Source organism: Centroberyx affinis, unplaced genomic scaffold (genome assembly GCF_046629955.1).
Source record: "Centroberyx affinis isolate AG114_WGS23_722 - 3 ecotype Tasmania unplaced genomic scaffold, CSIRO-AGI_Caff_v1 ptg003349l_1, whole genome shotgun sequence".
NCBI classification, from domain to species: Eukaryota; Metazoa; Chordata; class Actinopteri; order Beryciformes; family Berycidae; genus Centroberyx; species Centroberyx affinis.
This window is the reverse complement of record NW_027281345.1, coordinates 1-58,670: the sequence shown is the minus strand read 5'-3', so window position 1 is coordinate 58,670 and position 58,670 is coordinate 1. Positions and strand designations below refer to the sequence as shown.

The window sequence follows — 58,670 nt, the reverse complement described above, 5'->3', positions numbered from 1 at the left end:
TCAGGTTTTCCTTGAAAGTCTAACTGTACAGTGACCAGACAGCGTTCAGAGACTCTACATGAGCTGAACCTTCATACTCAAACTCAATAATACTTTCTGAACTCTCTGGTTGAAGAGACGCCTTGCAGGTTTGTGATTCCTCTGACCTTTAAGACCCAAATGACAAATACCTGCTCTGATTCGGTTTTCGTGTGATGTTCTGTCCTGCCAAAGCAGATTAGAGATGAACTAACTTGACTTCTGTGACCTGTTGGTCAGTGACTGGACTTGAGGAGCAGAGCGACACTTCCTAAGCATCCTGAACTCTTTTAGCAGCAGTTTCCATTACAAAAACACCATTGAGGCGACCAACAAGTACAGTAGTGTTAATTATGGTCAAGGTGATCCTTTGGCTCCCTCTGCTGGTTACATACAAGCGGTTGTGAAAAATTAAAAAAGTGAAAAGTGATTATATGGGTTTCTTTGTTGTACTTGCTTATTATTATGATTATGATTATGATGTCTTTGTGAAGTGCTTTGAAAACTGTGTCTTTTAAAAAGTCACTATATGAATAAAGTTTTACTTACTCACATATGCATTTGAACGTTGATGTGACGGTACCACATGATTATTTTCCATTTAGTTGGTGTGGTGGAATAAACTGGGTGGTTCTTCATACAAACAAAAGCCATCATTAATGATGTCATCGTGTTTCTTAGGTAAAATTTTTACAACACACTGCTTGATGTTTACATTTCAAGAAACAAGAGACAAATAAATAAAATCTATCACACTGTACATCTTTCATCTTAGGGCCACATGAAGAGTCTATCAGCTGCATCAGGTATTATAACTTAAATATAAGAGACTGACAACTCCATACTGACAACTACTTTCTCATTTTCTTGATATCAAAGAAATTGAGATGTCTGATTTGCAACAATCTACATTGTAGTGATATTTGATTTAAAAACATTTCTGTAACCGTATGAAGCATAAACAACCCTTAAACTTTTGCATCACATCATTTGTTTTTGTGCCAGACTGGGAGTCTCCAGTGACATAATGTTTCTATTCAGGCATCAACTGAGCAGCCGCTGTCAAAGTGCAGTGTGTTCAGCGAAATCAGCTGGATTTAGTCCTGCAGTTTTGGATCTGGTTCTGAGTCAAGTGGATCAGGTCACACCTCCAGGTCTGATGTAGAGGAATGTCTCACTCCTGTGTCTTCCCTGCAGCCTGTAGATAAAATAAATACATTAAAACAAGTGAACTGTATTTTATAACATACAAAGTGTGGATATGGCTCCCTCTCTTTCTTTTGAGGAAATAACTTTCCAAGAAATCAACGGTATATTACTGTATCTGTCAAGAATGTATCTATGTGATAGTCTAAGCCAGAAGCCGGTCAGCGTCACTTCAGTACTTCAGTAAAAAAAGTAATATGTGGTGATCAGAAGAGTGATGCTACACAGGCTTCAAACATGGTCACTGGAAATGGGGAGTCCATATGTAGAGGAAGAGAAAAAAGAAGGGTGCTTGTTTCATTGTTCTTTGCGCCCTCAGGAGAGCCGGGTGGGGCCGCAATGCCTTGGTGCCGTTTCTAACATTTTAACATGAAATAGCCAAGAATAATAAAGGCTTTTGAACTTTATATGCCTTCGATTCTTTCTTCTTTTTTCCTCTACATACACTACCAGTCAAAAGTTTGGACACACCTGATTGAATGTTCTATGTTTTTCATTCTCTTAAAGCCATTTTGATCTAAAGGCTTATGCTTAAATGCTTGAAATTTGTTTCTTAGACAAATATAAATAGTGAAGTTGGTGCCTGTGTATGAATTTCTTTCCAAAGCCTTTTGTCTTTCCATCAAGGCAAAGGGCGGCTACTTTAAAGAATCTAAAATATAAGATAGTTTTGATTTGTTTAACACTTTTTTGGTCACTGCATAAATCCACTTGTGTTATTTCATAGTTTTTATGTCTTTACTATTATTCTAAAATATGAAAAATAGTGTGTGTCCAAACTTTTGACTGGTAGTTTATACCATGATGTAGAGCCAGATAAAAACCCAAATGACCCATAGGAACTCTGACAGATGAGAGTCAGAATCTGTGCGTGTGTGTTAGTGAATGAAACCCTCACTGTCTCAGCGCCGGCCTCCATCAGAGCGTCCAGCTCCTGCGTCCAGCCGAGGGCCCGGACCAGGGCTTGCACCCCGCTCACCACGTCCCCCAGCTGCACCACGTCGCTCGGCCGCGGGTTCCCCCAGGCGAACGGCCCCACCGCGTCCCTGTTGATGAGCAGCCGAGGAACAGAGCCGCGCACCGCTCCCGCCAGACTGGCAAACGGCTCCACCTACAGGCAGAGGAAGGAACAGCAGCAAGTCGAGGTCACACTGCCAACAGTTTGATGACATACTATACTATACTGTATGTTTTCACTTGTCACATATGAATCTACAGGTTATAACACACTGTCTTTTTAGCTTAGACTCATCACTTTAAAAAGGGGCCTAAAAACTTTCCTTTTTAACAGAGCCTTTCCTGAACTTTGTGCTGTTTTTTTTTTTTATCTTTGTCTTTATGCATTGTCTATAAACTTTTCCTTTTTAATCAGGCCTTTTTCCTTTGTGTGGCTTTTAATGATCTTTGCTGTTGGTTCATTTTTATCGGTTTTTATGCTGTTTATTTTCTTTTACTCTGTAGCACTTTGAGATTTGCTTCTAATGAAAAGTGTATTACAAATTAAATGTATTATTATTATTATTATCAGTTGGAAATTCTTCACCAAAGCATTTATATTAATTTGTGTTTACTTTCTTTTCCATGTTTTGTAGTTGTTCTATTTTTACTTCATTGTTCTTGTTGCTGTAGTTTTTATCAATACTACTTTCTTTATATTTTAAGCTGTGCTTTTATGTATCGTTAAGCACTTTGTAACAATTGTTTTGAAAGGTGCTATATAAATAACGTTCACTAATATTATTATTACTATGTACCTGCCAAGAACATCAGAGTATGAAGTGAGAGAGCCAGTCCCAGCTACGTGAAACTATTAAAGTCTCCATGAAATAAAACATGTCTTTTTCAGCTTATTAACCAATTCTACATATCCTAACATATATGTATGTAACAATAAATGGCCAAGAAAAAAAAAAGTATCTTCTGTACTTTTATATCAAAATCCCATTACTTTTACTTCCTGGAAAATGTACTTACTTTTAGGGTTACTTCACGGTGTAACAGTAGCCGTACATACAATTTCCAACCAATAATACCATCACAGATTTTTGAACAATCATCCATCATATAAAACCTGCAGCTTCACAACTTTCAAAGTGTCAACATGGTACGGCAGTAAAAACCTTTTCCTTTTCCTAAGACACCATCATGTTTGAGTCCTGGTGGCTGAATTTATTCATTTTGAATAGAAATACGTCAAGTTATGGAGGCAAGACGCCATCTGTTTCCTTGTGCCTTTAAAGCCGGCGGCGCTCACCTCCAGTGAAGTGCCCATGATGATCAGCAGGTCGGCCAGAGGGAAGTCTGTGATGTACTTGAAGAAGTGCTGCGGGAGCTCCTCCCCAAAGAAGACGATATCAGGCTTCACCACTCCTGTACAGGTCGGACACTTCGGGACCGTCCCGCTCATCACATCTGGCTGATACACAACATACACGAAGAAGATGAAGAATCATTAAAGGATAATTCAAACATACAAAATTGTAAATCATAGGTCGACCACACGTATAGCCAACTCACACGTAGCTCCTCCCCCTTGTAGTTCCTCCGGCAAACAGTGCAGGTGGCGGTGGAGAACGTACCGTGAGCCTCCACCAGCATATTAGGAGGAATCCCTGCCACTTGACACACGAACACACACACACACACACACACACACACACACACACACACACACACTCAGGTAAACAAGCACACAGGCTGAAGTGACAGGACACGCCTAACGACTGTGTGTTGACATATAATCATTTCTTAAAGGCAGAGGTGTGACCAAGTCAACTTTGCTCGAGTCCCAAGTCAGTCTCAAGTCCTGACGCACAAGTCTCAAGTCAAGTCCCAAGTCTAAATGTAGATTACCAAGTCAAGTCCAAGTCAAGTCCATGTCATTAATGTCAAGTCTCAAGTCTAAATGTAGAACAGCAAGTCAAGTCAGAACAAATCAAGAGTCCAGTATCAATTTAATATCTTAAAGAAAACTAAATATATAACTAAATAAAACTAAATATCAAGGACTTTTCAATGCAATATGGTTTTAATAGGATAAAAACTTGGTAAGAGCATCATGAGTTTGATTTCTATAATCAGTTTCAACTTCAACAAATTCAATCATTCCATACAAATTCAGAAAACAGAATTTAAATTCAGTCGTCTGCTGGAACAAATCTCATCACTTTCAATCTAAGTCATTTACACAAACACAAGATCTCAAGTCAAGACTTTAGAAACCTTTTCAAGTCATCAAAGCACAAGTCAAAGTCGAGCCCCAAGTCACCAGAACCCAAGTCAAGTCAAGTCTCAAGCAATTCAAATTGTGACTCGAGTCCCCACCTCGAGTCAAGAGGTAAAAATATAAACTCTATGACTGGGACTCACGTCTCTCCAGCCCGTCAATATTCTGCGTGTACATCCTGAGCAGCTGGCCCTTCTGGTGCAGCAGGCGGACAAAGTAGTGCGTCAGGTTGGGCTGGTAATTCCCCGGATACAGCTCTTTGGCCAGCGCGAAGAAGGGCTTCGGGTTTCGATGGAAAAAGTTGATCTCAAATATGGCCTCGGCGTACGGCAGGTCATACTGCTGGAGGTTGTCATAGAGACCGCTGCCTGGGGATCTGAGAGGCGAGAGATGCTTCAAACACTCTGGGACTGGGAATCCACCACAGATTTACAGTGAATTCATAAAATACTGGGACAGGAATATTAGGATAGGATGTTAAATTTTTTGGGGTTTTTTTTACCTGAAGTCTGGGATGCCACTAGGCGTGCTGATCCCAGCTCCAGCCATCACCACCACTCTCTTGTATTTCCACTCCTGGATGTTTTTAGCGACGTCCTCCAGGGTTTGCCGCCTGACGCCCGCGCCGCCGCCCCCGGAGAAAAGCCCTCGAATCCCATTCCACCAGGGAGAGTCGGGTCTGTGCAGGAACAACACAGGGATGAGACGTTTGTTTGTCTGCACACGCTCCACTGAGACACGCGTGAATAGAGTACACGTGTTTCACCAGAGGGATCAGAGTCCCGTGTTATCAGTCTTGCCGCAGACCAGGACCAGAGAGGGATTCGCAGGATTTGTCACAAGGACACTTCAACAGGTGGAAGCTGGCTGTGAGAGGGATCAAACCTGTGGCTTTCCAGTTAAAGAGCAGGATCTCTAACCACTGGGATGCCCTGGAGACTAACAATAATAATAACGATAATAATAATAAAATTCACAAAGTGTTTTATAGAGAGTGAGAGAAACAAGGCACAAAACAGTAAGGCTGGGTATTGGCAAGGACCTCACGATACGATACGTATCATGATACATGGGTCACGATATGATTGTATCACGATACATTGCAATGCGATACATATTGCGATACATTGCAATACTCTACGTAATTTACTGAAAATTTAAAAATAGAGCTGAAAATACAACTTGCTGTGTATCATCTGGGTAGTCTAATAATGTACATCACATTATATTGATAACTCAGCGGACAAATTGACAAAACTATTTAATTCAAAGGGATTTGAGGGAAATTTAAGGACATTTTAAATCCGTTTAAAACATGAATCATTTTTTTTTATGTATCGATATGAGGGGCTGGAAAAAATTTTGCACAGCCCTACAAAACACACACAGTAATAGAGAACACATGACCACAACACAAGACTAAAAATGAGAAACAATTACTTAAAAACAAGTTTATAAAAGTGGGTCTTAAGATGGCACTGGCTTTTCTAGCCTAATTTCCTCTGGCAGGCTGTTCCACAGTGTGGTGGCTCTGATGGGAAATGCCTGATCACCTTTTGTTCTCAGTCCAGCCTGAGGAACGGCCAGCAGGCTGGACTCTGGTCCATATATGGGGTTAAAAGATCTGAACTGTAGCTAGGTGCCAGACCAAGATGTGCCTTTAAAGTGATCAGTAAAATGTTAAAATCAATTCTGAAAGTGACAGCTAACCTCTTTCTCAAATAAATATCTGAGATTATCATGGCTTTAGCTCGGCCAGTAGTAACTATGTATTTTAGGGATGTTTTGTAAGAACATATATATTTCTTTTTGACAAACTTTTACTTTATTTACTCATTTAGAAATACAAAACGTACCTGCAATTATAGAATCACTAAGGTACGCTGTGCATTGCAGCATAATCTGTGTGTGTGTGTGTGTGTGTGTGTGTGCGTGTGCATGTGTGTGTGTGTGTGTGTGTGTGCGTGAGTGTGTAGGGTTGCAGGTCATCCCTATCCATACGAAATCATTCCTTCCATAAACATTAGATAACTTTACATCCTACTTTACCCTGAAAGCACATGTCTGGATCTTCTGCGTTCCTTATTTTGATGTCAAAGGTGGCAAACCCAAACACACACACACCAGGATACAGAAAGCCCAGGTGAAAAGTCAGGATGTTGCTGTCTGGACAGTTAACTGGTGTGACTCTGAAAAGTTACCTGAAAACAGCTGCTGAACCCTGAGCTGGACACAGGCTCTTCTGACCAAAGCCTGTCACTCTTTGTTGATCTAAAAAAAAACAGACAGGTGTCACACATCATCTCTCATAAATACTTCACAGATTATTGCTTGAATTCAGTTGCGTACTAACCTTGTGCAGAGATGGCCCAGATTCTTCTTGAACACAGACTGCGATAAAAACAAAGTCTGCAGCTGACAGGTAATATTGATGAAGAGCTGACTAAAGAAGCCATAGTTCAGCTGTAATGCAAAACTATTCACAGCTATTCATTGTTCGGTTCCTATTGGCACAGTATTAGAGAGTAGAGAGCTTAGACGCGGATACGAGAACTGTTAACACATTTTCTCCCAGTGAAATCAGGTTAGTGAACTAGCTAACTAATGCCTCTCTCTCTACCTGCTGCAAATGTCACTTTGTTGTTGTCTCCTGTAACCTTTGACCTCATGACAGACGTGCCAGCGAATACCGTAATGTCTGATGTAAACACAACAGCTCGGAAATGTTACAGACTATGCCGTAGATTTTGTATCGTTATTGTCGATTAAATATTGATGAGGAACAGTTCACACGGCAATGGACATAAATTATGTGTAAAATAATCAAATTTACTTATAAAATAATGACATTTCCATAGACATAAAACAGTCTAATCTCTATGGTAACGCCTCCTTCTTTTCCCGTCATTCTTTGCGCCCGGCAGACCCCACAGTACAGCAGGAAGCACAAGCTAGGAGTAAACGTTAGCTAAAATTTAACAACGCTCCTGATTCGGTAGTAACATTAAGGTCCAGACTTTCGCTACAATGAAAGATGTTAGCGGATACCTCAAGCAGCAGCAGAGCAACAGCTCGACCCCGGAGATGGCAGCGGAGTGGCACACACTGGAGGATCTGTACAACAAAAAGTAAAGCCTACAAACCAGCTAACTGACGTTCAGCTTGCTTTGCTATCGCTAGCTGCCGTTAGCTCTTTCATTGGAAGTGTACGCTGAGTCATGCATGGAGCTAACGTTAGCTGTAGTAGCCCAGGGTTAAGCTAATGCTAGCCACATATTCGTTCCTCAAAATCAGCGTGGAAATCCACCGCGACTGCTAACTACTAGTCAAATTAATCAAATGCTATTTCACGGGTTGAAACTTTGAAGCCACCACCAGGCTCAGGCCAGTGGAAAACACAATGTGTCACTCTGCCACAACTTAAGTTTTCCTAGCTAAGTTAGCTTGACAGGTAAAGTTCTTAGTCACTGTAGTGTTGAGATTAACGTTAACTGTAGATGATGGCATTGGCAACAAACTTGCAAACGTGTATCTGGCTTTGTAGTGTGTAGTATGTACACGATGTAGTAATGATGTAGTATATGTACATGATCATTGGTGGAAGAAGTATTCAGATCTTTGACTTAACTAAAAGTAGTAATACCACAGTGTAAAAAGTACTTTGTTACAAATAAAAAGTCCTGCACTCAAAATCTTACTTAAGTCAAAGTACAAAAGTATTGGCATCAAAATATACTTAAAGTAGCAAAAGTAAAAGTAGTCATTATGCAGAATGGTCCATTTCAGAATCATATATATGATGTTATTGGACTGTAATTATTGATGCATTAATGTGTTCATCACTTTAATGTTGCAGCTGGTAAAAGTGGAGCTAATTTTAATTACTTTATATACTGTTGCTTAGCTTAACCTATAAAAATATATCATAATTTATTAATTGATTTATAATTTGTATTAATAATCTGAATCTGCAAAGTACCTAGTAACTTAAGTTATCAAATAAAGGTAGTGGAGTAAAAAGTACAATATTTCCCTCTGAAATGTAGTGGAGTAGAAGTATAAAGTAGCATCAAATGGAAATACTCAAGTAAAGTACAAGTACCTCTAAATTGTACTTAAGTACAGTACTTGAGTAAATGCACTTAGTTAAATTCCACCACTGCACATGATGTAGTGTGTATGTACATGGTGTAGTATGGTATATAGCGATTAATGTATATGATGGTATGTAAAGCCCTCTGAGACATGCTTGACATACAGAGCTATATAAGTAAACATAACTTGACATTAGTTACTCCAACAAACACGAGGTGAGCTAGCATCATCTAATTTAAATTAAATCCACCTTATATGTATAGCATAGCCCCAAAACAAAGGACATTGCTGTTAAGAAAAGCAATGAAAACGAATAGGAAAAAGAATAATCACTGCATTGGATTCTATGGCACCAAAATGATTATCTAACCTGTGGCTATGATTCAGCTAGCTAGTCGGTGTAATTGAGATGAACTAGAGACTGTCACTATCTTTAAGTAACGCTGTTTCTTTTTTCCTTGACAGATTGTGGCATCAGTTAACACTGAGGCTGACAGATTTCGTTAAAGATCCTTGCTTCAAAACGGGGGATGGCCTCATACAGGTAACAGCAAAACATCAGTCACACATTCATATGTTAGTGCTGTACTTCCAATGGCTGAGGATCATGTACTGTCAGTCAGCTTTGACGGGTTATTTTTTTCATCTGTCGTCAAAGATTGGTAGCATGTGGTGACTTGTCTGTAATCTATGAACACAATAAGCTGTTGATGTCTCATTTTCATGTTCTCCTCAAGGGGAAAATATAAAGTCCTTGTGTTTCAGTCTGTCCCTTTGAGGACGGAGCGACTGAAGTTCCTCTGGTCTGGAGTGCAATTGACCAAACAGCTACAGGTTAACGAGAGTCTGAGGCCTCGAACCATCAGACTCGTGCCAGAGAGCCTCAGGACAGACATGACTCTCCTGAATTATTCTCCAAAGAGTAGAGAAATTAATGAGGAGAAACAGCTGCTAAGGTGACCTAGGCATGATGGTTTGAGGCTGATTTAATACCTCAGACCCTTGTTGACTGGCAGTCATTTACACAGCTGTGTATCCCATACTGCACCAGATCTGAGTGTCTGCTGCTCAGATAGTGCACAGATAGTGTATCATTGGCAGGACTTGAAAATAGGATGTCAAGAGTTTGTTGGTGTTCATGGGTTGCCACTTTCTAGAGGCAACTGCATGTTATGAATTTTGATAATATACCAAAAAATGCTTCTTTGATTAAAGGGTTGATTTGGATTATTTTGACATTAAACTTACAATTTGTCTTATCTAGGGCTGAGATTGGGTGGCTGGTCATCTATTGCTGGACATGCTTTAGTGATTGTCTGCTATTTTTGTGTAAAATTCCTTCCATTTTAAGCATACAGTGATAGTCGCTGTGTGATTCACCTAATTAATGAAATACAGGGCTGCAACACCAAATTATGTGGTATTGTTCAAATACTATTGGAAGTCACAGTGAGGGATTGATGTCCAGCAAGATGATAATCACTAAATGTATCAAGATCCTGAACATTTTCAGACTGTAGTCTGACATTTCCTATTTTCTTCTTGCAGCTCTACGAAAATTTCCTCTGTGACTTCGAGCACAGGTGTGGTAAATTTGACTCAAGTATTCAGTCTTCCCATGTAACACTTAACTATTTAATATTTACTGGTTGTTGGTTGGTTGTTTTGCTGCTAATTTAATATTTCTGCTCCCTTAACAGAATCAATCCACTGTCGCTGGTGGAGATTATACTCTATGTTGCCAGACAGATGACAGGTAAGAACAACTTTGAGCAATAAGGAATATTTCTCTGTAGGATGCTCTTGTTTTTTGTTTGGTTTGTTTTCATACTTGTAGTGTTTAAGCAACAGTTCTTGTTTCCAGATCCTAAAGATGCCATCACTTTCCTCGAGAAGACCAAGGAAAAAGTAAGCTGACCTACCAATATCGGTATATTGTGTATGCCAATATGACATTTTTGATTTTTGAGTTATGATATTTTTGAACTGCCACCAGAGACACAATTTACAAACTCTGTTTTTGATAAAGCCTTGTGTGTCTCTGTATTCCAGGTGAAAAGCAGTGAAGAGGCCGTCATTCTCTGCAAGACATCTATTGGCAGTCTTAAACTGGAGATCAACGATCTTCCAGCCACAAAGGTAAAACCTTAATTCTCTCCCGTCTCCCTTTATAAGCTGCTGACACAAAACTTGCCTAAGTCACCATGCGTTGCCTCTGTTTTTTCCGTTGTCCTTACAGAAACTCATTGAAGAGGTAGAGGAAATGTTGAATAACTTGCCTGGGGTGACGTCTGTCCATGGCCGCTTCTACGACCTCTCTAGCAAATATTACCGCATCATCGGGAACCATGCCTCTTACTACAAGGACGCTCTGCGCTACCTGGGATGTGTGGACATCAAAGACCTGCCAGGTAACTCCATGCTGCGTTCACACTGCAAGGTGAAATGAACTTCTTGATCCTGCAAACATTCCCTTAGGATCTGTCTCTGTTAGTTTCATAGCTAAAGCTAAAAATCTATCGTTATCTAATTGCGGAAGTGATGACGTTGATGGTGATCCGGATCACCACCAACATCTAATCAGTTGTTCCTTGGTCCAAGGCCTATCTGTTCACCAAATTTCATGGAAAACCGTTCATAAAAAGAGATATCCTACTTACAGACACAAAGGGACAAAAACGTTACCTCCTTGGCAGAAGTAAAAAAACAAACAAAAAAACTCAAAATGACTTCAGAGTTTACCAACGACCCCAATGATGGATGCAACGGTTCTCCAAGCTTCATTTTTGAGATGATTATTCCTGTGGTCTTTCAAATTTAAGTTGTAGAGAACTAGGAAGCTTTCAACAGCTGGGACCAACTTCTCATCCATTTTGCGCTTGCCAGGCAAAACTATTGTTTAAGATTGGTAGGGAAACGAAAAGGCACAGAAACCTGATTGGCTGTTGACGGCCAATGACCATGAAAAGTTCAACCATAGCCAACTTTTCTTGGCCGACAAGCTTGTTGAGCGTCCGCACATCGGCCAAGTTTTCCTGGTCGTTCAGCTCGGATCGGAAATTAAAGGACTTTAGAAATTAGTGGACCTTCACTCGTTTATAGGACATTTACTGTGATCCAGTGAGTCGGTCCTGTCCACAGCTGAATAACTGAATATTGTTCTTCACCCAACAGAGACAGAGAAGCAGGAGAGGGCGTTCACACTGGGCCTGGCCGGACTGTTAGGAGAAGGAGTTTACAACTTCGGAGAGCTGGTAGGATTATGATTCGACATCGGCTCCTCTGTCTCCACGCTTCATTCATCAGTGTTTTTCAGCCTTAAAGCTTCAGCTCGGCCTTGTAATGAGTGTTTTCTGCTGTGTGTCTTTGCAGCTGATGCATCCTGTCTTGGAGTCACTGAGGAGCACAGACAAGCAGTGGCTCATCGACACGCTGTACGCCTTCAACGGAGGCAACGTGGAGAAATTCCAGGGCTTCAAGTCTGCCTGGGGCCAGCAGGTAAACAGTTCAACATACTGTATAGTGTATTGAGACATTAAAGGTTGAACTGATTTGTCACTTTTGATCAATAAGTAAGGGATAAAGGGATCATATCCAATGAGGCATAGGTTTACTAATTCCATTCGAATGTCTGAGTATGAGTATTGTCCCGCTTAGACAATGGCCGATTGCTAGATATGAAAAATAAGGAGTGTTAATTCTGTTTAGCATCTAAAATTAAAACTTTTTGCTAGCAATATGTTTCCCTGGTAACACCCGAAGATCTGAATAATATCTGGAGCCCGGTATAAGGAATTTTATTCATACATGCGGATCACCTTTAATTGGCAACAGTCTTATTTATTTTTATCTCTCTGTCCTAGCCTGACCTTGCAGCACACGAGGCAAAACTGATGCAGAAGATCCAGCTGCTCTGCGTGATGGAGGTGAGAAAAACTTCACCCAAAAAAAGAAAATAACTTGTATATACTGTGTGTGTGTGTGTGTGTACGTATATAGTAACTTTGGACTAAATGCTTTCTCAAATAGCTTTACTTGAAACATGAAACTGTGGCAGTTGGTGTGACACAGATAAGCAATATCAACAAACTGACCTGTAGTTTATTGAAAAGTGTTTGGCCTCAACCATTTTCCTAAACTTCACAAGTGATGGCGCTAACTACATCTCTTGTTACTACCACTCCTGTCAGTGTGAATCTTTCAAAACAAGAATATTCAAGCACTCTAAAATGTCTCCTTCCCTTCCCAGATGACTTTCACCCGTCCTGCAAACCACAGGCAGCTGACCTTCCATGAGATCGCTCAGAGTGCCAAGATCCCCGTCAATGAGGTCAGTTAGACACCGAGTATATATTTAGTATATTTAATCAATCTGTCAATAACTGTCAATGAGACCTTTGGCAGTAATTGGCATGGCTAACTTTGATTACCCGGGGGGAAAAGGCTGTTTCATTTGCATTTTATGTTTCTGTATTTATATCTATATAGACTGCATTTAGGTTGAGAGCGTTAAGCCTCAGTTAAGTTTTTAGATTTTACATATGAGTCTTTTTTTTTTGGTCTTTTTCCCTCAAAAGATCCTCGGGAACTGTAGCCTGCTAAAATACTGTTGAAACAGAACAACAGAATCTGATCCCATTCCTCTCTCAGTTGGTATAATAATGTGTTTGAGGTCTTGAGTTTTGCTCTAAATAATAAAATATGTTTTAGGGAGCTAGAACCTGGCTGTGTTAAGAACAGATTGGTGGTTTTACAGGAGAGTGTGTAAAGACGGGTGGTGTGTCCTGCTGGCTGGGAGAACTCATAACCCAGAACTCTTCTTGATGCTTGTTAACCGGTTCGTGTGTGTCGCTCCCCTGCAGGTGGAGCTGCTGGTGATGAAGGCTCTGTCTGTGGGCCTGATCAAAGGCAACATTGATGAGGTGGACCAGAAGGTGCAGATGACCTGGGTGCAGCCCAGAGTGCTGGACCTGCAGCAGGTAAACACTCACTACTCAGTTATGCATTCAACAAGAGAAAGGAATATGTTTTTGTTTGTGTAATTGGTTGATTAACCATCATTTCTCTGTTTAATGCAACCTGAATCGTTGCATTCAGACCTTTTGCTTAAGAGAAGTAATTGGTACATACATGCTGAGCAATACTAGAAACCTGAGCTGGAAAAATCTGCCCTCAAACACTTTTAGAAACAGCTACTGGTGATGCATCTTGCATTTCTTGGCTTATTTTGTTGATTGGTCGTGTATTCTGCCCTACAAAGGTAAACAGCAGTAACTGGTTTTTTTGTTTGTTTTGTTTTTCAAAAGTCGAACTTCATGGCTCAATTTTAGATTAGATTTTTAACAAAAATTAGACCCATAGGTGCTACTAATCAATATATATCATCCACGTCTGTATCAAGAATACTTTTGTCAGGACAGGAGATGATGAAGACGAAGAAGTAAATTTTTCTCTGCCCTTCAGCAGTATTTTGAGCGCAGTGTTTTTCTTTTTTGGTGTCAGACCTAAAGAGCGAGGGCTTCTTTCTAGAGCTGCCATTTTGCACCAAGAGAGAAATCCATCGTAGAAGAGGAGAGAGACCAATTTCTCCACCAACACTAGCCTCAATAGACCAGAATGCAATGCAGCCAGGTTGGGTTTTGAGTAAGGGGCACGTTGGGGCCTGTTCTCGGGGAGTTGTCACAAGGCATTCTGGGAAATGCAGGAAATCACTAACTGAAGTAGAGGTCACTTTACACACACAGCATCTCCCTATGTTGCTTTCATTTGGTCCAGTGTGGGAGGAGAGTTACTGAAATATTCCAGCAGAGACCGAAGCTCAAAGAGGCTTTATAGAATAGAGCTACCTAGTAAAGTGTTTCAGGGAGGATTCTTTCATTTAAAACCTTTTTTATTTATTCTCATGTTTTGTTTTTTTTTATTTTGAATTTTGCATCAAGTTGCCATCTGTCTGTGCAGCAGAGCCAGATGTTGTGTCAAAACGAGTCGTTGCAGGAGGGACAGAGAGAACATTTTCTACAGCAGATATATATATTGTGTAATATATCGCCTGGCTCGTCTCACCCTCACCGTGTTGGATGCCGTTTCAGATCAAAGGTATGAAGGAGAGGTTGGACTTCTGGTGCGGCGACGTGAAGAACATGGCCATGCTGGTGGAGCAGCAGGCACACGACATCCTGACCTGAAGAGCTTCTCCTCTGTCCTGTCTCCTGTTCATCCACACAGGGACACCGAGGGAAACCTCACTTCACTCTGCTGCACCCGCCGATTTCAGTTTTGTATTATTTTTTTTTTCTCTGTTCATTCTTTGTGTTACTGTAAGCATTTATTACCAAACCATAAATTACATTGTTGTATTTTACAAATAAAACATCTGGTTGGAACGTTATCCTCACATCATGGACTACGATTATTGTCTTTACATTATAAATAAAATATGTCCAGACTGAAACTATGTTGACCCACAGCAACATGTATTTGTGTTTTCTCTTAATGAGCAACCTGATTGAAATATCTGCAGCACTGGTTTGTTAATTCAGACTTTTCTGTCAAATCCGTCAGCTGGATGCTGCAGTAATCCCCAGGGGAAATCAGCAGCACAATAAGGTGCTCAGAAGATCTGAAAATCTGAGACGGTTGTTTTGTTTTCAGTTTATCCGTTCAGTGTTAAGATGAATACTTTCTACTGCACGAAATCCTTCAGACAGAACGGAAGGTAAGAGAAAGAGTGAGGGAGAAACATCTGAGATGTCGGCCATCTGCTTGCTCAAAATGGCCTTCTGCCGACTCACATATATTTCAAAATATTGTCTCCTGGTTGTCAGATCATCTTTCGGCTTTGGCAATAAGATGAATAATACATTTAAATGTTTAAGGCAGTGTTGGCTTGTTTTAGTTTAGTTTTCAATCATGATTTTAGATGTGATTTCCAAGGCTGGAAGGAACTAATTACATTTACTGAAGTTACTGTAATTGAGTCACTTTTTTTGTGTACTTGTGTATTTTTTAAAGTCACTTAAGTGCATTTTTACTTAAGTATTGTACTTCTCTACATATTAAGTCACATCCATTATAGAGTACATATTTAGCACTCCATGCACAACAGAAACCAGACCAATGTAAATTGGCCAATCCAGATCCATTCACAATGAGAAGAGAAATCTGACTTTACTTTGTTTGTGTACTATATTTTGTAGTTTACAAATTTTCCAATTAAAATAATCTATTTTGTCCTCTCATTATATTAGAATCACATGTTCACAGTTAACAGTGTTCTCTTTTCTAAAAAAGTACTTTACTTTACTCTGAGTCCATTTTAAATGAGCTACTTTGTACTTTTACTTTAGATTTTAACACCAGTACATTTACTTCTACTGTAGTAAGGTATCGGCAAAGTAACAGTACTTCTACTAGTAGGATATTCTCCTACTCTTTCCAGCCCTGGTGAGTTCCTCCTGTCTGGTTGATGTGAAGCAGTGAGCTCAGCTGTCTGGTTGCAGACCCTCAGCTCCGTGTCTCTCGGTTGTCCATCCTGCTCTAAACTAAACAGATTCTCAGTGGAACTGGGTCACAACACATTGCTCCTCTTCTGGTGCCTCTTTATCAGCTCCCCATAAAACATCAGTGTGTTTTTTTTTCTGGCCTACAAGGTGCAACATGAACTATCCTGTCCTACATAGCTGACTTACCAAATCCTGTTGCACGGGCCTATGCTTTACTGACCAGATCCTCGTCATTTCTAGGAAAGATCTTTTTCTTCATGAAAGATCTTCCTGCTTAAATCCGAGAATCAGACCCAGTCCACCATTCACCTCTTCATTTTAGTTCTTTTAGTTCTTTAACACCCTGCAGCCATGCATTTACATCTGTCTGCTCGATCTGTGCAGTACTGCTGTTTTGTGTTTTTGCTGCTTTTTGGCTGCTTTGTCTGTTCAGCCATGGTGGCTGTCGCTGCTCATTATTCTTCTTCTGTTCTGATTCCCAACAAACCGGAAACATAAAACGCATCACTTCCTGTGTGGCAGAGGATTTTTCCAGGAAAGAGCTACCAGACACCGGCTGTTTAGAACAGACAATGGGAAAGCTTTAACTGGATATAGGTTGGATCACTGTTGTGTTATATCAATCAGTGATAAAGGGAAGCAAAACAGACATTTCTTTGTAGGATATCACAGATTATTACTTAAACTTTAAAATACACTTGGAACTGGATCCAAAACTTTAGCTTAACCTTGTACTTTTTAGTTTCCTCCTCCTATGCTATCTTATATACCAAAACCACATTTGCCCCCCTTAACCAAGAGGTTCACAACAAGCAGCATCACTTAGACACATGAAGGAGCCAACAAAGTGGTAAATATGACTCTGAAAGTCTGAATTTAATGCTGTAGGCTCTGTCTTTATTAAAAACCTTAAAGAAAGATTTAGTGTCCGTCATTATTTTGATTCTTATGCTAGTAATGTGGTTTAGCTCGACAATATTTATCGGCCCAATAAACACAAATAAGCCTGGTACAATGGTTTTAGGGTGTAACGCAAAAGTAAGGTAACAACTAGTGTAACTAATTACTTTTCTCAGAGAGTAATAAATAAAGTAATTCATTACTTTAAAAAAAAGTAACAAGTAATGTGTAATTTATTACTTTTTCCAGTAACAGCCCCAACACTGGTGATACCGGAGCAAGAGTCCATCCTCTTACTCAAACTCCAACCTGTCTCTCTGCTGCATTGCATTCTGGTCTCTCTCCTGCTCCTGTGGGTGGAGAACTTGGTTTCTCTCCTCTTCTCCGATGGATTTCTCCCTGTATGATTGTTGAACGTCTCTTGGTGCCAAAATGGCGGCTCTAGAAAGAAGCCCTCGCTCTTTGATTCTGAGGGACTGACACCAGAACCTGACGTTTACCGCTGAGGTTTTACATCCTGAAACATTTTCTGATATCAAACTCCGTTGCAGTTGCTGGAAATATCTGGATGAAACATCACGGCCAGTTATCTGTGGGAGTGTTAAAAAAGTGTTTTGAGGGGAAACTTTACCTTTAAAACCTTTTGATTTATTCTCATATACATAAATATACATAGGAGATATTATATATGCATTGAGTTGCCATCTGTTTGCGCAGCAGTGCCAGATGTTGCAGCAAAATGATTTGTTGAAAACACAGTGAAAAGTGTTTTAAGGTGGATTTTGTAACTCAGTCAGCTGTGGACAGAAGACAGACAGAAGACGACTCTCTGCACACTAACATTAGAAAAGTGTTTCCAGCTCAACAACAGTTTTAGAGCCATTTTATGAAACAGGTGTTATTAATGCTCAGTGTGTCACTCATCATCTTTCCACAGAGTGTCTTTTGGTGACTTTACAAATCAGTCTTTGTTTTCTATTTTCTAACTTTCTAACCTTTTCCTCTTCACGCTTTTCAACTTCACGCTCTTTGTAACAACTCTGCGAATCATGTTTTACGGTGGATTTTCCCTTTAAGAGTTTCCCTCGCCTTCTATGAAAATGATCTCATTCTGTGACATACAAATGATAAATCGCTTGATATAAAACTTAAAGTACTTTAATGCTTCCAGTTTTAGGCTTCAGCTCCGGTGCAAACAGCTGAACTTGAGTGTTTGTGTGTGTGTGTGTGTATTGTATTGTGTGTGCACTCGTGTGTGTGTGTGTGTGTGTGTGTGCATGCAAGCGTGTGTGAGTCTGTGTTGTACGGGAAGTCTGTAAGTTAAATTTATCTTCATTTCGTCTTCGTACTCCTTCAAGTAAACGAAAAGCTATCGAGCAGAAAAAAACAAACAATCGTGACAAACTCAGTCCAGACAGTCTCCTCTCCTCCTCCTCCTGTGCGGCTCATTCATTTGTTCCACATCTTTCACTGACATCACACTCACATCCAGCACTGATTTGTTCTGTGGTGTGCAAGTGGCAATCTCCTGCTTTTCTGGCATGAATGTGATAATGCTTTGACATAGATTTTTGAAATCTGATAATCGCAAAAGTGGAAAAAAAAAAAAGAAAAAAGAAAAAAAAAAGGCCTATTTGAAGGGACACAAGGTGCTAAAAATACTCCTCCGTCTTGACAGAGGAGATGTCAAACAGAGGTGTTAATTCACTTCTGCTGTGTTATTTCCAAGCATGCTAAGTGTTGTTTTCATAGTGAATTCAAAGGTGTCACCAGGCTTCAACCATAGTTTCTATATTGAGTGATATGTGATGTCTCTTTTTCTCTATTAAAATCTTGAAGAACCTATTAAAGAGCTGCCATAAGTAAAAAAATTCTGGTGAGTCTGTTAATCGTTTTAAATATTTTAGTTCAGCGTATCTGCAGGTTTCAGAAAGCCAAATAAGACTTTTAAAGATTTTTTTTTAATGCAACCTGGAATTGAATTTAAGACTTGAATTTAAAAATCAAAATGCAGAGACAAAGCTGGCAAAACAAGCTTATTTCTGACTGAACATAGCAAATGGGAACGGTGAAATTGCAGTATAAGAAAAAGGGCAACGTGAAATGAATTAAGAGACATGAAGTCCAGCTGTGTTTGGTAAAGCAGATGGATCCATATTCTGCTCTGTATTAATCTAATAATGAACACGCAGCACAAAGAAGCCTGTCACTGCATGATGACAAAAATGTAAGATTAAGACCTCAAATTACTTATTTCTTAATACTTATTTCTTACTACTTAATAAAATTGAGCCTGAAATGTAGATGAGAAGACTTTTTCAGACTTTTGAAGGACCTGTGGACACCCTGGGTATTACAGTTAGGGGTATTATGGATGTATACTGATAAATTGTGTTATTCACTTGAAATGAATCCTCATTTTATTAGGATTAAGTATTTTTGATGATGCAGCACATTTGTTTGGAATGCTTGATACATCTTTGTAAAATGCATTGATTAAAAAAAGATCCAGTTTCATGTTACTGTCAGACACGCAGAATATTTGAAAAAGATAAAGAATCCTTAAATCCATTATTTCTTACAAGCTTGAGTTGTGGCCACTTTGGAGACTCTGGAGGCCGAACCCTTTTGGATCTTTACCTTACAAACTTGTATCCAGGTCTTAATGATTACCTTAATTTTAATGTGATGTAATGACATTTTTTGCCATATTTCTATTGACTTTTTGTATGATAATTTTGTATTTTTACTATTGTGTTTGCCTGCTTGTATGATCTGCCTCTAATTCTGTCTTTTCCCTCTTGTTAAGGGGAAAATTCTCAGTGAAAGGATTTTTCAGGCATCATCCAAATTTGGATTATGTATTTATATATTTATTTTTCTTATGGTTGCATTGTTGACGGATAGAACAGAAAATCACTTGCAGGCCTGTTATGTGTTTTGTATATATTGTTATGCTCTATTTAACAATTGGTGTCAACCAGGCATCACCTGATTGGCTCTTGTGGGTCAAACTAACATGTAGAAGACGGTTCTCATTTCTGTAAACAAACACTGTTCCTAATAAAGATGCTGTAATAGTAAAGTTCAGTTTATTTATTTGTTGACTTGTGGTTTCCTGTCACCTTGTACAGCTCTACTGTTAAGCATTATTATTTTAACTAGATTGTTATTACACACTGTTTCACTAGCAAAGACCACACCACAAGTTAACAATTAACGGTTTAATGAGGATAAAGCTTGATTATAGTCATTGTTACAATAGGTACTACACTGATGACTTTGTTTTTATATATGTATATATATATATACATATATAAATGTATATATATATATATATATATATGTATATATATTTACTAGGGCTGGGTGATATGGACAAAATCAAATATCACAATATTTTTGACCAAATACCTCAATATCGATATTGTGACAATATTGTAGGGATGACTATTGGTGCTTTCACAAAATATTTACTCAATGAGATTTTTGATAAAAAATCATCAGTAATGTGGATATAATGACTAAGTGGGTAAAGGCAAATAATAGAACAGCTAGAACAGTCTGGTAAGTTCAGAAAATGACATCACTTTACTGTAACGCAGCCTTTAAAACCAGGAAAAGACACTTATGCCATATCACGATATTACGATATCCAAAACCTAAGACGATATCTAGTCTTATATCACGATATCAATATAATATCGATATATTGCTCAGCCCTAATATATAGTTTTTAATGGGGGGGATCTTTTGTAATTGTATTCGTTTTTTAGTAATGTTCATGTTGTTTTAATTGGGAGGGGGGAGTATTTCTGTAATTCTATTATATATTTATGTATGTATATGTGAAAGCATGAGTATGCTTATATGTTTTTAGCATGGATCTCAGGAAGAGTAGTTGTTGCCGTGGTAACAACTAATGGGGATCCAAATAAAGAATAAACAATAGTAGATAGTAGCAGCTGTCCAAGACTCCGCCGAGCCTGGTGGTCACTGAGGAAGAGAAGAGAGAATGGAGGAGACATACGGATAAGTAGATGGAGGAAGGGAAGGATGGAGGGATGGAGAGGGAAGAGGTAAAGATTAAGGCTCTAACTTCATATAAACACGGTAGACCTCCGTGTGTCTCATCGGACCGCTGTCGAGTCTACTTTGTGACTACTTTCTGGTCACCATTAAATACAGCAGATGGTCAGAAAGATTTCCAATACCATCATTCCTCTCTCTCTCTCTCTCTCTTTCTCTCTCCCTCTGTCCATCGATTAGACTGTCCATTGATTAGAAAATATCATTTATTTACCATGACACCACATGGACTGCTCTAGATAACGGGGATGTGTTGGGTCGTCAGATTGTAACGCAGCCCCCATATCGTGGCACCATATGGGCAGACTGGGATAAAACACAAATGGAAAGTTCTATGTGTGGGTTTTTTTGGGCCACTTCACTCGAACGTCTACTGTGCGGGTCTCTCTGGACCTCACTAAAGATTAGTCAAGTGACAGCTACAGTCCATCGCTTTGCCTGTGAGACAACAGTGGAAAGACTAACAACAATTAGCTGAGGAGCGTACGCCTCGGGATCAATAAGCACACAAACCACCGGTTATCAAGAAACAGATTGCTGACTACCCAGATTTCTGTCTGGGAGGAGGAGTGAAATGGAGAGAGAGAGAGAGAGAGAGAGAGAGAGTGAAATGAGGCTGGATAATTAGGAAAAGCAGGCTGTATCCCCAAAGGGAAAGAGCAGCGAGCGCCATGCACGCTGCTCTTCCCCCCGTCCCTCCGTCTCTATCTCTTTAAGAGCCGAGAGAAGGAGTGTGTGTGTGTGTGTGTGTGTGTGTGTGTGTGTGGGGGAGGGGTATTGGCTGGGGTGGAACAGTCCTGTAATGAGCAGATTTTAGAGAGAGAGAGGGAGAGAGAGAGAGAGAGAGAGAGAGAGAGAGAGAGAGAAAGACAGAGCGAGAGAGAGAGAGAGAGGCCGAAAAAAACGAGAGAGCACATATGACTTGGTGGAATTGGGATACGTTACCAATCCAGATCTAGGTGAGACCTGAAATGGAGAGGACAAAGGGAAGAGGAAGGGAATAATTGTGTTGTTTTTTTTTGGGGGGGGGCTTTTTTTTCTTCTTCTTCTTCTTCGTCTTCTTCTTCTTCTCCCTGCATCCTCGTCTTCCGGAGAGAGAGCCTCATCTTTAGATCACAGCAGAGCAGCGAGGGGAGGAAAAAGAGGAGAAATAAAGAGGAGCGACGTTGGGGATATTCACACTCTGTTATGTCTTCCGAGGTGTGTGTGTGAGGGCGACTGTGTGTGTGTGTGTGTGTGGTTATGGATGTGTGTGTTCGAAGGTAGCCTGGATTGCTTGTTTCCAGGCCATGCTATAGAGAAATAGCCTCAACTTCTCTGCTACTCCGTTTTTTTTTTTTCTGGTGTGTGTTTTTTTTTTTTTTCATGGCGTACCGGTGCGGTGCCATCCCCATCCCGTCTCTCTCTCTCTCTCCGTCCCTGGGTGCCCGGTGCGGCGCGGATGTAGCGATGCTGTAATGTCTGACTGAGCTGAGCGCGGTCGCTGCTGCTGCTGCTGCTGCTGCCTGCCGCCGCCGCCGCCGCCTGCGTGTGTGTGTGTGTGTGTGTGTGTGTGTGTGGGCCTCTGGGACTCCCGAGAAAAGCCTAGGCCTCGCTCGTCCGGAGCGCCCCCGCCGCGCGGCCGAGGCGACGGGCCGGGGAGCCGCCGGGCCGCGAGGCTGCGCCGAGCGGGAAGGTGGAGGAGGAGGAGGAGGAGAACGAGGAGGAGAAAGCCCTCTGAGCCCGCGTGCCCGTGGGAAGCGGCGGCGTGTGCCCAGCCAGACCCGACGCCGAGGCTTCGGTCGCCTCTCCGTCGTAAGGCGATGCTCTCCGGGCCGAGTCCTGCTCTTTTCCAGACCGGCAGCCGGTGTTTTTCATCCTAAACCAACAGCAGAGGGAGAGTCGGGGCCCTGCACCTCCATGCTACATCCAAACAAGGCCTCCTCCCTCTCTGCTCCCTCTGTGTAAACCAGGCCCGTTTTTTTTCTTGACGTTCTGAGGATTTGCCTAAACCTGTTTCATGCATGTCCACTGGAGGCAGGTTTGACTTTGATGACGGGGGGTCGTACTGCGGGGGGTGGGAGCAGGGCAAGGCCCATGGCCGGGGGGTCTGCACGGGGCCGCAGGGCCAGGGCGAGTACGCCGGGGCCTGGAGCCACGGCTTCGAGGTCCTGGGCGTCTACACCTGGCCCAGCGGGAACAGCTACCAGGGCACCTGGGCGCAGGGCAAGCGGCACGGCGTGGGAGTGGAGAGCAAGGGCCGCTGGGAGTACAGAGGCGAGTGGACGCAGGGGTTCAAGGGCCGCTACGGGCAGCTGGAGAGCACGGTCAGCGGCGCCCGGTACGAGGGAACCTGGAGCAACGGGCTGCAGGACGGATACGGCACCGAAACCTACTCCGATGGAGGTAAGAGGCCGACTCCCAGCTTCCTGCCTGGAAACACACAGAAAACAATATTCTCACTTCTGTTTGCTCCTGTTTGATGAACGAAATCCCATCACAGCACCTCCTCCTGTACATCTATACCCCTGTAACTTCCCCCGCTTTTTGTTACCACACCAAACCCCAGGCTGCAGATCAGATTTAGGGCTCTCTACTCTCCATCTCTATTCCCTCAGCTGAATTTCACTGCTGGAAACTCTGCTAAGCTGCGAGAAGAGCTGCGTGTTTAGACTGCTGCAAAAAAAAAAAAAAAAAAAAAAAACCCCTCTGTAACACATCACATCTCTGATTTAGGCTACATAAATAACATGTAGGTCACATCCAGATGCAAATGTGAGAAGGGTTGTGTTGTCACGGCAGCAGCAGGGACGGATCACCTTCACTTTAGCCCACTGACCGGCCTTTATTACTCTTTATTATTAGAGCCTACAGTAAAGTCACAGTAGAGAAACCGGCCGTGGACGTTAAGGCAGGGCCGATGTCTAATATTAGGCATCCTAAAACCTCACCTCCTCTGTTTTCACACACACACACACACACACACACAGGTTGCCCCCACCCCCTCCCTCTGCATCACAGCACGGACGCCTCTGTACTGTAAATCGCCATGGTAACGCGCCGACAGCGGGTCAGCGTGTCACTAGAGACCCGCTCCGGCTCTGCTCTCTGATTGGCTCCCGGGCGCCGTCAGTCACGTTTCCCTGACTTGGGCGCTAATCTAGGCCGTTTGACAACCGACGCAGCTTCCACCGAGCTGCCTGCCTCCACCGCGCAGGACCCGGATGAGGGATGGAGAGCGAGGTCAATAAGTGATGCAGGTGGTGGAGGGAGAGGGGGGGGGCATGAAAACACGGTGTGTGTCGGTGCTGCATTGGAGGTGGAGGTTGTTTACCAGAGGTTTAAACGGCTCCCAGCGCGAGCGTTTACATCCCGCCCAACTGTTTGGTTTATGAATTAGCGGAAATGCTATCACTCTGACAAAATTAACCGAGGAAAAAAAACAAAAAAACGACTGCGTCACGCGACAGCTCTCCTCCGGTCGCTCACGTGGAAGACCGCCGACAGATGAATATAGCACGCACGAGCTGACACATTTTCCACAACCCAATAAATGTGCAGTTGTCTCTGTCAAACGCACGGGAGACGTGCTGGGCAGGCCTGTCAATAGAGCGCGTGTTCATTTAAAAAAAAAAATAATAATAATAATAACACAACAGCGATTAAAAGGCAGCCGCGTCACAATCAGCCCCGCCGAGCACGAGACAGTCCGGGTTTCAGCACCGCGGACAGCTCCTCGCGCTGCTGGACTCTTCCCGGGAATACTGAATCCTGGGTGGGTTTTAAGGGGTTTGGGGGGCTCGAGGCAAAGACGACAATGTCACAATGTCACAGTGTTGAACAGTGTTGACACTGTTGCACTGAAATCGATCCATTTATCAGAATAAATCATAATCACTTTTATTGGCCGAGGAAGTTTTTACATACAAGGAGTTTGGTTTGCTGTTAACAAATTATAAGAGAAAAAGAAAAAAAAACCACGTATAAATTAGGGAACATATATATACATATCTATCTATCTATCTATCTATCTATCTATCTATCTATCTATCTATCTTCTAGCTATCTATCTACATATATATACAGTATGTAGCCTAGAAATTAGGGGATAGGTCTCTTTATGAAGTAGACTACTGTATATAGACATTGTGTATATATAATATACTGTATACATATATATATAATCTTCCCATTCTGCTTTATGTTGCAATGTCATGTATATGGATGATGTTTATTTGTTCTTCAGAAGAAAACTGTAGGCAGCAGAATGTGCTACAGGCCTATCCATTATAGGGCTGCACAATATTCCAAAAATAATGTTGGGAATTTTTTTTTTTTTTTTTGTCATATCAGTTTCAAAGCATCAAGACATTGCTCATTCAACATTATCTCTTTTATAGCACTTGAAAAACAGTGTCAGATACCCTTTTGTGGAGATGCTACTGATTAGAATTTGCTCTGTTTGAATTTTGAATAGCCTGAATTTTTTCCCAAATATGTATTTTCATTTAAAAGCCACTTCATCTCGCTCCAAAATATGGAAGAAGCCCCACTGTGAAGGATTTGTGCTTCCTACACACTTTGGAGAGCAGATCTGAGATGTGGATTAAGAGTTGAGCTTTGTATTTAAACTGCATGTCACAAAAAATTACACAGCATGTCTTTCAGGAGGAAAAAAAAACTATTTTGTGATTTACAGCTTTTTTCATCCTTTGACTAAAAGGGTCGTCTTCCTCCAGCCCACTGGAGAGATTAACCACAGCCTGTGGTGAAATGGCTTTTTCCCAAACTTGAGCTATTCAGAAACAAAATTGGCTTATCGGTAGACTAATATTTGTATGGATTTTTAGGCCGTTCAAATTTTATGATTTTGGGGAAAAACTATGATACTAAACAGTGATTTATTGAGTTGAAATAGGTTAAATAAATCGTTTTTTTATTTTACTTATATATGCTGTTTTACTTTTCATGAAGTACACTGGTGAGGTGAATCCAAGTTTATCACTTATTGATTTCCCTTATTAAATCTCTACCAATCACAAAGCGGGAGATGGAGATAAAGAGAAGATTTTTAAGCTTTGAGACAGTTGAGATGTGGATTGTGCAAAAGGGACTACAGCTCAATATCAGGAAGATATCCACCAAACCACAAAGTCAAAAATTTTAATCTTCTTGAAAATCAATGATCATAAGAATGTTTTTTTGTTATTATTTAAGGTAAGGTATAAGCAAAAGGTCTCCAGTAATGTTATTAGTGTTAAGGTAAGGGTTAATCAACTTCTTAAGTGATAAATGTGATGCAGCTTGCCCATAAAGAAACATTTCGCTGTTTATTTCACATTCTGAATTCAGACGCGAGATTCAACTGATTTTCCCCTTGAAGCAAACACAATGTAAAACATCTGGACCATGTTAATCATTCGATGTGTAAACGATGTCAGTCCTTTTTTGTATTGTGGTAATGTCCTGATAAAGTCATGGTTGAATGATCAGATGTAATTATATTATTGTACAAAGTGCAGCTGCAAGTGTTTCACATACAAATCAATGAATCCACAAACAAAAAACAAATACTGGATTCACTGTTTCTCTCTCAGTGATGCAAAGTCCAAAAGACATGAAACTTTGCACAAAGACAAACAAGGACAGACTTGTGTCCATGGAAGACACCATTGACACTATTAACTTGTGTTTTATATTAATAAGATAGGAGTTGTTTTTACCCCTTTCATGTAACTTTGAATGAGTAATCTCCCAACAGTTTATTTTCATATTGAAGTGTAAAGCTATTTGTGAGGAAGGAATATAAATTGATAGCATGCTTTTATTGTGGAAATGTTGTGAAATAACCACAGGGATTGGTCTTCAGTGGGTCAATTATTCCACTTACGCAAAAGACAAAAAAGCAACTTTAGCCAAAATATATCGAGTATGGCTTCATTAGCTTTGAAAGGATTAAACGTTTTGCCTGTGATTCCTCAGTAACTGAGGACCCTGGGAGACTAATACGTATAATATAAATCCACTTCCATCGCATAACGAACATGAGAGTCTTATGCACTGTAAATGTCAGGTCACTCCTCCAGCAAATAGCACAAACCCTTGTAATGACCTAGTAATGGAGGAGTTTTCTAATCCCCTAACAGCTGTGACCCAGCAGGCAGCAGCCTCACCATCACTCAGGTTGCTTACTCTTGGCATCAGTGGACTATTTGATCATTTAAGCAGATAGCTATCTGTTTCATTCTCCAAAACAATGTCAGTGTTATCAACCAAAACAGATTTTTTTTCACTGTTGCTGCTTGTTTACCAGGATGAGGGAGGCAGCATCCAAAGTGCTGTCATTTCCTTGAAAGTAATCATCACATTAATTCATAATTGTGATTATACTTTGATTATGCCATCGCAAAGCCGGGTGTTCCCTTCCCGCGGACAGCAGTGTTCAGCAGAGCTATTGCATGCATCTGTAATGTAATTTACAGTCATGTGTAATGTAATTGGGGGCGCAGCGTGCCGGCAGCAGGACGCGCGGCACAGAGGCAGTTTGCCTCGGGGCGAGGCAGAGGCAGGAAGCAGCTCACATCACACACTGATCAGGCCTTTACTGGAGAGCAGTCATTTGTTGAAACCAACAATTGTTTCTGGGCGTTTCAATGACAACGAAACAACCCCCCACCCCATAAAACAACCCCCCCACCCCACCCAGGCATCTCATATGTTCAAATCTAGGCTTGTCTAGGTATTTGACTGGTTGGACGTTTGGCATTAACTTGTTTACAAGACAAACATGTTGCAAGACATCACTTTAAGCATTTTGCTGGGCTGCTACCTACAGATTGTTCAGGAGGGAGCTATATGCTCATACAAATGTCTAATACAACTGTCTGGAAAACAGGCTATAAAGGCACAATCTGAGAAATATTGTGCATGCCAGGCTGCTAGCAATTTAAATTCAAGCTCAGTTTTACATGATTAAATATAAATACAGCAGTGTTTAAATAATTTGTTTGAATGAACTTAGCTAACACTCGGATAGTAAGAATGTTAGCTAGCTAGATAACTTAGTTTCCTTCAGATAAACATTGTAAACTCTGTGCTTAGCTGCCTGTTGTCTATAACAGTGATTCTCAACCTTTTTCATATCAAGGACCCCTAATGTAGTCCACATTAGGGCCACGGACCCCCAGTCTATGAGATTTTGTCTCTCGGACCCAAATCTGAGAATATTTTTATTGCTAGATATGATTTTGTCCAGAATTCCATGTCTATCTGTATTGTAGGTAGAGAGATAGCAGTGAAACTATGATCAAAATCATAGTGTTCTTGTAAATGAAATAATGGTTTACTAATTCATGAATTTGCTGGGGACCCCCTGGAACCCCCTCAAGGACCGCTGGTGGTCCCCAGACCCCACGTTGAGAACCACTGGTCTATAACAGCTTACTGAGGACCTGAGCAGCCTGTAAGATCCATGAATATCAGATTAAGGCAGAGATGACAATTCTAAATTGGTGTTAGACATCAGCTCTAATTCTACTGAGGGTAATTTACTGCTTCCTGCTGTCTTGGCTAGTCTCTACATCTCATTCTATTTGTCTGGTTAATATCTCAATAGAACGGCCTTTATTTGGACCAGGGAATGTAAATGATTTAGAAAACTGAAATATTTGAAAGTGGAAATATAAGGCCAAAACCATGGCTGTTCAAAATATGGCACATGAAGTTTAGATATGATAATGACTCAAGTCATGCACTGATAAACTGAAATTATTGTGACAAAATCTTTTTGAGGGCAATTTGGGCGAACACCAGACAGACATATGGCATCAAAAGGGGCCACAACATGTAATGAAAACATATAAATTCATAGAAACAGATTCTTTCAGATCACTGTAGGCTATATGTGACAAACTCAAAGTGTATGTGAGGCTCTGTCAAGGTGCAGAAATGAAAAAATCTGATTCAGAAAAACATTGCCACAGAAATTAACTCCCATTACTTTTACTTCCTGGAAAACAGAGTATCTTTACTGGTGACCTCATGCTGTACTAATAGGCGTAAATATAAATTCCAACCAATAAAAGCATCACAGCTTTTTGAACAGTCCCTCCCCTCCGCCCCTCCCATCAAATAAAACTGCCTTTCTCTCCCTGACTCATATTCCATTGGTTTAGTCTGCATTATGTCCCGCCCCTAACATCCTGTTTCAACAGGAAATACATCACATTAAGGAAGTAAAGATGCCATTTCATGGGGTCTTTAAACATTTGCTCAATACACAATCCCACATTTTTACACATAAATAAAAAGCAGCTGTGCAAATATTGAACAATATTGCCTGTTTAGAGTGTTTATAGTTTGATGTTTTCAGATGAAAGATATCTGATCTTTCTTTTGGTTGACTGTATCTTGAAGAGGCAGTGTGGGTTGATTTGGCTGATTGATGAGTCTTGTGACATTTCTTTTGCTTTTGACACGGAGGGAGTTGAAGCAGGATGATACTGAAGGTGAGGCTGGACTCCATGAAGCAGCTGCAGACGGCTGCAGCTCTGTTAGCTGCTGATCCCTCCTGTAAATGAAGCTGACATGCTGCGAGGTGAAGAGCAGGCTGCTGAGTTCCCTGCCCAGAAATATGAGACTCTGGATCTGCTTCATCTCTTGTTCTTTCCACCTTGGGGATTTGCAGAGAGGATGGAGGGTGTGAGGTATTCTCCTCTCCCTACAGCAGAGCTGCTTTGTTTTTGAGATGTGGAGCTCCAGGGAGCTCGGCTGCCTCCAGCAGGTCTGGGTGTCAACCGCCGTTTATGTTACTTGGTTGTAGATGGAGGAGAGGAAGGGAGAGAGGACTCGGCCCTGTGGGAAGCCCTGTGGTTAAAACTAGGCTGCTGGATTTAACCTCTTTGTACGGAAAAGAGGAGGTATTAATATCTAATAATAATTTTTCAAACATTTAGAGAGCGTTCACAGTGGGGGATTTTAGAGCAGCCCCGCTCTGACGTTTTGCATACAGTCTGAAACTGTCAAATTGTTGGCTCACACTTCAGCACATCACACAGAGAGCAGGCCTCTATTCCACCTCCTATAGTATGTTGGTTCGTCTTCCATGCTGACCTGCCAAACCTCACCAACTCATGAAGACATCAGAACCACTTGATTAATACCAGAGCTTGGCCAATTTCAAGAAAATACATACAGTATGTAGGCCTACTTTTCTGCAGTTTAAGAAATGTCACATGGCATATATCTTTTTTCTTTAGGGTTTGTTCCTTTAATGATTTAATTTCACAGCTGTATGATGTTGTGGCCTGTGTTTGGCATCAAAATATTCTTAAGATATGGCAGATTCCTGGCAGCTTCTCTGCAGCTACCACATAAACCTTTACACACAACTAGGAGGACTGAATACATTTGGCCTATCAGCTGCCTGTCACAGAACAGCATGTCTCAAGCAATGGAATATTTTGTGAATATTCATCCATGTCTTTCTTTTCAGTACATTGTGTGAGGAGAAATTGTTGACACTTTCAGGCTGATAGATGAAAGCAAATGAGTTGCATGCTAATTTTTACTGAATTAAGACAAAGAAATGTCTGAATTCATATATAAAATCCTGATAAACCTGCAGACAAGACCCTGGAGACACCTTAGATAATGTTCAGACACTTATTATGCGTCCAGTGATACACTCTATGTGGCACATATTGTGTTGTCACATGATAAAAGAGTGCTGCAGAGCATTAGGACACGGTCATTTATAGTCTGACACCTAATGGTCTTGGCAGTATTCCACTGCTTGCGTTTTCTGTCTGTGACATTTATGGATGTCAGTGAGTCCTGAAAGAACAAGAGGCGTCGCAAAAATAGAATAACATGGCAAACCCTGGTGCAAACTGCAGAAGGGTGTCAGTGCGAAGAGCTCCACTGACCGCTGTGATCAGCCGACAGAGTCAAAAATTAAATTAAACCAAAGGCCACAGCTTTTCAGTTGTACCAACCCCATGCTTATTGAAGCTTAATAAAGGTTGTGAAATCAAGCTTGAAGTTGTTTCAGGTTCCAGCACCTGGCACTGCCTCAAAGATAAAACTGTGCACCACTGTATGTGGCCTGCAGCCCTGCCAGTCCCGCCGGTGGGTCCATCACTACAAACGCATGCTGCGCGGCAAAGCTTTGTTCAAACCCACAGAACTTTATTTTAAATTCTAGTCAAGATCCCAAGGTTTCCAAACATACCAAACATATCATGCTGGATTATAGGGAAATGTGTATCAAATGATGCACAAGGCATCTAGATGTTTTTCCTTTGATGTAATGGCACAGCCATAACAAATGGCATCTTGGTTTTGAATATTTCACTCAGTATAAGCAGCTACAGCTTCAGTGAAGCATTGGAACGAGCAGATACAGAATATGTATATGACATTGTCATACCGAATGGAAAAGCATGTTTTTTCTAACTTTGAAGCTACTTCAGGGGAAATTTAAGGGGAAATCAGGGTGCAAGTTAGAGTTAAAGCCATAAAACTAGAGAGGGGTTAACCCGTCGTCCCTAAAAACAGGTGAGTTCACCATAGACCGCCCCGTCCCTGCACATGCTCAGTAGAGATGTAAGGGCCTCAGGTCTGGAGTTATTCAGGCTTCTCAAGACATCCAACACCTCAACCCCGCTGCTACTGGATCTGAACTGACTTCTGACCTCTGCTCATCCTGGTGTCCAGACTTCACCATACCTCTGTTTTACCAGCAGTGAACCGATCCTCCACTGTGTTGAGAGTGGAGTTTACCTCATCTGTTTAGCCTGTAAGAAGACACTTTTCTTGATGTTCAAACAGTGTTTTAGGTCGCTGGTTACCCATGGTCTGTTTGGGTACACACAAAGCTCCACACATGCTGGTTGGAAAATACTTCAAAATAAAGGAAAAATAACTTCAAAATAAAGCTGATTTAAGTAATGCTGAAAACATAATATTCAACAACTTCTGCTTGTAGTTATGGGTAATTTGGCTGAATCTCCTGTAAAGCCACAGTCCTTGATGTGTCATGGTCACACCAAAACCTTGTTTTCTGTAACTTTTGTTGCATGGAAGTGAAATGATAATTGTGAGTCATGTCATCATAGGCTACCATCATAGGCTACAGTGTGCTCAGTGTGCTCAAGTCAAGTTAATTTGTAAAGCCCTTAATCACAGTCTCAAAGAGCTTCACAATGGCCACATTATGAAACCCTATAAACCATAAACCTAACCCTAACCTCACCCCCTACCTTTAGACCCTCAACGACAACAAGGACAAACTTGTCACATCTCTTCCTCTGACTCTTTATGTGTCTGTCTCTCTGTCAGGAACCTACCAAGGCCAGTGGCTGGGTGGGATGCGTCATGGTTACGGCGTGCGGCAGAGCGTGCCGTACGGCATGGCGGCCGTCATCCTCTTCCCGCTGCGCACATCCATAAACTCCCTCCGCTCCGAGCACAGCCACGGCCCCCCCACTGCGCTGGAGGACGGCACCGCCACCGCGCCCGCTGACGGGGTGGTGGCCGGGCTGGCCGGGAGCCCGGTGGGGCGCGGCGGGTTCGCCCTGACGGCTCCGAGCGAGGCCGAGCGCCAGAGGAAGAGGAAGGGCCGCTTTCGCCAGTCCATCCTGAGCGGGCTGAAGCTGCGGCGCTCAGAGTCCAAGAGCTCCCTGGCCAGTCAGCTCAGCAAGCAGAGCTCCTTCTGCAGCGAGGCCGGCATGAGCACCGTCAGCTCCGCCGCATCCGACATCCACTCCAACGCCAGTGAGAGCGAGCAGGGCGCGCCCGTGGACGCCACCGTCACCGAAACCTACGCCGGCGAGTGGCGGAGCGACCAGAGGGCCGGCTGGGGTGTGAGCCGGCGCTCGGACGGCCTGCACTATGAGGGTGAATGGACGGCGAACAAGAGGCACGGGTACGGATGCACCACCTTCCCCGATGGCACCAAGGAGGAAGGCAAGTACAAGCAGAACGCGCTGGTGAGCGGCAAGCGCAAGAACCTGATCCCGCTGAGGGCGAGCAAGATCAGAGAGAAGGTGGACCGGGCTGTAGAGGCTGCAGAGAAGGCTGCAGACATCGCCAAGCAGAAAGCTGAGATTGCCATGTCTAGGTAAGAAAGTAAGAAGTAGTGGATGATGGGGAGAGACACATTTGGGTTCTGTTGCAAGGATAGTTGGTTTCAGCTTCTGGAATCAACTTTCACATGATACAATGTCTTTGAAAATAGACTTGACTTCAGAAAATCAAACATATAATGCATTGTGACATTGGCTGTTTGTATGTGCAGTTCTGTCTCATGGTTCAGAGGCAAAAGTGAGCAAGTTACAGTCATACTAGTCATGATGGTCCCTCTCACTTTTAAAACATAGAATGATTAAACAAATGTTGAACAATATAATTTATACGCAAGTTCCAAAAAACTACCTTTTATTTGATGTGACTTTATAAAGGTACAGTGCAGAGGTGTGACCAAGTCAACTTCGCTGGAGTCCCAAGTCAGTCTCAAGTCTTGAGGCACAATTCTAAGTCTAAATGTAGTTTACCAAGTCAAGTCCATGTCATTAATGTCAAGTCTCAAGTCTAAATCTGGAACAGCAAGTCAAGTCAGAACAAATCAAGAGTCCAGTATCAATTTAGTATCAAGGACTTTTCAATGCAATATGGTTTTATTAGGATAAAAACTTGATAAGAGCATCATGAGTAATAATAACAATAAATTCAATCATTCCATACAAATTCAGAAAACAGAATTTAAATTCAGTCGTCTACTGGAACAAATCTCATCACTGTCAATCAAAGTCATTTACACAAACACAAGATCTTTTGTCAAGACTTTAGAAACCTTTTCAAGTCATCAAAAGTCACAAGTCAAAGTCAAGTCCCAAGTCTTCTCTTCATGTATCAAGTCAAGTCTCAAGCAAATAAAATTGTGCCTTGAGTCTGAGTCCCAACCTCTGGCATAGTGTACAGCAATCTTGGATCAAGTGAGGCCAGACAAAGCACAACTATTCACCAAACGTGCATAATGAATGATAACCTTTATGATGAAGAGTTTGCAGCCTGTTTGACTGCAGCTGTGTGTCTACCTGTCTGCTCAGGATGAGCCACGCCCGTGGGAAGGCGGAGGCAGCGGAAGGCGTGGCGCAGAAGGCCATGGAAGAGTGTCGACTGGCCCGGATCGCTGCCAAGGAGCTCTCTCCCTCCTTCCACATCTACGGGAATGGTGAGTTGACAACAGGAGAAGAATTGTATTATACTATACTGCTATACTAGTCTAAATTTCAGCATTCAGCTATTATTCTTGTATCATATGACAGTTCAGTTGGTATTGTATTGAGAATATTAACTACTGAACGAGAGAAGTTTGTTCTTATCTGTGATATACAGAAGTATCTCATTTTCAGAATCAATTGAAATCTGTACTATATAGGGTTCGGCCGATATGGGTTTTTGAAAGCTGACACTGACACTGATATGTTTAGACCGAAGTCACTGATACCCAATATTTTGTGCCTATATTCAATATCTTTAAATGTGACAATTTCATGCCAGAAAATGGCAAGTATTCAGTATTTCCTCTAGTATTTATATTATTTATTATATATTATATATATATTTATTAATATTTATATATATTATAGTATCTATAATATACATATGTGAAAATTAAATGATATAACTCTCCAATACAAAAGTGTTAGATTTGTACTAAAAGTCATCTGCTGTAATGCAGTGGATGTTATGCTTATGGGAAGGAAATTCAAGTAGAATCAGCTTACATTCAAAAATACTGTATATTTGCCAGAACTACTTAAGTATTATGCTTTCATTAAAAAGTCATTACTAAATCAAAAGGCAACACATTTTGAAAATGATGGAACTGTACCTACTCATTACCTTCATTTAAAATAAATAAAAGCATGTACAAGTACTGTGTCTATCTGAACATTTACAGCATTAATATAATATACATTTAATATGCTGTGCTGTAATTCCATACATATTACCCATGTATTTCTGCTCTCACAATAAACCCCAAACTACACAGGATAAGCCTTTAAGAATTCAAACAAAATTCAAGTGTGTTGACTTCCTTAATCCTCTCTAAAACAGACTTAAGCTAACTGTGATTGCCTTCCCAAGATTCAAACTGTAGCGTCCTCACTCTTCTTCTTCTGTGCCCCTGCATGCTAACAACACTGCAACACGCAGCGTATGTCTGATGTACTTGCTGTGGATTGGTGCCAAGTCACTTCACTGGTGCTATTCTCCAACTGTGTTCCTAGGGCTCGAATGTCAGCGGCCCAACCACCAGGACGCCAAGGACAAAGACCATGAGGTCATCTCCACGGGAACAGACAGTCCGGAGCTGTGCACTCCGGACACCACGCCGCCTGTAATAACACCTGATCTTAGCCCCGTGCTGAGCGTCCCCGCCTCGCCCCCCCGCAGCCCGCCCAAGCACGCCCATCGTCCCAGAAATGCTTGCTTCATGCGCCAGAGTGCCGTGGATGACCAGGGTGGGGCTGAGATCCAGGTGCTGGTGGAGGGGCGGGGCATAGATCTGCCTAGGGGCGGGGCTAACACTTGGACAGATGACATGTATCCAGATCGAGGAGGCAGCAGCCGCTCCACCACACCTTCTCTCCTGGAGGAGCAAGAGGGCCAAATTAACGGCCACGAGCAAGCCCCTTTGTCCAATCACAAACCACGGGAGAAATCCTTGTCCAATCACAAGTCCCGGGAGCACTCTTCCTCCTACAGAGCCTGGGAGCACTCCTTGTCCAACCAAAAGCCCTCCAAGCATGCCTCTTCCAATCACAAGTCGAGGGAGTACTCCTCCTCCAATCACAAAACATGGGATCATTCTTCCACCAATCACAAGGCCTGCGAGCATGCCTCTTCCAATTACAAGCCGCAGGTGCACATTTTATCCAATCACAAAGCCTTGGAGCATAACATGTCCAATCACAAGACTTCTGAGCATGCTTCTTCCAATCACAAGTCCCAAGATTATATCTCCTCTAATCACAATGCAAAGGACCACGTCTCTTCTAGCTACAACCCTCGAGAGCATGTCTACTCCAACCACCATCCAAAGCAGCACATCCCTTCCAACCACAAGCTTAGCGAGCATGCTTTGGTCGACCAAAGGCTTGACGGCCTCACCGGGGGCTGGACTGCTGAAAGCACCCTTAGGTGGAGCCCCGCCCACTCACGCCTCACGGAGCAGGACGAGGAGAGGATGAGTGACTATACGGTTGATATGAGGCTTCAGTCTCCGGACTCCCGGGGGCTGGGCCAGGAGTCTCCGTGCCCCAAAAGCAACAGGCTGCGGTCCCGCGGCCTGCGGCCGGTAAGGGAGGGATCCATGGACTCTGTACAGATGCTGGACAACCTGAATGTGGGGGCGGAGCTGGAGGAATGGCCGCTGCACAGGGACCTCACCCTCTCGCCACCCCTTAAGTCTCAGCCCATCACACTGGAGCAGGAAGGAGAGCATCTCACCCTCAAATCAAACTCAGTGAGTCATTACAGTTATGTTTAACTGATGAGTTAGGGTCTGTTTGGTTTTCTGTTTTCTGCAGAGAGTCTGCAGGTTTTCACTCCAACCAAACTCTACACCAGGTGATTTCAGTTTCTTCTCTGGTTGAAGCTGTGCTAATTCATGAAAACAGTTAGTGAATGGTTGGAATGAAAACCTGCACAATCTCAGCCCTCAATGGCACATAGTTTCAGACTCCTGGTTTAGAGCCACATTTCATTTAAAGACCCCATGAATTAAAAAAGTGAGTGCATGTGAGAAATGTACCTAACCATAAGGTAGTTTTGAGGAGATGACACAGGCCAAAATATACTCATACCTACAAGAGATTTGCACTCAAACAGTCCCGAATCATGTTCTCCACTCTTCCTGTAAACACTCTGTGAAAGGTAGCTTACTTAACCGGAACCCATGGGTGTAACATTTTGAATGACATCTCTTAGCAAGGTTGAGGTGCTGCATTCGGTGAATGTTTCCAAAATAACACGTTCTGTTAGTCCGTAGCATGCTAGCGATTACAAAAAGGCACAGTAATTCAATTAAGTTTCAGCAAGTGATGAAATCTGTTTACTACAGTCATGTTTGATCACTGCCTCTCTGTTTTTTACTGCCAACTGCTCAGATACTGTGTACTCAGTCGCCACTGTTGAGTCTTTGGCTCTGATTTTCATTTCCTGTTTTTTTTTTTTTTTTGGGGGGGGGGGGGTATAAATGCATGTTTTTCTACTGAGTCTACTGTTTCCATTGAGTGAATAAGTGTGAGAACTAATTTCCTCTTTTCTCTTCTCTTTTATCCTAGGGCTCCAGCTCTATTCTGGTGGTTATGGTCATTTTACTCAATATTGGAGTAGCCATTCTTTTCATTCACTTCTTTATTTAAGCTTATACAGGTATGATCTACTAAGACTTATTGATACCTACAGTATATTATATTATTACTTACTGAGACGGACATTCTGCCTATTCGACTGGAGCCCACAGCCCAAGTGACGGACACAGCAAAGCCTTTCTATTGTTGCTACTGGTCTTTTCACCTTTGTTGAAGCCCGTTTGAGTTTCTATGACAACACCGTTCCTTTTGAAATGCCTATTTTGAGCTTGCAACCATAGCGAAAGGTATTCGATAAGTGTCATAAGAAAGCAAAGAGCGCAGCTTTAAAATAGTGTGGTATAGTAGGACACACATGCATGGGTGTTCATCACCTACTGTAAAATGGACTGGAGATGGCACAGGCAGTTTTGCCCATTTTTCCACTCTAGACGACAATACGGCGACCCCTATGTCTCATTTATCATGACAAACATTGAACATGCTAGCCAAGAGCATGGCACACACACTCCATCCTAAACCCCACAGACAATACCCCCCTTTTTGCCTTTTACCCCTTTTCCCTTCGGCCCCATCCACCACTCTCAATCCCTATTAGCACTATGCGCTACAGAACTATGCTGCAAGAGTAGATCCATTTTAAAGGGCTCCGTCATTATTCTTTTCTTTTTCACCATGAAATACACAAACACACACAACCATTGCATGAGGCTGTGTAGAGTTTAAAAAGTGCATTTTCTATCCCTTTAACATCACTGTTCTGTCTTCATTTGTACACACTCCACCCAGATGATCAGTTCTGGTCACTGCGCCTGTCGGCAGAGATTTGGGATCAGCGCCATTTCACATCCAAACCAAATCACAGAATCCGACCGCATCGGATTCACATTTGATTCATGAATTGAATATCAGCCACAACACTCTCTAATGGCTCGGATCCATGAATCGAATCTTGAGTAATTTCCTGAATTTACTGTAAATGAAGTGGAATTTATGTCAACCCTACCACTTACACGTCAGCACACATCCAGTCTCAGTGCCACACACACACATACACACACACAAACACATAATACACATTTAACTACTGACATATTGAGGAGGATTCAGCCTTGCCCCTTTGTACAGCTTTGAGACTGTTATGTTATAACCACTAATTCTAATATATATGTGTATGTGTCATTATTATTCAAGTTTGTTACTTTTTGCAGTTTGCAAGACAGAGAGAATGCTGAGTGCCTCGTATTTATTCATTTTTTGTCTCAACTTTATTTAACCCTAAACCCCCGACCCGTGATAAAACACCCCTAGTGGGCAGGCTAAGGGGAGATGATTAACCTTCAACATTAAGAAAGGTAACCCCCCCCACCCCACCCAACCCCTCACCCCACCCCCTCACCCTGCCCAACCCCCCCACCCCACACACCAACACCCCCTGAAATGGCATGCACTGTTTTGTCTCTCTCCCAGTCCCCCTTTTGAACCAGTCAAAAAGGGAAAATGGGGTTTCTACAGTGTCATTTCCAGACACTCTGGGCCGGATGAGATTTTTTTCAGCATGTTTGTTTAGCCTGCTCAATCTGGTGTCAGTTTGTGAGTTTCTGCCTCTCGTCTCTTTATCCAGCAACACAAGGCTACATGAGACATGGAGAGCAGTGTAAAATAAACGCTAGCTTTTAACTCTCAGTGGATACTGAAATGTCCTGAGTTTATGAATGATATAAAAAGAAACTCTCTGCTACTGTATGTTTTATACTTCGCACCCGGTGACATCATCATGTTGTGACATCATTGCATGCCCAAGCATGCTCTTTCTTACTCTTTGGTTTATGAGGTTGTTTCGAAGTTAATGTGGAGAAAATAATGAAATGTTTGAAATTAATGAGCTTGGTGTGGTTATTACTGCTGCCTGACATATTCAATCAGATATTTCAACTTCATAAAGGTTAACACTTTCATTTCTGTAATATTGTTTATTGTTTATTTGGATGCCCATTAGTTGTTACCAAGGGAACAACTATTCCTGGGTTCCACATGATTCATGAATATGTAAACAGTGGGTAAGTATGAGAGGTAATACATCATATCACCTACTTTTCTGAAGTGCATTAGTTTTATCAATAGTGAACCTTATGCATTAAGACTGTGACCCCCTGGTTTGACGTTTTTACTCGTTTCATAACCCTCCCACAACGTACAAATAACCGTATGCTAAAAGAGGAAAAAACAGAGCCAACGTTCAGGGAGCATTGCACTGTGGGACGGGCCAGGAGGACTGGAAGATGTCAATCACTCTGTCCATGCAGCAGGATGAGCTAACACGAATCAAACAGGCCAACAATTCAAGCGGGCACAGACCTATTATTATCTGTTAATTGTTCACAACAAGTCAACCCACCGCATTCACCGACTCCACTCTTGCAGCATCTAAACTAAAATAAAAGCAGAACAGGAACAAGGTGAGTGAAGCAGAAGGTTCAGGTGAGCTGGGAGGATCACAACAAACGCCGCTGACCCTGACTACACCGACACACCGATATGACAGGCCGCTTGCTGCTGCCGAAGGTGGAAATGGGATTCTCTCATGTTTATCAAAGCTGTCAGTAATATTCAGCTGATGGAGAGACGCCGCTCAGTTTTTAACCTGTATACGTTGTTGCATCCTTTTCCTAGATAAAATAACCACAATAGGTTGATCATGAAACATTCAATGGTCAGTGTAGGTATTTTAAGACAGTTTTGTGTGTGCTGAAGTGAGTCCATGTTACTGAACAGCTGTGTGTGTTAGCAGTGGCGTGCACAGACTCTTTAAGGGTCAGGGGCAAAACTCTGAGAAAGGGCACCGCTCCACTTAATGCGTTCCCCTTAACTTCTGGGGAACTGAAACTGCCTTTAAAATGTTTTTTCTGGTGACTTTTGAGAAACTGATTGTGATTTTAATCTACTACTTCAAAGTAATGTGGGGAAAAAATCATTGACCCATATATAAGAAAAATGTATCCCTGCCACATAAGAAACAAGACTAAGCGTCTAACAGCCCAAAAACACTCTCAACCCATTTCTACACGTTCATTTTCCAGCATCTCTCTGAGCCTTACCAAGAACAGGCTGTTTCTGTCGCCGTGTCTTTAAGGCTCATTAATATTAACAACCCCTCTGTTCTGATTGGCTAACCGTTTCAAGAGTGAAATGTGAGACATCACAGCGCCAGCAGCTGCAGGTAGGGAAAACTCTCCGGTAATAAACAATGACAACCGCTCAACTGCTTTGAAAAAAACACTTTGTTAGTCTATTATTTCTTACAAAAATGATAATGAGCGAACCTTTGTGACGCCACAAAGTTACGGAAGTCCAAACAGCTCGTTTAGAGGCTCGTTTGTCTAATATGGATTGTGTGGATTTAGTTGGCGACTGTGTTTTGATACTTTCACCATGTTTAGATAGACCATCCAACTCCTTTATCATCACAGAGGCAAGGGAAATCCCGTTTTCCACAAAGCAGATCTTTCAAGAAAAAATTAGGAAATGTCAAAGGCTGAATTTTGAAGGAATTTTTATATTGAGGATTTTTTTTTAAGGTTTCTGTTTGCAGTGTGATGAAAACGAAGCACCTCAACAGGAGTGTTTGGTGGATTTTACATCAGAATACTTGAGCACTCCAGGAGTTTTGCTGAAACTTTGCTGAAAGGGGAATGATGCATGTCATTGCTCTTTTCTGGCATTTTCAAATGATACTGATTGGCCTTGGGGGGGCGCTACAACATTTGTTTCCCTGTTACTGATTGGCCCATTGGGTGCCTGCATCATTTGTGGGGGACAATATGATTATTTGATTTCTGGATATTGGCAAAAGAAAAAACAAACAAACCCTACTGATACATTCATGTGAAAACACGTTTCTGTATTGACTTCCACAATAAAACTAAACTGCAATAAAGCTGCCCCCTTTTTTATTTTCCTATGCATTGAGAAGGTCGGCTGTATATGTGAAACCTCAGAAGCTACTCACATTTCATTCACAGATCCCATGCTGTGCTTGATTATTCTAATGGAGAATTGACCCTTTACTTTAACATCACATTAAGATGTGTGAAGGCTTCCGTGGCAAGAAAAAATAACAATATCTTTTTGAAAGGAAAATATAGTTCAAAACCCCTTAGCCTATTGCAGCATGAATAGGAGGTTTGTGCATATAAAGTGTTGAATGAGTATTTGCCCTGAGGTAATTAAGCCCAAATACAACAGAAGTGTAAACTTATATTTCTATAATGTTGCTTTGTTTGATTTATACTTTTACACTATTTATACTTATAATGTGCGGTTTATACCAGTGCTTCATTGTCTATCAATCAGCAACGAAAATAACGTTTCAAACGAGACACAGTTTGTTTATATTGAGTTTGTATGTCGCGCGCATGCCTGCTGCTCCCTCCCCCCTATCGTTATAAAAAATGCTGCATCTTACAAGCTCACATTTGCCTTTATGGTTGTTTTAACGCTCTGCCATCGCACATTAGGCCGTCTCTGTCCCCCTCGTCTTGCGGGATCCTCGGTGTAAATACAGTATGGAGCGGCTGTAGCAGCACGGCGGCAGACTGCGTGGCGGTTTCCGGTGTCCGTCTGAGGAGGATGGCGTCCGGCTTCAACCGCATCTCTCCCACCGCCGGTCCTCGGAGCCTCATAAATCTCGAAGGTTGTCGACTCCAGACTACAGAGGGGAACGAAAACCGCCCATAAGCCACTCGTGTAAGTTCTTATAACTGATTTTTAATAACCGGTTTGCAAAATGTGTGTTTGCAGATGTGTTAGGCTTGGCTGCAGGAGGTGAATTTCCCCTGCAGCTCTGGGGAGGCCTAGCTAGATTCGGGGTCCGTCGTCTGTTCAGGCTCATATCAGACCAGTTATTGTGGCCCTTCGCCGCTTCATATAGCGACGTTTCAAGCAAAGCGACGTTAGCTTGCTGGCTACTTCGCTTCTGTCGCTTTTGGTCATACAGTAGTTTAGGACGTGCAATTTATTACACGGCAATAACGCTTGACATTTTTTTCCATACTAGCCGGTGATAATCGCGAAGCTAGACCAATTGTTTAGTCGTAGCAGTCGTACCAGCTAACCTAACCTAGCCGTTAGCTGTTAGCTACACTACCGCAGACTACATCCTGATACTGGAACAGAAACCTTTCCAGTGAACGCTCCGTAGAGACAATCATTTACCTCCAGCGAGACAAGAGTTCATATTTTCACAAGCTATGCATCGCAAACAGTGTGCAACGTACAACACAACAAATACGCATCGAATTTGAATAGAGAAATTAAATCATTCGGTGACCAAGCTGTGTTTCAGTTAATAGACGGAGCCCAAATCTGTTCTTTATGTAGCTCAAACTGTTGGCCATTTTTGTGGGTCTTCCTAGCGTTATAGCGAGAATGGCTAGGTAGTGGACATGCACACCCACCCAAATGTCCTTTACAGATAACAATACTTACATAATAGTTTTCATGTCAGGCCGTTATTAATCGATGAACTAGTTTTAGGCCCAGGCTGGGTGGTTTGTTTTGGTTTTACATCACACAATACCCAAGATTACAGTAGGTATTCCAGCAAGAAACACTAAAACAAGTAATAATATTACAAGAATGCATCTTTCCTGATTGAAATATGTCTGGCATTGAAGTTTTGTCGTTCCCTTCATTGCCATTTACAGCCTCTTATGCATCATTCTGGAAACAATATCATAGTTTATCAAACCTTTGCTCTGCATGTCCATTAGTAGAAGCCAGGAACAGTGCTTAATGAGCCTAAAACTGGGTTATGTTTTACTCACTACAATAATAACTTAACAGTTATTTTGTTTTGTCATTTTTCCTCCAGGTTCTCCCACTAATTTCACAGGAAGTTTGTAATCAGAAATATAGCACTCAGCTTCTCCCAATTTTGTGATTACATCTCTTAAACCTCATCCACCCTCTTGGCCTGGCACTAAAATTCCCCATCATCTGTTGAAAACTGAATCCCTACATGAGAAGTGGAAGGATGACGGAGGCGTGGCAGCAGCAGCATGCAGTGGCTCCACCCTCTGTAGTGCACACGCTCCCCCAGGCCGCTGACAACCCTCTGGGCTGTGCTGTGTATGGAGTCGTCCTGCAGCCAGAGTCTGCCCTGCAGCAGCCCCAGCACAGCCAGCATGGCCAGCAGCACACTGTGCCAGCCCAGCAGTCCTCCTTACAAGTAGGGGGCGAGAGAGGGCACAAGTGTGGCGCCTGTGGCCATGACATATCTCACCTGGCCAACCCTCATGAGCACCAGTGCATGGTGAGCCAAGACCGTTCCTTCCAGTGCACTCAGTGCATGAAAATCTTCAGCCAGGCCACCGATCTTCTGGAACACCAGTGTGTGCAGGTGGAGCAGAAGCCCTTTGTGTGTGGTGTGTGTAAGATGGGCTTCTCGCTACTCACCTCCTTGGCCCAGCATCACAATTCACACGGTAATGGAAACAACCCAATGAAGTGCTCCATCTGTGAGAAGACCTACCGGCCAGGTTCTGGAAACGTCACTCCCACCTCCTCAGCTGCCAACCCTCAGCAGCCTTCCACTGGTGAGACGTCCGGTGGCGGTGCAGCGATTAGTGCCTCGTCTCCGCCAGCGTTTGAGGCTTCTTCACCAGACAGGCCCTATAAGTGCTCAGTGTGCCATAAGGCGTTCCGACATTTGTCTGAGCTGACCCGCCATGAAAGAGTACACACAGGTGAAAAGCCATACAAATGTGACACGTGTGATAAAAGCTTCAGCCAGTCTTCTCACCTGGCCCACCACCAGCGCACTCACAGCTCTGAACGGCCGTACAAGTGCGCCGTCTGTGAGAAGAGCTTTAAGCACCGTTCTCACCTTGTGCGCCACATGTACGCCCATTCGGGCGAGCACCTTTTCAAGTGCAATTTGTGTGAGATGCATTTTAAGGAGTCGTCCGAGCTCCTGCACCACCAATGCCAGCCAATAGGGGAAAGGCCCTTCCGCTGCGGCTCTTGCGGAAAAAGCTTCAAGCGGCCGTCCGACTTGCGGCAGCACGAACGCACCCACTCAGAAGAGCGACCTTTCCAGTGCGAGGAGTGCCAGATGAGCTTCAAACAGCAGTATGCCCTCGTGCGCCACCGCCGCACACACAAGAATCCTGCTGATCGCCCGTTCAAGTGTAACCTCTGCGATAAGGGCTTTCTACAGCCATCCCACCTGCTTTACCACCAGCAGGTCCATGGTATGGAAAGTCTATTTAAATGTGCGTCCTGCCAGAAGTCTTTCAGCCAATCAGGAGAACTGCTGAGGCACAAATGTGGTGGCGAAGTAGAGAAGCCCTACAAGTGTGATGTGTGCGGCAAGGGATACAAAAAGAATTCGACGCTGCAGCGCCATCAGAACTCTCACTGTACAGAGAAGCCACTCAAATGCTCGCTGTGTGACAGGCGGTTCGTATCGTCCTCCGAGTTCGTTCAGCACCGCTGTGACCCGACCCGCGAGAAGCCACTGAAATGCCCCGACTGTGAAAAGCGCTTCAAGTACTCCTCCGAGCTGCAGCGCCATCGCCGCGTTCACACCGGGGAGAAACCTTTCAAGTGTGCCAGCTGCGATAAGAGCTTCAAGCAGCGCGAGCACCTGGCCAAGCACCAGAGCGTGCACTCACGGGAAACCCAGTTCAAGTGTGTGTGGTGCGGGGAGCGTTTTGTCGATCTGACGGCGCTGCAGGAGCACACAGTCCAGCACACGGCTGAGGGAGAGAGTTTCCCCGCAGCTCCCTGCATCCCGTGAACAGCGTTGCTCTTCAGCCCGGGGCAGTAACATGAAAAGTCACCTGCAAGGCAAGGTGTGCCAGCCTCTGCTACCCCATTTGTAGCCTATAACATGCACCCATTATTTACATTTAATGATATTTAGTGTCACCTGTAATGTTAAAAGACTCCGTACATCCTCAACCTTCAGTGAGAAAATGGCACAACACCCTCGATCTCTATGGGGCAGATTACTGACATCTTGGCCATATCCCTCCCTTTATTTGGAACTCGTGGAAAAAACTTGAAAAGAACAACAGGATGAAAATGGCATGTAATGTAAAATGCAGGAAGATCTTAAAATGTTTTTGTTTTTTTTGTTCTGTTTTTTAGAATCGAGCGTGGGACCTTTATTCTGTGGTTGCATGTGATTGTCTGTTTTGTAATCAGTGATTCTGTTATTGAGTAAGAAAGCAAGAGCGTTTCAGACGGTAGTCAGCAGTGTCTGCTCATTTATAAACTCCTCTGAATTCCATGTGCCTTTTACTGATCAATCACTTTGTATTCAGTTAATTAACACTTTCATTTCATGTCCGATATAGCCGAAAACCCCATCCATACACAGTGGCTGGCTTGTGCAACAATATCCTTTCACATAGACCTAGATAATATCATCTGTTTGTGCATGAATATTTATCATACTTTAATATCACTGTTGTATTATAGGTTTGGTTTATTTAGGAAAACATCCTAAGAAGAAAAAAAAAAACAAGTGGATTTGTGAAAATGTATAGCCTGTGTCCTATGAAACTCTGTGTTGTTGCATCTTTGTATTAAAATAAATGACATCTAGGTAAACTAACCCATACCTATCATGTCATACAGACACTTGACATGTGCAATAGAACATGCACAATGTAATATTTATGACTACTGAATCATGGCATAGTCTACTCTGTTATATTATAGATTGTGTGTATACGCTTATGTAAACATTGAGAAAATGTATAGTGCTTATGTTACCTGCTTTTGTATTCACTATGAATGAGCTTGCTATATTTTGCAAGCACATTAGTTTCAATTCCAAATGGATGATCACAAGAGTATATGACAAACTTCAAAGCATTATTTTGCTCACTTGCCACCAACTTAGCGGCATTAGTTACTGTGCGATAGATCTAACATAAGTAATGTTATTTTCCTTTTGAAGAATTGGCCTTGTAATATCCTCACAGGATCCCAGCCTCATTTTGGTCCCGACCAGAAGTTTAGCATTTTATTCTCAGTAGCCTCAAAGTTGCGACTTTTGTGTTGGTTTATGCCGGGGATAAAAGTACAAATGTGTGTATTTTAGTTTACTGTGTGGATTTCTATATTCTATACAATCTCTGCAGTATATTTAAAATAAAGTTTTCGGAATTAAAAAGTGATTGACAGAAAGGGAACCTGATGGGACAGCTGGGCACTGAAGGAGCTGAAGTCCCGGTGCATCTACTTCAGCCCTCCCTCCTGCGGGAGAGTGTGTATTAAAGCTTTGAATATACACATGTATGGATATCAATATAGAGTACATCATGTTCATACTGTATACAGACAGCAATTAAAATAAACCACCCTTAAGAAAATTAAGGTGTAAGTTACATTTGTTGTAATCACAGCTAATTCTGCTGTTCTGTGCATTGTGACTGTGCGTTGATTAAATGTATGCTTCCCAGTACAACATACATTTTTCATATTGCACAGAATAGTTAGACTAATAAACCGGACAATTTATCACAATTTGTACTCCTTCACTTACAAAGCACCGTGTTTATTTTAGCCTGCAATGTCACCGACAATTTTAGATTTTCAGGTCAGTGAGCCTCCGTTCGCTTGATTTACTTCCGGGTGATGTTTACCGCAACAGGGACGATCGTCAGTGGCTAGGCTCTGCTAAGCAACCCCTGCTAGTTGTACCATCATCTGAGACAATTATTAAATTATTTATATTGTAGATTTTACATACATTATCAATAACAGTGCCTAGTGAGACCACAACAGTGGAAAACAAGCAACGTATTGCCGAGTTACTACTAGCAACTAGCTTCATGTCGGGTGGACTTCCTCTGAGCTCGGATATTGCAACATTTCTACGACGAGGTAGCGTTAGCTAGCTAGCTCCTTTATTGATTCCGCATATCCATATTAACGGTTTTAACAGATGGGATAAATTTTACAAATACTGTACAAGATGTTATAAATTAACGGTTTGCATATTTCTGTCGTTTCGCTTCACTCGAGGCTTAAATTCAATAGGATCTCGGCTTGTATGAGTTATTTCAAACTACCGTTAACGTTAGCTAACGCTAGCTAGGTTAAGTTAACGTAACTAGCGGTAGCTAGGTTAAGTGTAACTAACGGTAGCCATCCCAGAGAGGGGCTTCTGTCATTATGTCGATTAAGCTAGCTTGCCGCTAACTAGCATTGCTCCCGCGGCTCATCTCCTAAGTTGATGTAAATTGCTGGTGGCTGGTGCACAAGGCCCTCTACAGCCATCAAATACTGTCAAACTGACCGTTATTACATATTTTATTTGCATTTCTCTGCTCTACCTCAGCCCCTTTCCCCCCCTCTCCTCTGTCTTCCCGAAGCTGGCGGGCCACCATCACATCCTGCCCACCAGGCTGCTTAGGGGGCTCACACACTCGTTCATTGTAGCGCTGTCCATCCGCACAGCAAGTGCTTGTGACCGGCGTGGTTTGGCGGTAGACGCCTGCCATCTGAGGGCAAACGAAGCCCAAACCAATGTTAAGCTCAACACAGGGGTCATAGAGCCACATATTCTCGAGAGTCGGTGTATCGCCTTCCAGTACCGCGCCGAGAAGACTACAGCGGAAGGTGACGGTCCTCGACACCGAGCCGCCAAGCTCGCAATGCCCGGATCCACGGCCAGCAGTAAAGCTCGGGTGTACACCGATGTCAACACGCAGAAGAGCAGGGAATACTGGGACTATGATGCACATGTGCCAAGCTGGAGGTACAGTTGGAAGTTATACTTTAAACCAGGAGTGGTAGGCCTATGCATACAGTGTCAACTTTGATGTATAGGGGAAGAAACCTTAGATATCGGAGAGCAGCCATACTATCTCAGCCAGCATCCCTGTTTATCTGAGCTGACAGTTTAGGCTTAGCAAGAGACTGGGGCTCATTCCTGCTGTACCTGCAGAAAACACCATCATCCAACCAGGGAGTAGGTCAGATGCTGTGTGAAGAGCACAGGCTATTTGGATCTGTGTCCCCTTTAAGCATTAAAAGCCATTAAAAACCCCAATCATAACAAATCCTGGAGGGTGAGTTTGTCTTCTTTATTTGATGATGGTCGTCTTGGAAAGAGAAACTTGAAATTGCAGCTTTGCCTGTGCAACTGTGATCGTGATCAATACTTCCTGTGTCCACAGTTGATTTCCTGGTTTTAGCCCCACTAAATGTTTCCACCCCTTCTCTCTAGCAATCAAGACAACTATCAGTTGGTGCGTAAACTGGGGAGAGGGAAGTACAGTGAAGTATTTGAAGCCATCAACGTGAGCAACAATGAGAAAGTGGTGGTGAAAATCCTCAAGGTGAGCCCCTTACCTCCCTGTGTCACTGTCATCAGACCTTTCTGGGCCTCTTTTTATCCATTAATAATACTAATGCAAGCTGCATTGCCATATGGACCATATTTATTTTTTTAATTGAGTTTTTATTTGGGTTACCCATGTGGATTTCGTAAGCAGATAAAATACACGAAAATAGAAGGCACACATAAAAAAAAAGCCTAGCTGTCTTCATCAAAACAAGATCAAGCTCTCGTTCCCATACCAGTCTCGAGTGTTTCAAGGGGTGAAGTGCCTGTGTTTGATAAAATGGCCTATGCACTTGAGATTCTGCTCCTAAGGATATTGGGGGTGAAATAAATAATGTGTCCTTCAAACAGAATAGAAATTCCCTCATTTGAGAAGCAACAAAATGTCGATAGACCGTATGAATGATACTCCTAGATCTGACTGTGTACAAAGGTTTTTTTCAATGCAGGAGTGCAAATATGATTTGAGAGATGTTTGTAAGTTTACCGTACAAAAAGCTAAAAAAGGGATTAAAAGGAGATGTATTTCTATTGTTGGGGTTAAATTATGGAACAATGCTAATATAAATTTAAGAATGTGTAACTCGTTTTTGGTTAAATAATAAAAGAATCAAAAGAATGATTTATAAAGCTATTTTTGAGGGTTACAAGTGTGAATGATTTTTATTTTATTATTATTTTTTATTTCTGGAGGGTAGCTTAAATTGATAAGAATGTGGGATAGGCATTATGCTTCTGCCTGTGCCTTTTCAGTCACTACTTAATACAAAGATTGTTGATTTTGTTTATACTGTCTAGACTGCTTATACATATTGTATATTAGATTGTATATTGGATATACTGTTTATACTTATTGTATTGTGTGTGATGACTGACTAAAAATACTACTACTACTACTGATGTGTTACAGGTATACAAAGTTTGGTGCTGCAGTACTTTGGTTGTATTGAAATATTGTGGATCCATATTGCATAATAATAATAATGATAATAATAATAATATAAAATTTAAGAGCACTGTTCTCAGACTCAAGGAGACTTTACATAGTTGAAAATAAAAACAGAAAAACTATTCAAAAATGTCCTTAGTTTGAACTAGTTGTTTTCTGTTGTAGCCTGTCAAGAAGAAGAAGATCAAACGGGAAATCAAAATTCTAGAAAACCTGCGCGGAGGAACCAACATCATCCGCCTGGTCGACACCGTCAAAGACCCAGTGGTGAGTTCACGCCTTCCAGTCACTCTGCATGGCAGTGGCAGTAGAGTCATGCTTGTGACTGTGTGTGCCGGGCAGCGAGACTGCCTCCACCCACCTGCTGTTTCCATAAGCTAAGCATTCTGTTATCCTCTCTTTGCAGTCCCGAACACCAGCGCTTGTCTTTGAGTGCATCAATAACACAGATTTTAAGGTACTTATGTTTGTTTGGCCGACATCATACATGTGAAACTACTAGCAGGTTTTACCATCCATGTAAAGGCACTGATATCCATTATTAATAACGCGCATAACCTTCAAGTTATTGTTTGAAATGTGTAGAAGCCAGTTGAATTACTGACATCATGTAACTGATAATTTCTCTAAACATTTTATGCATGGATATCCTCCGTCTGTTTCATAGGAGCTTTATCAGAAGTTGACAGACTTTGATATTCGTTACTACATGTATGAGCTTCTCAAGGTAAGAGCATCTTGATTATTTAAAGAAGAATACCAGTATAGCCCATTTACTTCTGTCTATGTGTAGTTTATATTCCCTACAATTATTTGCGTGCAATATGTAATTTGCTGGGTTTTTTTAAACGTTTAAAAATACCAACTTTACGGTGTCAAACCTATCTTGAAATAAACCGCTGTCCCGGCTAACAAAGACGCCCCGAATAAAAAGACATGGATGTGACAGTAAAATTGTAAGGCGACATGTTTTTGAGGGATTATTTCCTGGAGGAGTCTTCCATTTCTTCCTGCCGGTGTCAGCTGATTGACAGGAAGCAGAGCGTGAGTTGCTTACTGAAAAGGTCGCAAGCCAAAACGCAAGTGTTTGATAATTAAAAATTATTCCATGGAGCAGATGTGTGTGTGTGGCTTTCATCTTTTCATCTTCAGTAAGCAGAGCGTAAGAGAAAAACAGAAAAAAACAAAACAGTAAGTTTGACCAAACCAAATCATGGCTTCATGTTGCCTGGGATGGATTCTCTCGCTCTGTGGAAGTTTGTTTTTTCATACTGGACAAGAATGAATGGAGGAGGAAAACGAGCGCTGATATCTCCAACTATGCTGACTGTGCAGAACCAGAGAGGAACCTGGACCGCTGGCTCTAACTTAAAGAAAAAACACAATGCTTATTGACTGGTGCAGTACTGAGTGTGTCTCTCCACCACAGGCTCTGGACTACTGCCACAGTATGGGGATCATGCACCGGGACGTGAAGCCCCACAACGTGATGATCGACCACCAGCTGAGAAAGGTACGGCCCACTTGGACCGCTTTCATTGTCCTACGCCCTACAAGAACATTATTTTATTTCAGATTGATTTTTTTCTTTAGAAGTGCTCCATCCAGGGTGAGGAATTTGTAATTAAAATATCGGTAATATTCGTCTTTGGCAGATAAATCAATAAGACTCACCAGCCACAACACGTTTAGAGATAATAACATTGGAATTCCTCGGGTATAATGAGCTCTGTTGCACTTCATGATGAATTACAAACTTAATCCATTGTATGAGTGAGTGAGCAAGCTTTAAATTAACACACAGTACCTGATTCTATACTTAAAATAGCACTGAAAACAGGCAGGGTGACATATTTCTATTAAAAATTAATATTAATTATTTTGGCCAGTCAATAAGTATTCTAGACAGGTAAATGTTTTTACACAAGTTCTATACATTGACTCATTTGCTGTATATAATGCAATTAGATACTAAATATCAGACATGAACACATATTTAGCTATAACCCACTTTGATCCAAAGACCATGCTGAAAATGTTGTGTTTCAGGATTCAATGTACCCAAAAGTGTACATGATATTACATTTAAATGCAAGAACCAGTTTGATCCATCAGGGCCAAGTGGAGCTTGTCCAGGCCAGACTCCACTCAAAATACTTTAAATAAAACAACCTGATTCTTTTGTCACCTAGCCCAGCTGACAAATAATCTGATACTCTTGAAAAAAGGGAATAAAACGAATCTCATATATCTTCTGGGGAATCATTCCAGCCTGTAGCATTTACCCCTGTAATGTAGACCAGGTTAACATGTGTCTCCTCCTGTGTCACAGTTGCGTCTCATAGATTGGGGATTGGCAGAGTTCTACCATCCCGCTCAGGAATACAACGTCCGGGTGGCCTCCCGCTATTTCAAAGGCCCCGAGCTGCTAGTGGACTATCAGGTACATCATGCTCTAAAAACTATAGCAGCTATTGCAACAAAATAGTATAGTTCAGTCTGTACAATATTCTGTCTTCTTTTGAGTGATTCCTGGTGTTTTTTTCCAGATGTATGACTATAGTTTGGACATGTGGAGTCTAGGCTGCATGTTGGCAAGCATGATCTTCCTGAAGGAGCCGTTCTTTCACGGCCAGGACAACTATGACCAGGTAATGTGGGGGTGAACAGGCTTCCTGTGCGTCCTGCGAGGTCTGAAACTCCACAGACAGTCTACCAGTCATGGAAAATAACAAGTAGCTTCAGGGCTGGGCGATTATGGTTGAAATCAATATCACAATATGGCTCACGTATGGAAAATCACATGTGAAGTAATCAAATGAATGTTCATCCCATTGAGATGAAATGTTTGACCTCATACCTAGCATTATCAAACTGAAATTTTCAAATGATATTCCTTAATACCTAATTTTTCTGTTTTTAAACAAATTTTGCTTGTTATCAGTTTAGACAGCAGAATTGTGTGTCACAATATCCAAAAATCACTACATCATCATGATATGATTCCAGACGATAATATTGAATTATCAGCCCCAAGTAGCATCACCAAAAATGACAACATGTCATTCCAAGCTATAATGAAGAACAACAGATCAGAGAACTCAGAAATGATAAATATTCTTTGTCGATATATTATTGGATACATATTATTATACCTAATAATAATTTGTAATAGTAATAACAATTTGTAGCTACAGTATGGACAATGTATTAAATGTGTAGGTATGTCATTTTAATTGATTTATTTTATATATATTTTTTTTTTTAACTATTCTTGTTCCAGCTCGTCCGCATTGCTAAGGTTCTTGGGACTGACGAGCTGTTTGGCTACCTGCACAAGTATCACATAGAACTGGACACTCGCTTCAAAGACCTGCTGGGCCAGTGAGTAGCGCGGGGGGTGGGGGGGTGGGGGGTGGGGGGTGAAGGGTCAGACTGACAGACAGAAACACTTTTTTTCCCCCACACTTCTGTTCAAACAAAACCCATATCAGCGGAAACTCATTCAAATGTATTCAAATCTCCTGCCGCTCAGAAGTGATGCGTCGCCTTCATGCATCGTTGGTCTGACTGACAGCTGTTAATCTGACCGAGGCAGAACAGGGCCTGCAGCCATAAAGGAGCCTGTAACTGAGCAGCCTGGTGAAAGTATTACTGCGTTACAAACTCCTCCAGGTTGACAAAGTATCCTCTAACTGCAGGGAACAAGCTGCTTTACTCACACCGACTTCTGATTTGAAAGCAAAACTGACAGAAACCCTCCACTGAGCTAAAACACTGTCGTTCACCATAACAGTACTGCACGGACCAGCAGAAACAGCAGCTTGCTCATTGTGCTTTTATATTTTTTTGAGAAATGCGGGGATATTTCAGTTGAATGAATTGCACTATTAACTTGTATCCACAGTCATTAAACTTGAGATTTGACTTTTTGAACATGAAGAAAGTGACAGGTGTACCTCTGATGTAGGGCTGTTCACCCAAATGTCAGCTAAATTAGTGTTTTGGTAAATGAATCCTTTCGTTAGTTTTAAAATATACATACAGTATATACATGCCTTTCTTCTTGGAGTATGAAGTCTAACCAAATTGTTAGACATACAATTACTGCAAGTGTTGGGTAATGGGTTGTGTAATTCCTCAAAAGTGAGGAAATTCACCTCTAAGCATACCTGTTTTTTCTGCAGCTGGTATATTTCTTGTAAAAAAATATGACCAAAAAATAATGGTCTTAAAAGTAAGATTATTTTTCATATGTTTTATGTTTTTAACTTGTGACGAACTAAGTGCAGATTGGCTTATCAGTTTGCTGGCTTATCAGATGTGCTTGTTTTGCTAATAGAAACAAAAGAGAACAGTCTACTCCTGTGACTTCCACATCCAGTAGCAGGAATAACCGCACTGTCCTCATTTCTCGCATGTTTAAAATGTGAAAACTGTCAACACGTACATTCGCAGCTGTCGCCATACCTTTCTACCTTTTTACACTAAGTGAGAGTGACTGTGTTGAGTTGAGTCGTCTGAAGCGCTGGCTGTTGTGTGTTCAGACAAACCAGGAAGCGCTGGGAGCAGTTTGTCCAGACGGAGAACCAGCACCTGGTGAGTCCTGAAGCCCTGGACCTGCTGGACAAGCTGCTGCGCTACGACCACCAGCAGAGGCTGACCGCCGCCGAGGCCATGCAGCACCCATACTTCTGTTAGTACCGCTCACCCTGCCCGCCACGCAAAATCATCATTTAGTGTCTCTCAGTAGAATCATATCCTGGTGAAATAAAGATATTGACTTCTTGTGATGCAGAAGTGTTTTTGTCGAAATGGTAAAAAAAACCCCAACACATTAAAATCTCTCACAAAATGAAACAAATGAGGGAAGAATATTTAAAAATGACAGTTTTGTTGTGTGTTTGTCCCTCAGATCCTGTGCTGAAGGAACAAACAAACACCAATACGGATGGCACAAAGGCAATAAGCAGTTCCAATGCAACATGATAAGCAGAAAGGAGGTAAAGCACACTATTTTCTTTTTTTTATGTATAAATAGAAACACTGATGTGAACGAGACGTACATGCATTCCCTGAATCCCAGTTGAGTGTGCTGTATGCCTGATAAATTATATTCTCCTTGGCTTGTTTCTCACTATGGAGAACTGGACTTTTACAAATCAGCATAGGAATTTTATTTCCTTAGTGATTTTGCAGTAGAGTTGAGCATGAAAATAAGAAGAGAGAAATAACCATAAAGTCTCTGAGCGGAGGTGTTGGCCTAAATGAGATAAAAGAATTTATCTTTATGTGTGCAGTTTGGAAGTTCAATTGTGTCTGGGAATCGGGGTTTACTCTGGTTTAGGCGCTGGCTGCAGAAAAACGGATCTCAAAGCCATATTTAACTTGCCCGTCACTTTTCCAAGATGCATATCCAGTCATGAAAAGCGGAGGATGATTTAGTATTCGGGCTCTGATTCTTCTTTTCCCCCCATCCATTCAGGAAGAACCTTTGTTACCTCAACTTGTGACCTTTTCGCGGCAGAATCCTCTGCCTCCACATCCAACAGCCATACTGGAGCAAGATGTCAAATTTTGCAGCATAAACAAACACACACGGATTAACTTAACCCCTAACAAAACCCGGGGGAATCAGCGCCGCCTGGTCCGAGTCTCAAACGAATCCGATCTGAGCTTTTTTGAGGTGCCCCCCCCGCCCCCTCCGAGACTCCCTCCCCACGCCTCCTTCAACCTGTTTTTAAAACGAGCAAAGTGACTGTTGTTGGATCAGTATCAAGCCGGTGTTGTGCTGTAAGATGTGTGTCCGTCATTAAGACGCTGTGGTGAGAGCCTGAGATCCAATTCCAGGTGAAAGCACTGAGTGGCATGGAGGCTCTTTTCTGCTATGGATAGAACAAATGCTATATTGAAAGAGAATAAACCATTTTTATTTAAATACATGTGTGTTTGACTGTTGTTCCTGATGACAAACCACAGGGGGAACACTGGTGCGATAAGAGGTGTTTTCTATGCGTCTGAAGATGCCATGCGAGTTAGCACGGTTTCAACTGAGATGATCTTCTATATTCTTAGGTAGGTTGACTATCCCTACAGCACGGAATGACACGTTTCAATCAGCAACTGTGATTGGTCCATACAGTACTGGACTCGAATTTAAGTGGAATAAAGGGTGAATCGGATGCTGTATTGTTTAGGTCAACAGATTTGTCTGGCCTGTTCCTGCATTACTGGCTTCTAATTCTTTGATTATTTCTCTCAACAAACGGTTCAAGATGAGTTTCAGGATAAAACCAGTTAGTCCACTGGTGAAATCAGCCATGTTGCGTCACTGCTGGTACAGTGACTTCAAAATCTCTCAACCGTTTCTCTGTTAGTTACCCTCAGTCTGGGACTTGCCCCAATGATGGATCAGTTCTCTCAGTGACAGGTCAGATAGGCCAAATTTTAGAAACTTGGCGTTTGATCACAAAACTTTAATGCTGCATGTGTTTCAATGTCTAAAAAGCCCTAAATGCAGTTTAGCATCACAACTGCAGGTCAGCCTTCCTTTCACTGTACCTGAAGATGCAAAGCATCACTTCAGCAGTAGAGTTACTGCTGCCTAACTTTCTAGACTGGAAAAATTAGCAAGATCAAAATACTTGTTTATCACTTCTGAAATGGTGGAAACTTAAATATAACAAAGGTTTCTGGATGGGTTTAGATTCATCTTCCTTTGTTCTTGTGATTGCCTTTAACTGTGAGGGCTCACTGTCACAACTGAGTTGTACTAAAATGTTTTAACAGTCCACAAGTTAATCAAAGGTTGTCATTCTGATGTTTGCCACTTATCTCTTTGATATGCTGGCCTGATGTAGTATTAGTCATCACCACTTGATTGTGAAAACCTGGTCTAAAAACATAATAATTCTGACATCTGCAAATAAGGAAAAAGAAGAATATTTCATTGTGTCCAGGAGTAATTTTCCAAGTACTGATATTGAGAGCAAGGGAGAAAAGACTGAACGCTGCTGGTGACAGTGGATCCCCAGACTGCAGCTTGACTGCTCCTGACCTGAATGTACATGGCAGCGTGTCCGCTGCAAAGCAAAAACCTTTTACCAAAGTGACTGAAGGTTGTCCACCTCCGCAGAGATAGAAGGGCGAGATACCTTGATGGAGGTTTGTGCATCATGAAAACAGATCAGCGTGGTCGTTGCATCAAGTGTGCACTTTTGTTTTTAATAAATAAACTGGAAACACTGGATTTCCAGAACATAAAACATTGTGCAACATTCGTGCAATACAAATAGGTGCATTCGTTTAGGCAAAACCGGGCTGAGGCTTCACCTGTCTGGTCAAAGCCAATGAGGTCAGCAGACGGCAACCTGCTCAAATTGAAAATATATCTGCTTACCAAATGGCTAAATTGTAAACACAGCAGAATAAATACTTTGCAGTTACATGTTAATTATTTCAAATGTGAGTATTCAAAATATATCACAGAAGTAGAGTTCACATTTTGGATAAATGTTCATTTAGTTAAAAACTGGATCGCTATGCTTCGCCCACGTCTTTTTGCTGTGAGCTGGGTTTCCAGTCTGTTCACAGACGGCTTGGCCCGAGCCACTAAACGAATGCCCTCACTGACGTATAAGTGATAAACACATTAAAAAGCAGCCTACAAATACATGGCTAGCTACAGCAGATGAGTTGTACACCCATCAAAGGCACGCCCACAACACCCCTGCTTTCTCCTCAGCCAATAAACCCTCATGTCTGACAAATTGGAATGAGGAAGCTATGGTGACTGGCCAGTGTGGCTGTCTGTTGTACAGGCCAACAGCGTATTAAAGATGCCGTGCTGGCACATTATCTTCAGCCGTCTGTCATGTTAGCGTTACAAAAAGAAAGTTTGGTTGCCACGCGAGGGGGAGCCTGGGGACGGGTCACATCACAGTAGCATCGATATCCAAAGACCACCAAGGACGCTCTTAAGACGGTAACAACATCGTTGATTATCTTCTTAGTAACACTGAGAGACATTGTGAAATCTTCCCAGGGGATATTTTAATACTTGACTGAGTCCATTGGCACTTGATATTTTAAAGATTCTTGGCCTCAGTTTAAACTTTCCCAGGGTTTTTTGAAGTGATGTGTCCTTGGTGTCCTTTTCCAAATGCAAACAATCTAAGGCATAAAACAATGTACTCTACAAAAGGGCAGGTATAAAGCTAATACCATAGACATTCAGTTTGTTTTCTGACAGAAAACAACAAAAAACCTTACAAATAAATAATTGCATAAATAAAGCATATGATTATGAATGTTTAAAACTGTACGGGACACATTAGCATTGCCCTGTACAGGCATTTGATGCAGTGAGATTATGTATGTGCACGAAAATGTCTACATATATAATGTTGGTTACATCCTAGAGTTGCAGTATTGAGGTAACTTCATAGTGAGAGTAAAGGCGAGGGGGACTGGGGAGCCTTTGTACAGTACTTGGCCCGGTGAAAAAGCCACAGAGACATGCATCAGACACGGGTGAAAATGTAGATAGAGGTGATAGTGTATATGTCCCATAGTCTGTGTTATTCAAGTTTTAAAAATTGTCCAAATAAAGCATTGGTTATATATGTTATATGTTGCTTATTCAGGGCGCCAAATGATACATGAGCTCGATACGATCCAGACACCAACGTCTTCCACAGCTTCAGGTGGTTTACTCGTGTTCGGCCTCGGGGGGGAGGGGGGGGGGTCGGCAGGGTTCAGGGCAGCAGGTGTTGCAGCTGGGCGTCGTCCAGTTCGTTGACGGAGACGATGTGGTCGAGGTGCTGCAGGTACCGCTCCTGGTCCTGCATGAAGTGAGGGATTCTGGTCTTGCGGAGCACCGCCAGATGCCGGAGCCTCTCCACGTCTTCGTACGACACCTGAGGAGGCCGAGGAGAAGGTCACAGACATCGGTGAG

The 58,670-nt window shown here is 42.1% G+C and overlaps 5 protein-coding genes across 6 annotated transcripts; 4 read left to right on the top strand and 1 right to left on the bottom strand.

Moving 5' to 3' along the window:
- Positions 1–722: 722 nt before the first annotated feature.
- Positions 723–7,062, bottom strand: sirt3 (sirtuin 3). The gene is made up of 8 exons (XM_071538775.1): positions 6,804–7,062; positions 6,652–6,721; positions 4,953–5,129; positions 4,594–4,826; positions 3,742–3,842; positions 3,479–3,640; positions 2,123–2,335; positions 723–1,216 (listed from the first exon to the last, which is right to left on the bottom strand). Exons 1-8 carry the CDS (start codon positions 6,904–6,906, stop codon positions 1,193–1,195), a joined length of 1,083 nt encoding a protein of 360 aa, XP_071394876.1. The 5' UTR covers positions 6,907–7,062; the 3' UTR covers positions 723–1,192.
- A 314-nt stretch (positions 7,063–7,376) lies between these two features.
- psmd13 (proteasome 26S subunit, non-ATPase 13) lies at positions 7,377–14,939 on the top strand. The gene is made up of 13 exons (XM_071538773.1): positions 7,377–7,578; positions 9,011–9,089; positions 10,094–10,128; positions 10,246–10,301; positions 10,410–10,453; positions 10,598–10,684; positions 10,785–10,956; positions 11,720–11,799; positions 11,918–12,043; positions 12,409–12,471; positions 12,795–12,875; positions 13,408–13,524; positions 14,635–14,939. Exons 1-13 carry the CDS (start codon positions 7,478–7,480, stop codon positions 14,728–14,730), a joined length of 1,137 nt encoding a protein of 378 aa, XP_071394874.1. The 5' UTR covers positions 7,377–7,477; the 3' UTR covers positions 14,731–14,939.
- An 8,100-nt stretch (positions 14,940–23,039) lies between these two features.
- On the top strand, positions 23,040–37,451 carry jph3a (junctophilin 3a). Of its 2 annotated transcripts, none has more exons than XM_071538767.1 (5): positions 23,040–23,421; positions 32,356–33,136; positions 34,125–34,249; positions 35,313–36,550; positions 37,371–37,451. In XM_071538767.1, exons 1-5 carry the CDS (start codon positions 23,040–23,042, stop codon positions 37,449–37,451), a joined length of 2,607 nt encoding a protein of 868 aa, XP_071394868.1. The 2 variants fall into 2 exon arrangements, with proteins under 2 accessions (XP_071394868.1, XP_071394867.1); XM_071538766.1 differs by having other exon boundaries at positions 34,125–34,259; positions 35,311–36,550.
- Positions 37,452–42,018: 4,567 nt separating this feature from the next.
- LOC139660597 (zinc finger protein 319) lies at positions 42,019–46,773 on the top strand. The gene is made up of 2 exons (XM_071538769.1): positions 42,019–42,146; positions 43,273–46,773. The coding sequence occupies exon 2, from the start codon at positions 43,420–43,422 to the stop codon at positions 45,199–45,201; it is 1,782 nt and encodes a 593-aa protein (XP_071394870.1). The 5' UTR covers positions 42,019–42,146; positions 43,273–43,419; the 3' UTR covers positions 45,202–46,773.
- An 887-nt stretch (positions 46,774–47,660) lies between these two features.
- On the top strand, positions 47,661–55,634 carry LOC139660603 (casein kinase II subunit alpha'-like). Its single transcript, XM_071538776.1, has 12 exons — positions 47,661–48,177; positions 48,649–48,760; positions 49,880–49,981; positions 50,121–50,171; positions 50,382–50,441; positions 51,144–51,227; positions 52,047–52,157; positions 52,264–52,365; positions 52,998–53,098; positions 54,262–54,410; positions 54,630–54,717; positions 55,200–55,634. The coding sequence occupies exons 1-11, from the start codon at positions 48,074–48,076 to the stop codon at positions 54,701–54,703; spliced, it is 1,050 nt and encodes a 349-aa protein (XP_071394877.1). The 5' UTR covers positions 47,661–48,073; the 3' UTR covers positions 54,704–54,717; positions 55,200–55,634.
- Positions 55,635–58,670: the final 3,036 nt, after the last annotated feature.

Excerpts from the sequence above, each read along its gene's own strand:
- LOC139660603 (XM_071538776.1), top strand. The coding sequence starts at position 48,074 with ATGCCCGGATCCACGGCCAGCAGTAAAGCTCGGGTGTACACCGATGTC. Across the intron at positions 50,172-50,381 it reads TCAATAACACAGATTTTAAG|GAGCTTTATCAGAAGTTGAC; the intron begins GTACTTATGTTT and ends TCTGTTTCATAG. Across the intron at positions 50,442-51,143 it reads ACATGTATGAGCTTCTCAAG|GCTCTGGACTACTGCCACAG; the intron begins GTAAGAGCATCT and ends TCTCCACCACAG.
- jph3a (XM_071538766.1), top strand. The coding sequence starts at position 23,040 with ATGTCCACTGGAGGCAGGTTTGACTTTGATGACGGGGGGTCGTACTGC. Across the intron at positions 33,137-34,124 it reads GCTGAGATTGCCATGTCTAG|GATGAGCCACGCCCGTGGGA; the intron begins GTAAGAAAGTAA and ends CTGTCTGCTCAG. Across the intron at positions 36,551-37,370 it reads TCACCCTCAAATCAAACTCA|GGCTCCAGCTCTATTCTGGT; the intron begins GTGAGTCATTAC and ends CTTTTATCCTAG.
- LOC139660597 (XM_071538769.1), top strand. The coding sequence starts at position 43,420 with ATGAGAAGTGGAAGGATGACGGAGGCGTGGCAGCAGCAGCATGCAGTG.
- psmd13 (XM_071538773.1), top strand. The coding sequence starts at position 7,478 with ATGAAAGATGTTAGCGGATACCTCAAGCAGCAGCAGAGCAACAGCTCG. Across the intron at positions 10,302-10,409 it reads TGTTGCCAGACAGATGACAG|ATCCTAAAGATGCCATCACT; the intron begins GTAAGAACAACT and ends TCTTGTTTCCAG. Across the intron at positions 12,472-12,794 it reads AGCTGCTCTGCGTGATGGAG|ATGACTTTCACCCGTCCTGC; the intron begins GTGAGAAAAACT and ends TTCCCTTCCCAG.
- sirt3 (XM_071538775.1), bottom strand. The coding sequence starts at position 6,906 with ATGGCTTCTTTAGTCAGCTCTTCATCAATATTACCTGTCAGCTGCAGA. Across the intron at positions 6,722-6,803 it reads CTGGGCCATCTCTGCACAAG|ATCAACAAAGAGTGACAGGC; the intron begins GTTAGTACGCAA and ends GTTTTTTTTTAG. Across the intron at positions 4,827-4,952 it reads AGTGGCATCCCAGACTTCAG|ATCCCCAGGCAGCGGTCTCT; the intron begins GTAAAAAAAACC and ends CTCGCCTCTCAG.